The sequence below is a fragment of the Saccoglossus kowalevskii genome, chromosome 3 (assembly GCF_978046115.1).
Source record: "Saccoglossus kowalevskii chromosome 3, keSacKowa6.1, whole genome shotgun sequence".
NCBI classification, from domain to species: Eukaryota; Metazoa; Hemichordata; class Enteropneusta; family Harrimaniidae; genus Saccoglossus; species Saccoglossus kowalevskii.
Window position 1 is genome coordinate 47080422 of NC_140643.1, and position 71905 is coordinate 47152326.

General features: G+C 36.4%; 2 protein-coding genes across 2 annotated transcripts; both read left to right on the top strand.

Moving 5' to 3' along the window:
- The first annotated feature begins 21980 nt into the window (after positions 1-21980).
- LOC146748028 (uncharacterized) lies at positions 21981-23063 on the top strand. The gene has a single exon (XM_085497538.1). It carries the CDS (start codon positions 21981-21983, stop codon positions 23061-23063), a length of 1083 nt encoding a protein of 360 aa, XP_085353664.1.
- Positions 23064-27102: 4039 nt separating this feature from the next.
- On the top strand, positions 27103-59128 carry LOC100366478 (ATP synthase F(1) complex subunit gamma, mitochondrial-like). Its single transcript, XM_002739503.4, has 8 exons — positions 27103-27292; positions 35423-35457; positions 35571-35702; positions 44056-44257; positions 45949-46092; positions 46204-46268; positions 56497-56652; positions 58050-59128. The coding sequence occupies exons 1-8, from the start codon at positions 27249-27251 to the stop codon at positions 58148-58150; spliced, it is 879 nt and encodes a 292-aa protein (XP_002739549.1). The 5' UTR covers positions 27103-27248; the 3' UTR covers positions 58151-59128.
- The last annotated feature ends 12777 nt before the right edge of the window (positions 59129-71905 follow it).

Here is a 71905-nt window from a genome sequence, read left to right on the forward strand (position 1 = left end):
TTGATATATTTAGCCATTTATAACTACCAGCTAGACCTAACATCATTGATTGATATATTTAGCCATTTATAACTGTCAGCTAGATCTAACATAATTGATATATTTAGCCATTTATAACTGTCAGCTAGACCTAACATCATTGATATATTTAGCCATTTATAACTGTCAGCTAAATCTAACATCATTGATATATTTAGCCATTTATAACTATCAGCTCGATCTAACATCATTGATATATTTATAACTGTCAGCTAGATGCATCTGTTGTATGGCCATTTATAACTATCAGCTAGATCTAACATCATTGATATATTTAGCCATTTATAACTGTCAGCTAGATCTAACATCATTGATATATTAAGCCATTTATAACTGTCAGCTAGATCTAACATCATTGGTATATTTAGCCATTTATAACTGTCGGCTAGATCTAACATCATTGATATATTTAGCCATTTATAACTGTCGGCTAGATCTAACATCATTGATATATTTAGCCATTTATAACTGTCGGCTAGATCTAACATCATTGATATATTTAGCCATTTATAACTGTCAGCTAGATCTAACATCATTGATATATTTAGCCATTTATAACTGTCAGCTAGATCTAACATCATTGATATATTTAGCCATTTATAACTGTCAGCTAGATCTAACATCATTGATATATTTAGCCATTTATAACTGTCAGCTAGACCTAACATCATTGATATATTTAGCCATTTATAACTGTCAGCTAGACCTAACATCATTGATATATTTAGCCATTTATAACTACCAGCTAGACCTAACATCATTGATATATTTAGCCATTTATAACTGTCAGCTAGATCTAACATCATTGATATATTTAGCCATTTATAACTGTCAGCTAGATCTAACATCATTGATATATTTAGCCATTTATAACTGTCAGCTAGACCTAACATCATTGATATATTTAGCCATTTATAACTGTCAGCTAGATCTAACATCATTGATATATTTAGCCATTTATAACTGTCAGCTAGATCTAACATCATTGATATATTTAGCCATTTATAACTGTCATCTAGATCTAACATCATTGATATATTTAGCCATTTATAGCTGTCAGCTAGATCTAACATCATTGATATATTTAGCCATTTATAACTGTCAGCTAGATCTAACATCATTGATATATTTAGCCATTTATAACTGTCAGCTAGATCTAACATCATTGATATATTTAGCCATTTATAACTGTCAGCTAGACCTAACATCATTGATATATTTAGCCATTTATAACTGTCAGCTAGACCTAACATCATTGATATATTTAGCCATTTATAACTGTCAGCTGGATCTGACATCATTGATATATTTAGCTATTTATAACTGTCAGCTGGATCTAACATCATTGATATATTTAGCCATTTATAACTGTCAGCTAGATCTACCATCATTGATATATTTAGCCATTTATAACTGTCAGCTGGATCTAACATCATTGATATATTTAGCCATTTATAACTGTCAGCTGGATCTAACATCATTGATATATTTAGCCATTTATAACTGTCAGCTAGATCTAACATCATTGGTATATTTAGCCATTTATAACTGTCAGCTAGATCTAACATCATTGATATATTTAGCCATTTATAACTGTCAGCTAGATCTAACATCATTGCTATATTTAGCCATTTATAACTGTCAGCTAGATCTAACATCATTGATATATTTAGCCATTTATAACTGTCAGCTAGATCTAACATCATTGATATATTTAGCCATTTATAACTGTCAGCTAGACCTAACATCATTGATATATTTAGCCATTTATAACTACCAGCTAGACCTAACATCATTGATATATTTAGCCATTTACAACTGTCAGCTAGATCTAACATCATTGATATATTTAGCCATTTATAACTGTCAGCTAGATCTAACATCATTGATATATTTAGCCATTTATAACTGTCAGCTAGATCTAACATCATTGATATATTTAGCCATTTATAACTGTCAGCTAAACCTAACATCATTGATATATTTAGCCATTTATAACTGTCAGCTAGACCTAACATCATTGATATATTTAGCCATTTATAACTGTCAGCTGGATCTAACATCATTGATATATTTAGCCATTTATAACTGTCAGCTAGACCTAACATCATTGATATATTTAGCCATTTATAACTGTCAGCTGGATCTAACATCATTAATATATTTAGCCATTTATAACTGTCAGCTAGATCTAACATCATTGACATATTTAGCCATTTATAACTGTCAGCTAGATCTAACATCATTGATATATTTAGCCATTTATAACTGTCAGCTAGATCTAACATCATTGATATATTTAGCCATTTATAACTGTCAGCTAGACCTAACATCATTGATATATTTAGCCATTTATAAATGTCAGCTGGATGTAACATCATTGATATATTTAGCCATTTATAACTGTCAGGTAGATCTAACATCATTGATATATTTAGCCATTTATAACTGTCAGCTAGACCTAACATCATTGATATACCTAGCCATTTATAACTACCAGCTAGATCTAACATCATTGATATACCTAGCCATTTATAACTATCAGCTAGATCTAACATCATTGATATACCTAGCCATTTATAAGTGTCAGCTAGACCTAACATCATTGATATATTTAGCCATTTATAACTGTCAGCTAGATCTAACATCATTGATATATTTAGCCATTTATAACTGTCAGCTAGATCTAACATCATTGATATATTTAGCCATTTATAACTGTCAGCTAATTCTAACATCATTGATATATTTAGCCATTTATAACTGTCAGCTAGATATAACATCATTGATATATTTAGCCATTTATAACCCTCAGCTGGATCTAACATCATTGATATCCCTAGCCATTTATAACTGTCAGCTAGATCTAACATCATTGATATAATTAGCCATTTATAACTGTCAGCTAGACCTAACATCATTGATATCCCTAGCCATTTATAACTGTCAGCTAGACCTAAGATCATTGATATCCCTAGCCATTTATAACTGTCAGCTAGATCTAACATCATTGATATATTTAGCCATTTATAACTGTCAGCTAGATCTAACATCATTGATATATTTAGCCATTTATAACTGTCGGCTAGATCTAACATCATTGATATATTTAGCCATTTATAACTGTCAGCTAGATCTAACATCATTGATATATTTAGCCATTTATAACTGTCAGCTAGACCTAACATCATTGATATATTTAGCCATTTATAACTGTCAGCTAGATCTAACACCATTGGTATATTTAGCCATTTATAACTGTCAGCTAGATCTAACATCATTGATATATTTAGCCATTTATAACTGTCAGCTAGATCTAACATCATTGCTATATTTAGCCATTTATAACTGTCAGCTAGATCTAACATCATTGATATATTTAGCCATTTATAACTGTCAGCTAGATCTAACATCATTGATATATTTAGCCATTTATAACTGTCAGCTAGATCTAACATCATTGCTATATTTAGCCATTTATAACTGTCAGCTAGATCTAACATCATTGATATATTTAGCCATTTATAACTGTCAGCTAGATCTAACATCATTGATATATTTAGCCATTTATAACTCAGCTAGACCTAACATCATTGATATATTTAGCCATTTATAACTACCAGCTAGACCTAACATCATTGATTGATATATTTAGCCATTTATAACTGTCAGCTAGATCTAACATAATTGATATATTTAGCCATTTATAACTGTCAGCTAGACCTAACATCATTGATATATTTAGCCATTTATAACTATCAGCTCGATCTAACATCATTGATATATTTATAACTGTCAGCTAGATGCATCTGTTGTATGGCCATTTATAACTATCAGCTAGATCTAACATCATTGATATATTTAGCCATTTATAACTGTCAGCTAGATCTAACATCATTGATATATTTAGCCATTTATAACTGTCAGCTAGATCTAACATCATTGGTATATTTAGCCATTTATAACTGTCGGCTAGATCTAACATCATTGATATATTTAGCCATTTATAACTGTCGGCTAGATCTAACATCATTGATATATTTAGCCATTTATAACTGTCGGCTAGATCTAACATCATTGATATATTTAGCCATTTATAACTGTCGGCTAGATCTAACATCATTGATATATTTAGCCATTTATAACTGTCCGCTAGATCTAACATCATTGATATATTTAGCCATTTATAACTGTCAGCTAGATCTAACATCATTGATATATTTAGCCATTTATAACTGTCAGCTAGACCTAACATCATTGATATATTTAGCCATTTATAACTGTCAGCTGGATCTAACATCATTGATATATTTAGCCATTTATAACTGTCAGCTAGATCTAACATCATTGATATATTCAGCCATTTATAACTGTCAGCTGGATCTAACATCATTGATATATTTAGCCATTTATAACTGTCAGCTAGATCTAACATCATTGATATATTCAGCCATTTATAACTGTCAGCTAGATCTAACATCATTGATATTTTTAGCCATTTATAACTGTCAGCTAGACCTAACATCATTGATATACCTAGCCATTTATAACTACCAGCTAGATCTAACATCATTGATATACCTAGCCATTTATAACTATCAGCTAGATCTAACAGCATTGATATACCTAGCCATTTATAAGTGTCAGCTAGACCTAACATCATTGATATATTTAGCCATTTATAACTGTCGGCTAGATCTAACATCATTGATATATTTAGCCATTTATAACTGTCAGCTAGATCTAACATCATTGATATATTTAGCCATTTATAACTGTCAGCTAGATGCATCTGTTGTATAGCCATTTATAACTGTCAGCTAGATCTAACATCATTGATATATTTAGCCATTTTATAACTGTCAGCTAGATCTAACTTCATTGATATATTTAGCCATTTATAACCCTCAGCTTGATCTAACATCATTGATATCCCTAGCCATTTATAACTGTCAGCTAGATCTAACATCATTGATATATTTAGCCATTTATAACTGTCAGCTAGACCTAACATCATTGATATCCCTAGCCATTTATAACTGTCAGCTAGACCTAAGATCATTGATATATTTAGCCATTTATAACTGTCAGCTAGATCTAACATCATTGATATATTTAGCCATTTATAACTGTCAGCTAGATCTAACATCATTGATATATTTAGCCATTTATAACTGTCGGCTAGATCTAACATCATTGATATATTTAGCCATTTATAACTGTCAGCTAGATCTAACATCATTGATATATTTAGCCATTTATAACTGTCAGCTAGATGCATCTGTTGTATAGCCATTTATAACTGTCAGCTAGATCTAACATCATTGATATATTTAGCCATTTTATAACTGTCAGCTAGATCTAACATCATTGATATATTTAGCCATTTATAACTGTCAGCTAGACCTAACATCATTGATATATTTAGCCATTTATAACTGTCAGCTGGATCTAACATCATTGATATATTTAGCCATTTATAACTGTCAGCTAGATCTAACATCATTGATATATTTAGCCATTTATAACTGTCAGCTAGATCTAACTTCATTGATATATTTAGCCATTTATAACCCTCAGCTGGATCTAACATCATTGATATCCCTAGCCATTTATAACTGTCAGCTAGATCTAACATCATTGATATATTTAGCCATTTATAACTGTCAGCTAGACCTAACATCATTGATATCCCTAGCCATTTATAACTGTCAGCTAGACCTAAGATCATTGATATATTTAGCCATTTATAACTGTCAGCTAGATCTAACATCATTGATATATTTAGCCATGTATAACTGTCAGCTAGATCTAACATCATTGATATATTTAGCCATTTATAACTGTCGGCTAGATCTAACATCATTGATATATTTAGCCATTTATAACTGTCAGCTAGATCTAACATCATTGATATATTTAGCCATTTATAACTGTCAGCTAGACCTAACATCATTGATATATTTAGCCATTTATAACTCTCAGCTAGATCTAACATCATTGCTATATTTAGCCATTTATAACTGTCAGCTAGATTTAACATCATTGATATATTTAGCCATTTATAACTGTCAGCTAGATCTAACATCATTGATATATTTAGCCATTTATAACTGTCAGCTAGACCTAATATCATTGATATATTTAGCCATTTATAACTACCAGCTAGACCTAACATCATTGATTGATATATTTAGCCATTTATAACTGTCAGCTAGATCTAACATAATTGATATATTTAGCCATTTATAACTGTCAGCTAGACCTAACATCATTGATATATTTAACAATTTATAACTGTCAGCTAAATCTAACATCATTGATATATTTAGCCATTTATAACTATCAGCTCGATCTAACATCATTGATATATTTATAACTGTCAGCTAGATGCATCTGTTGTATGGCCATTTATAACTATCAGCTAGATCTAACATCATTGATATATTTAGCAATTTATAACTGTCAGCTAGGCGCATCTGTTGTATAGCCATTTATAACTGTCAGCTAGATCTACCATCATTGATATATTTAGCCATTTATAACTGTCAGCTGGATCTAACATCATTGATATATTTAGCCATTTATAACTGTCAGCTGGATCTAACATCATTGATATATTTAGCCATTTATAACTGTCAGCTAGATCTAACATCATTGGTATATTTAGCCATTTATAACTATCAGCTAGATCTAACATCATTGATATATTTAGCCATTTATAACTGTCAGCTGGATCTAACATCATTTGTATAGCCATTTATAACTGTCAGCTAGATCTAACATCATTGATATATTTAGCCATTTTATAACTGTCAGCTAGATCTAACATCATTGATATATTTAGCCATTTATAACCGTCAGCTAGACCTAACATCATTGATATATTTAGCCATTTATAACTGTCAGCTGGATCTAACATCATTGATATATTTAGCCTTTTATAACTGTCAGCTAGATCTAACATCATTGATATATTTAGCCATTTATAACTGTCAGCTAGATCTAACTTCATTGATATATTTAGCCATTTATAACCCTCAGCTTGATCTAACATCATTGATATCCCTAGCCATTTATAACTGTCAGCTAGATCTAACATCATTGATATATTTAGCCATTTATAACTGTCAGCTAGACCTAACATCATTGATATCCCTAGCCATTTATAACTGTCAGCTAGACCTAAGATCATTGATATATTTAGCCATTTATAACTGTCAGCTAGATCTAACATCATTGATATATTTAGCCATTTATAACTGTCAGCTAGACCTAACATCATTGATATATTTAGCCATTTATAACTACCAGCTAGACCTAACATCATTGATTGATATATTTAGCCATTTATAACTGTCAGCTAGATCTAACATAATTGATATATTTAGCCATTTATAACTGTCAGCTAGACCTAACATCATTGATATATTTAACAATTTATAACTGTCAGCTAAATCTAACATCATTGATATATTTAGCCATTTATAACTATCAGCTCGATCTAACATCATTGATATATTTATAACTGTCAGCTAGATGCATCTGTTGTATGGCCATTTATAACTATCAGCTAGATCTAACATCATTGATATATTTAGCAATTTATAACTGTCAGCTAGGCGCATCTGTTGTATAGCCATTTATAACTGTCAGCTAGATCTACCATCATTGATATATTTAGCCATTTATAACTGTCAGCTGGATCTAACATCATTGATATATTTAGCCATTTATAACTGTCAGCTGGATCTAACATCATTGATATATTTAGCCATTTATAACTGTCAGCTAGATCTAACATCATTGGTATATTTAGCCATTTATAACTATCAGCTAGATCTAACATCATTGATATATTTAGCCATTTATAACTGTCAGCTGGATCTAACATCATTTGTATAGCCATTTATAACTGTCAGCTAGATCTAACATCATTGATATATTTAGCCATTTTATAACTGTCAGCTAGATCTAACATCATTGATATATTTAGCCATTTATAACCGTCAGCTAGACCTAACATCATTGATATATTTAGCCATTTATAACTGTCAGCTGGATCTAACATCATTGATATATTTAGCCTTTTATAACTGTCAGCTAGATCTAACATCATTGATATATTTAGCCATTTATAACTGTCAGCTAGATCTAACTTCATTGATATATTTAGCCATTTATAACCCTCAGCTTGATCTAACATCATTGATATCCCTAGCCATTTATAACTGTCAGCTAGATCTAACATCATTGATATATTTAGCCATTTATAACTGTCAGCTAGACCTAACATCATTGATATCCCTAGCCATTTATAACTGTCAGCTAGACCTAAGATCATTGATATATTTAGCCATTTATAACTGTCAGCTAGATCTAACATCATTGATATATTTAGCCATTTATAACTGTCAGCTAGATCTAACATCATTGATATATTTAGCCATTTATAACTGTCGGCTAGATCTAACATCATTGATATATTTAGCCATTTATAACTGACAGCTAGATCTAACATCATTGATATATTTAGCCATTTATAACTGTCAGCTAGATGCATCTGTTGTATAGCCATTTATAACTGTCAGCTAGATCTAACATCATTGATATATTTAGCCATTTTATAACTGTCAGCTAGATCTAACATCATTGATATATTTAGCCATTTATAACTGTCAGCTAGACCTAACATCATTGATATATTTAGCCATTTATAACTGTCAGCTGGATCTAACATCATTGATATATTTAGCCATTTATAACTGTCAGCTAGATCTAACATCATTGATATATTTAGCCATTTATAACTGTCAGCTAGATCTAACTTCATTGATATATTTAGCCATTTATAACCCTCAGCTGGATCTAACATCATTGATATCCCTAGCCATTTATAACTGTCAGCTAGATCTAACATCATTGATAAATTTAGCCATTTATAACTGTCAGCTAGACCTAACATCATTGATATCCCTAGCCATTTATAACTGTCAGCTAGACCTAAGATCATTGATATATTTAGCCATTAATAACTGTCAGCTAGATCTAACATCATTGATATATTTAGCCATTTATAACTGTCAGCTAGATCTAACATCATTGATATATTTAGCCATTTATAACTGTCGGCTAGATCTAACATCATTGATATATTTAGCCATTTATAACTGTCAGCTAGATCTAACATCATTGATATATTTAGCCATTTATAACTGTCAGCTAGACCTAACATCATTGATATATTTAGCCATTTATAACTCTCAGCTAGATCTAACATCATTGCTATATTTAGCCATTTATAACTGTCAGCTAGATTTAACATTATTGATATATTTAGCCATTTATAACTGTCAGCTAGATCTAACATCATTGATATATTTAGCCATTTATAACTGTCAGCTAGACCTAACATCATTGATATATTTAGCCATTTATAACTACCAGCTAGACCTAACATCATTGATTGATATATTTAGCCATTTATAACTGTCAGCTAGATCTAACATAATTGATATATTTAGCCATTTATAACTGTCAGCTAGACCTAACATCATTGATATATTTAGCCATTTATAACTGTCAGCTAAATCTAACATCATTGATATATTTAGCCATTTATAACTATCAGCTCGATCTAACATCATTGATATATTTATAACTGTCAGCTAGATGCATCTGTTGTATGGCCATTTATAACTATCAGCTAGATCTAACATCATTGATATATTTAGCCATTTATAACTGTCAGCTAGATCTAACATCATTGATATATTAAGCCATTTATAACTGTCAGCTAGATCTAACATCATTGGTATATTTAGCCATTTATAACTGTCGGCTATATCTAACATCATTGATATATTTAGCCATTTATAACTGTCGGCTAGATCTAACATCATTGATATATTTAGCCATTTATAACTGTCGGCTAGATCTAACATCATTGATATATTTAGCCATTTATAACTGTCAGCTAGATCTAACATCATTGATATATTTAGCCATTTATAACTGTCAGCTAGATCTAACATCATTGATATATTTAGCCATTTATAACTGTCAGCTAGATCTAACATCATTGATATATTTAGCCATTTATAACTGTCAGCTAGACCTAACATCATTGATATATTTAGCCATTTATAACTGTCAGCTAAATCTAACATCATTGATATATTTAGCCATTTATAACTATCAGCTCGATCTAACATCATTGATATATTTATAACTGTCAGCTAGATGCATCTGTTGTATGGCCATTTATAACTATCAGCTAGATCTAACATCATTGATATATTTAGCAATTTATAACTGTCAGCTAGGCGCATCTGTTGTATAGCCATTTATAACTGTCAGCTAGATCTACCATCATTGATATATTTAGCCATTTATAACTGTCAGCTGGATCTAACATCATTGATATATTTAGCCATTTATAACTGTCAGCTGGATCTAACATCATTGATATATTTAGCCATTTATAACTGTCAGCTAGATCTAACATCATTGGTATATTTAGCCATTTATAACTATCAGCTAGATCTAACATCATTGATATATTTAGCCATTTATAACTGTCAGCTGGATCTAACATCATTTGTATAGCCATTTATAACTGTCAGCTAGATCTAACATCATTGATATATTTAGCCATTTTATAACTGTCAGCTAGATCTAACATCATTGATATATTTAGCCATTTATAACCGTCAGCTAGGCCTAACATCATTGATATATTTAGCCATTTATAACTGTCAGCTGGATCTAACATCATTGATATATTTAGCCTTTTATAACTGTCAGCTAGATCAAACATCATTGATATATTTAGCCATTTATAACTGTCAGCTAGATCTAACTTCATTGATATATTTAGCCATTTATAACCCTCAGCTTGATCTAACATCATTGATATCCCTAGCCATTTATAACTGTCAGCTAGATCTAACATCATTGATATATTTAGCCATTTATAACTGTCAGCTAGACCTAACATCATTGATATCCCTAGCCATTTATAACTGTCAGCTAGACCTAAGATCATTGATATATTTAGCCATTTATAACTGTCAGCTAGATCTAACATCATTGATATATTTAGCCATTTATAACTGTCAGCTAGATCTAACATCATTGATATATTTAGCCATTTATAACTGTCGGCTAGATCTAACATCATTGATATATTTAGCCATTTATAACTGACAGCTAGATCTAACATCATTGATATATTTAGCCATTTATAACTGTCAGCTAGATGCATCTGTTGTATAGCCATTTATAACTGTCAGCTAGATCTAACATCATTGATATATTTAGCCATTTTATAACTGTCAGCTAGATCTAACATCATTGATATATTTAGCCATTTATAACTGTCAGCTAGACCTAACATCATTGATATATTTAGCCATTTATAACTGTCAGCTGGATCTAACATCATTGATATATTTAGCCATTTATAACTGTCAGCTAGATCTAACATCATTGATATATTTAGCCATTTATAACTGTCAGCTAGATCTAACTTCATTGATATATTTAGCCATTTATAACCCTCAGCTGGATCTAACATCATTGATATCCCTAGCCATTTATAACTGTCAGCTAGATCTAACATCATTGATAAATTTAGCCATTTATAACTGTCAGCTAGACCTAACATCATTGATATCCCTAGCCATTTATAACTGTCAGCTAGACCTAAGATCATTGATATATTTAGCCATTAATAACTGTCAGCTAGATCTAACATCATTGATATATTTAGCCATTTATAACTGTCAGCTAGATCTAACATCATTGATATATTTAGCCATTTATAACTGTCGGCTAGATCTAACATCATTGATATATTTAGCCAGTTATAACTGTCAGCTAGATCTAACATCATTGATATATTTAGCCATTTATAACTGTCAGCTATACCTAACATCATTGATATATTTAGCCATTTATAACTCTCAGCTAGATCTAACATCATTGCTATATTTAGCCATTTATAACTGTCAGCTAGATTTAACATCATTGATATATTTAGCCATTTATAACTGTCAGCTAGATCTAACATCATTGATATATTTAGCCATTTATAACTGTCAGCTAGACCTAACATCATTGATATATTTAGCCATTTATAACTACCAGCTAGACCTAACATCATTGATTGATATATTTAGCCATTTATAACTGTCAGCTAGATCTAACATAATTGATATATTTAGCCATTTATAACTGTCAGCTAGACCTAACATCATTGATATATTTAGCCATTTATAACTGTCAGCTAAATCTAACATCATTGATATATTTAGCCATTTATAACTATCAGCTCGATCTAACATCATTGATATATTTATAACTGTCAGCTAGATGCATCTGTTGTATGGCCATTTATAACTATCAGCTAGATCTAACATCATTGATATATTTAGCCATTTATAACTGTCAGCTAGATCTAACATCATTGATATATTAAGCCATTTATAACTGTCAGCTAGATCTAACATCATTGGTATATTTAGCCATTTATAACTGTCGGCTAGATCTAACATCATTGATATATTTAGCCATTTATAACTGTCGGCTAGATCTAACATCATTGATATATTTAGCCATTTATAACTGTCGGCTAGATCTAACATCATTGATATATTTAGCCATTTATAACTGTCAGCTAGATCTAACATCATTGATATATTTAGCCATTTATAACTGTCAGCTAGATCTAACATCATTGATATATTTAGCCATTTATAACTGTCAGCTAGATCTAACATCATTGATATATTTAGCCATTTATAACTGTCAGCTAGACCTAACATCATTGATATATTTAGCCATTTATAACTGTCAGCTAGACCTAACATCATTGATATATTTAGCCATTTATAACTACCAGCTAGACCTAACATCATTGATATATTTAGCCATTTATAACTCTCAGCTAGATCTAACATCATTGATATATTTAGCCATTTATAACTGTCAGCTAGATCTAACATCATTGATATATTTAGCCATTTATAACTGTCAGCTAGACCTAACATCATTGATATATTTAGCCATTTATAACTGTCAGCTAGATCTAACATCATTGATATATTTAGCCATTTATAACTGTCAGCTAGATCTAACATCATTGATATATTTAGCCATTTATAACTGTCATCTAGATCTAACATCATTGATATATTTAGCCATTTATAGCTGTCAGCTAGATCTAACATCATTGATATATTTAGCCATTTATAACTGTCAGCTAGATCTAACATCATTGATATATTTAGCCATTTATAACTGTCAGCTAGATCTAACATCATTGATATATTTAGCCATTTATAACTGTCAGCTAGACCTAACATCATTGATATATTTAGCCATTTATAACTGTCAGCTAGACCTAACATCATTGATATATTTAGCCATTTATAACTGTCAGCTGGATCTGACATCATTGATATATTTAGCTATTTATAACTGTCAGCTGGATCTAACATCATTGATATATTTAGCCATTTATAACTGTCAGCTAGATCTACCATCATTGATATATTTAGCCATTTATAACTGTCAGCTGGATCTAACATCATTGATATATTTAGCCATTTATAACTGTCAGCTGGATCTAACATCATTGATATATTTAGCCATTTATAACTGTCAGCTAGATCTAACATCATTGGTATATTTAGCCATTTATAACTGTCAGCTAGATCTAACATCATTGATATATTTAGCCATTTATAACTGTCAGCTAGATCTAACATCATTGCTATATTTAGCCATTTATAACTGTCAGCTAGATCTAACATCATTGATATATTTAGCCATTTATAACTGTCAGCTAGATCTAACATCATTGATATATTTAGCCATTTATAACTGTCAGCTAGACCTAACATCATTGATATATTTAGCCATTTATAACTACCAGCTAGACCTAACATCATTGATATATTTAGCCATTTACAACTGTCAGCTAGATCTAACATCATTGATATATTTAGCCATTTATAACTGTCAGCTAGATCTAACATCATTGATATATTTAGCCATTTATAACTGTCAGCTAGATCTAACATCATTGATATATTTAGCCATTTATAACTGTCAGCTAGACCTAACATCATTGATATATTTAGCCATTTATAACTGTCAGCTAGACCTAACATCATTGATATATTTAGCCATTTATAACTGTCAGCTGGATCTAACATCATTGATATATTTAGCCATTTATAACTGTCAGCTAGACCTAACATCATTGATATATTTAGCCATTTATAACTGTCAGCTGGATCTAACATCATTAATATATTTAGCCATTTATAACTGTCAGCTAGATCTAACATCATTGATATATTTAGCCATTTATAACTGTCAGCTAGATCTAACATCATTGATATATTTAGCCATTTATAACTGTCAGCTAGATCTAACATCATTGATATATTTAGCCATTTATAACTGTCAGCTAGACCTAACATCATTGATATATTTAGCCATTTATAAATGTCAGCTGGATGTAACATCATTGATATATTTAGCCATTTATAACTGTCAGGTAGATCTAACATCATTGATATATTTAGCCATTTATAACTGTCAGCTAGACCTAACATCATTGATATACCTAGCCATTTATAACTACCAGCTAGATCTAACATCATTGATATACCTAGCCATTTATAACTATCAGCTAGATCTAACATCATTGATATACCTAGCCATTTATAAGTGTCAGCTAGACCTAACATCATTGATATATTTAGCCATTTATAACTGTCAGCTAGATCTAACATCATTGATATATTTAGCCATTTATAACTGTCAGCTAGATCTAACATCATTGATATATTTAGCCTTTTATAACTGTCAGCTAGACCTAACATCATTGATATATTTAGCCATTTATAACTGTCAGCTAGACCTAACATCATTGATATATTTAGCCATTTATAACTACCAGCTAGACCTAACATCATTGATATATTTAGCCATTTATAACTGTCAGCTAGATCTAACATCATTGATATATTTAGCCATTTATAACTGTCAGCTAGATCTAACATCATTGATATATTTAGCCATTTATAACTGTCAGCTAGACCTAACATCATTGATATATTTAGCCATTTATAACTGTCAGCTAGATCTAACATCATTGATATATTTAGCCATTTATAACTGTCAGCTAGATCTAACATCATTGATATATTTAGCCATTTATAACTGTCATCTAGATCTAACATCATTGATATATTTAGCCATTTATAGCTGTCAGCTAGATCTAACATCATTGATATATTTAGCCATTTATAACTGTCAGCTAGATCTAACATCATTGATATATTTAGCCATTTATAACTGTCAGCCAGATCTAACATCATTGATATATTTAGCCATTTATAACTGTCAGCTAGACCTAACATCATTGATATATTTAGCCATTTATAACTGTCAGCTAGACCTAACATCATTGATATATTTAGCCATTTATAACTGTCAGCTGGATCTGACATCATTGATATATTTAGCTATTTATAACTGTCAGCTGGATCTAACATCATTGATATATTTAGCCATTTATAACTGTCAGCTAGATCTACCATCATTGATATATTTAGCCATTTATAACTGTCAGCTGGATCTAACATCATTGATATATTTAGCCATTTATAACTGTCAGCTGGATCTAACATCATTGATATATTTAGCCATTTATAACTGTCAGCTAGATCTAACATCATTGGTATATTTAGCCATTTATAACTGTCAGCTAGATCTAACATCATTGATATATTTAGCCATTTATAACTGTCAGCTAGATCTAACATCATTGCTATATTTAGCCATTTATAACTGTCAGCTAGATCTAACATCATTGATATATTTAGCCATTTATAACTGTCAGCTGGATCTAACATCATTGATATATTTAGCCATTTATAACTGTCAGCTAGACCTAACATCATTGATATATTTAGCCATTTATAACTACCAGCTAGACCTAACATCATTGATATATTTAGCCATTTACAACTGTCAGCTAGATCTAACATCATTGATATATTTAGCCATTTATAACTGTCAGCTAGATCTAACATCATTGATATATTTAGCCATTTATAACTGTCAGCTAGATCTAACATCATTGATATATTTAGCCATTTATAACTGTCAGCTAGACCTAACATCATTGATATATTTAGCCATTTATAACTGTCAGCTAGACCTAACATCATTGATATATTTAGCCATTTATAACTGTCAGCTGGATCTAACATCATTGATATATTTAGCCATTTATAACTGTCAGCTAGACCTAACATCATTGATATATTTAGCCATTTATAACTGTCAGCTGGATCTAACATCATTAATATATTTAGCCATTTATAACTGTCAGCTAGATCTAACATCATTGATATATTTAGCCATTTATAACTGTCAGCTAGATCTAACATCATTGATATATTTAGCCATTTATAACTGTCAGCTAGATCTAACATCATTGATATATTTAGCCATTTATAACTGTCAGCTAGACCTAACATCATTGATACATTTAGCCATTTATAACTGTCAGCTGGATCTAACATCATTGATATATTTAGCCATTTATAACTGTCAGGTAGATCTAACATCATTGATATATTTAGCCATTTATAACTGTCAGCTAGACCTAACATCATTGATATACCTAGCCATTTATAACTACCAGCTAGATCTAACATCATTGATATACCTAGCCATTTATAACTATCAGCTAGATCTAACATCATTGATATACCTAGCCATTTATAAGTGTCAGCTAGACCTAACATCATTGATATATTTAGCCATTTATAACTGTCAGCTAGATCTAACATCATTGATATATTTAGCCATTTATAACTGTCAGCTAGATCTAACGTCATTGATATATTTAGCCATTTATAACTGTCAGCTAATTCTAACATCATTGATATATTTAGCCATTTATAACTGTCAGCTAGATATAACATCATTGATATATTTAGCCATTTATAACCCTCAGCTGGATCTAACATCATTGATATCCCTAGCCATTTATAACTGTCAGCTAGATCTAACATCATTGATATAATTAGCCATTTATAACTGTCAGCTAGACCTAACATCATTGATATCCCTAGCCATTTATAACTGTCAGCTAGACCTAAGATCATTGATATATTTAGCCATTTATAACTGTCAGCTAGATCTAACATCATTGATATATTTAGCCATTTATAACTGTCAGCTAGATCTAACATCATTGATATATTTAGCCATTTATAACTGTCGGCTAGATCTAACATCATTGATATATTTAGCCATTTATAACTGTCAGCTAGATCTAACATCATTGATATATTTAGCCATTTATAACTGTCAGCTAGACCTAACATCATTGATATATTTAGCCATTTATAACTGTCGGCTAGATCTAACATCATTGCTATATTTAGCCATTTATAACTGTCAGCTAGATCTAACATCATTGATATATATTTAGCCATTTATAACTGTCAGCTAGATCTAACATCATTGATATATTTAGCCATTTATAACTGTCAGCTAGACCTAACATCATTGATATATTTAGCCATTTATAACTGTCAGCTAGACCTAACATCATTGATATATTTAGCCATTTATAACTACCAGCTAGACCTAACATCATTGATATATTTAGCCATTTATAACTGTCAGCTAGATCTAACATCATTGATATATTTAGCCATTTATAACTGTCAGCTAGATCTAACATCATTGATATATTTAGCCATTTATAGCTGTCAGCTAGATCTAACATCATTGATATATTTAGCCATTTATAACTGTCAGCTAGATCTAACATCATTGATATATTTAGCCATTTATAACTGTCAGCTAGATCTAACATCATTGATATATTTAGCCATTTATAACTGTCAGCTAGACCTAACATCATTGATATATTTAGCCATTTATAACTGTCAGCTAGACCTAACATCATTGATATATTTAGCCATTTATAACTGTCAGCTAGATCTAACATCATTGATATATTTAGCCATTTATAACTGTCAGCTAGACCTAACATCATTGATATATTTAGCCATTTATAACTGTCAGCTGGATCTAACATCATTAATATATTTAGCCATTTATAACTGTCAGCTAGATCTAACATCATTGATATATTTAGCCATTTATAACTGTCAGCTAGATCTAACATCATTGATATATTTAGCCATTTATAACTGTCAGCTAGACCTAACATCATTGATATATTTAGCCATTTATAAATGTCAGCTGGATGTAACATCATTGATATATTTAGCCATTTATAACTGTCAGGTAGATCTAACATCATTGATATATTTAGCCATTTATAACTGTCAGCTAGACCTAACATCATTGATATACCTAGCCATTTATAACTACCAGCTAGATCTAACATCATTGATATACCTAGCCATTTATAACTATCAGCTAGATCTAACATCATTGATATACCTAGCCATTTATAAGTGTCAGCTAGACCTAACATCATTGATATATTTAGCCATTTATAACTGTCAGCTAGATCTAACATCATTGATATATTTAGCCATTTATAACTGTCAGCTAGATCTAACATCATTGATATATTTAGCCATTTATAACTGTCAGCTAATTCTAACATCATTGATATATTTAGCCATTTATAACTGTCAGCTAGATATAACATCATTGATATATTTAGCCATTTAGAACTGTCAGCTAAATGAATCTGTTGTATAGCCATTTATAACTATCAGCTCGATCTAACATCATTGATATATTTATAACTGTCAGCTAGATGCATCTGTTGTATGGCCATTTATAACTATCAGCTAGATCTAACATCATTGATATATTTAGCCATTTATAACTGTCAGCTAGATCTAACATCATTGATATATTTAGCCATTTATAACTGTCAGCTAGATCTAACATCATTGGTATATTTAGCCATTTATAACTGTCGGCTAGATCTAACATCATTGATATATTTAGCCATTTATAACTGTCAGCTAGATCTAACATCATTGATATATTTAGCCATTTATAACTGTCGGCTAGATCTAACATCATTGATATATTTAGCCATTTATAACTGTCAGCTAGATCTAACATCATTGATATACCTAGCCATTTATAACTGTCAGCTACACCTAACACCATTGATATATTTAGCCATTTATAACTGTCAGCTAGACCTAACATCATTGATATATTTAGCCATTTATAACTGTCAGCTAGATCTAACATCATTGATATACCTAGCCATTTATAACTGTCAGCTAGACCTAACATCATTGATATATTTAGCCATTTATAACTGTCAGCTAGACCTAACATCATTGATATATTTAGCCATTTATAACTGTCAGCTGGATCTAACATCATATAACTACCAGCTAGATCTAACATCATTGATATACCTAGCCATTTATAACTATCAGCTAGATCTAACAGCATTGATATACCTAGCCATTTATAAGTGTCAGCTAGACCTAACATCATTGATATATTTAGCCATTTATAACTGTCGGCTAGATCTAACATCATTGATATATTTAGCCATTTATAACTGTCAGCTAGACCTAACATCATTGATATATTTAGCCATTTATAACTGTCAGCTAGACCTAACATCATTGATACATTTAGCCATTTATAACTGTAGTACGAGGAGACAAACAAACGTGGGCAATCAAATATGTAAATATGCGCTCTCACATCTGGGCGTACACACTAATGCCTATTGACAAATACGCATACCAAATGAAAACTCGGTAACATTGAATGTTTAAAAACTATATTTAATAAAATAACAAACGATCAGTAATACATTGTTAATGTAATATCACGAATAACTCACTATTTCCTATAGATACACGTTCGCAACTAGTTTTTGTAAATAAAACGACTTTAGTTTACTGGTGTTCAGTGGATGGCACTGGTGGCAACTGGGGTGCAACATTGGGTGTAATTGGTTTGGTCACCGGCTGGGTTTCAGTTGCAAGTGGTGGTGGTGATGCGTGAGCAACATTGGGCACTGGTGACCCCATCGGGTATGATGTGCCAGGCAACAATGGAAACGGTACTTGTGGATAAGCGATTTGTGATGCGTCGAAAATATTTACGTATCCTGGTGAATATTGAAACTAGTCAGTGCCAGGTTGATAATAAGGAGCAGTGAGATAGCTGTATGGAAAGTTTATATGTGAAGGCGTGATGCCAGTCACACACGTGTTTAGGGAGTTACGGTTCCAAGATACCACAGGTATTGGTAATGTACTGCATTCACCGGTGGTCACTGTTGCAGTTGGGTGACGCGCAGCTGTTCTCGCTGGCGTCACATCAACATGTTCGAGTGGGCGAGCGTCTCGGCGTGCGGTTTCAGGAAATACCACATCACGTTGTTTTACCATCTCTCTGACTGGGTTGGGAACTTTTGTACCAGGACGGTATTTGTCAGCTCTGTTGTGTTTACGATTGAAATTGTCTATAATATTCACAAATGTCTTGCTCATGACACTGAGATTCTCTGTTATTTTACCGTTGTAGTATTTTTCCAAGATCGCTGCATCGGCTTTGATGACTGGCGTACGGGGTACAATACCTGAGGCAGTTCGTATTAAGTATTTACTCCGGTTTGCATTCACCAGTGCTGTGTATATCCGTGAGTAGAATGATGTACTAGTGGTTTCATAAGCAGTTTTTTTCACATCCAAACTGCTGTTCTTCTTTTTTATTTCAACAGTAAGTTTACCGACTAATTCACTAGCCGATTGAACTTCTTTTCGTTGCTCCGCATGTTCAGAAACTAGACCGCACTGTTCTGCCGTAACGCACGCTGGAAATGGACAGTTGCGCTTGTCATGACTTCCGTACGTGTGACATCGTGTGCATTTTTTCTCACCAACCTCTCTCCTAGGTTCGTTGCAATAACGCTCCAGGGGATCACCGTGCTTTTGTTTGGCAACAGTTAGTTCCTTCTCCAAAATTTCGATTTCGTTTTCTAAACCTTCAATCGATAATTCGAATGGCGACTGGAAATGATACTGACCCCATTCGACGTCGTCCTCATGCTCGCATGAATGGCCATCTGTTTCTAGTGCAGCATTTCTCGTGCATCTTTCGCCATGGTCACAAGGTGGTTGTTGGGAACGGAAAAGTCTTTTCGCGATGCTACCATTTCGTTGATTGATGGCACTATGATGACCATCACTGCCGGTTGGACTGTCATCAGAATCTAAGTTTTGCAGTCCAAGTTTTGACTGCGGTGTTTGTAATTTGGCGACTGCGTTGCTGCAGTTTATGCAGCTCTCTTGGTCGTGGTATACGTTGCGAGGCGACTGCGTTGATAACCATGCGTCTGTGCACTGAGCTTGCTCTGGTTTCAAATTTGTCGAAATCGCATGGTTTGAAGAATTGTAGTGACGTCTCTGATGGAAAATCAAGCCTTTCAAAGTCCGCATAATATTTCATGAGAGATGGATCTATCGATCTCAAAAAACATTCCAGCGACTTTCGTTGAGGTGTCCCACTAACGTCCATTTTGACTGAACTGGGAAACACGCGGGGAAACGCTGAGAGATCTGCAAACTTGTGCGTCACGGTGACGTCACGCGTTGGAGACCGATCTTATATGGGGTACACGTAGGTCCGAGCAGTCTTCAAAAGAAAAAAAATGGTTATAGTCTGCTGCAATGCATTATACTCGTTCTAAACAATGACATTTCTCGGAAAAGACTAAAACAAAAATGCACGAATGCGTTTCACATTCTAGGATTCATAGTTTTGAAATCAGCTGGGCATGGCGCTATATGTGCGAACGTAAGACAATATCGTAGTGGTAAATGCAAATGGAACAATGTTACAGCTTATATGACGGGAAGAACATTTGTATTTGCAGAATGGAAACTAATGCAAAAGGTCGTAGTTTCAGTCGAGGCAAGCCTTTGAGCAAAAATCTCCGTGGTTTAATTGTGACGGAAATGGTGTTTTCGGGAGGAGACGAGCATTCTGGAAATTACCCGGTAGGCATGGTGAAAAAAATATCTGACAAGCTCAGGGTTGACAAATCTACTGTTCGTCGAATCTGGAAAACACATTGCGAAACTGGAGACATTGAAACTATGCCGAAAGGTGGTGACCGAAGAGGGAAATTATCTGGCCAAGACGTAGATTTCATAGAGACACTGAAACGAGAACGTCCATCGATGACGTATCAAGAAATCAGAGATAGGTTATTACAGTATTCCCAGATAGATGACATTCACGTCAGTAGCATCGGACGTGCCGTTCGTGATAAACTTGGCAGAGGGCCGTGGACAAACAAAAAGATGACAATTCCTCATGCAGCAAGATTCAATGATGAAAATATGGAATACACGCAGGCGTTCTTAGATTATTTGCATACGAAAAATCCTGCTACATTGAAGTTTATGGATGAGTGTGGAGTGAAAATTAACACGGGACAGTCCGCTTATGGACATTCACAGAGAGGAGTCCGGTGCGTTGAAATCGGTCGTTATATTGCGGGACCGAATCACACTCTCAATTTTATAGTTGGTCTGAATGCCTCTATGTTTGCATCAGTAATTCCGGGTCCATCAAATGCAAACCAATTTGTTATTTTCTTCACTGAAGCAACGGAAGCGTTCACTGTTGACGGCGAACCAGTGTTAACACCAGGTGATACAGTTGTTGTGGACAATGCCCCGATTCATCTCCACGAGGCAGAAAGGTTGCTTTTTAATTTAATGGATGATTTTGGCATTGAATTAGTTTATCTTCTAACTTATTCTCCAGATTTCAATCCTGCTGAAAACTGCTTTAACAAATTGAAAATCACACTTAAACGTGACTACTACAGGGAATTATTGCACGAGAACTTACCTATTGCTGTATATGACGCACTTTCCGAAATAACACCACATGATACTTGGGAATTCTTTAATGCAACTGGCTACTTAAATATGAATCTCAATCTATAGATTTTCAAATAAATGCAGCTTGGCAACTCAAACTAAACAACCTTTTTCAGGTTTATTTAATCTCTTTTTTTTTATTAGAAGTCTGATAATTTGTATGTGTGTATGTGCGAGTTGATAAACTAAAGTCTATATGTATAATGTTTGAAATAATATTACCTTGCATTCGATACAAATTAAAACACGAGAGTGTAATACTTCCATGATTTAATATAAGCTATACATTTTTATGACCAACAAGGCTGTGGACAGCGTGTTCTCTATACATTATTTGCATCGACTTCGATGGCCACTAAGCTTCAATGTAACTAAATTAAGGTTGTTACAATTTAATAACGGAACGTCAAAACTACGTGGGTGAGGCAGCTTGATCGAATTCTGTTGTAGATGTCCCCACCACAGCCCTGCGTACCTCCAGAGACAAAGTCCGGGAGCGCACCGTAATTGGTGCGCAAGTTAAAAATAAGTAGTTTCCCAGCCGAAATCGGTTGAAATGACGATAGTTATCCGTAACAACCATTATAAAGTTATCTGAAACTGAAATGTCTTTAAAAAAACGACTAGTAAAGACGGACAAATTCTAAACGCATAGGTACCGGAGGAATTATCCACCAAACGCCGCCATTTTTAATTTCATTCACGCGAGAGAATGCGTTTGTTTTTAGGGCAAAGTAGCCGATTTCATCCACAGTTGGACTCCGAACTGGGAGTTCTGGATATATCTGGTAATCGATCATCATTTTTGGTACCTGGGCATATTATTTCATTAAAAAAGTTATATTTTTCAAAGTCCCGGACTTTGTCTATGGAAGTTCGCAGGGCTGTGGTGGGGACATCTATCAACCGAACGCGTCCCCGTACACACAACACTGTACGCAGGGCTACGCGTTGTGTCGTCACCGGAAGCGCTGTCCCAGCACAAACCTGTGTCATATGACGCCTTACTAGCCGATTTTGGCTAAAATTCCGCTCCGCCGCCTCTTTACAACAGTGTTTATACGCGGAACTTGATATTGCTTTTTACAATTTTGGTTGCTTTTGAATCACATATTTTAGTGAAATATTGTATATAGAGTGAAATAGTATTGTCTGTCATACATAATTTAATCTTTAAAACAACAGAAACTAACACATAATATCGATAATCAAATTTGTGTTTGAAGTTCGAAAGTAGTTGCGTTATTTCCGGTTTCAACTAGTTCGAAAATAGAACGTCCTTGAGCGCAATAAAATCACGCGTAGAACTCCGTCCGAACCAGACTCTAGCAGCGTAAACTTATTGCAATTTGCGCAATTTGGGCCCAGTTTGTTCTTACAAGTTTTCTAAGTTTCATTTATCATTATTTAGTAAACAGGTCTCTGGAACGATTAAATATATACGTAAAATACGTGCCAATCGACGATTGACTTCGAAACGTCGAAATTTCGAACAAACTCCCGGCACACCTTGCGCGATATGCGTCAGATCGGTGTAGAAGACGCCGAACTGCAGCGTCAATGGGTTAGAAGCATTCTCTACCATCGGCCCCACGGACCTCTGTAACCACAACTTGTGCGCACAGTCACTGCGCATCTTCCTCCGCGCACTGAACCCTGAACTACATTTACATAAACACAGAAATGCAAACAAGCGGAGGCACGATCGTCATTCACTGTTTTAGTTTTTCGACTGCTGGATTATCATTTTATATCAAGCTCGGAAGCCGTAAAGCTGAAGCTGATAATATAACGACCATCTTAGAATCGTATTTAGATAAGATTTCCTTATTTTGTTTTTAATAGTATTTTGTTATGCAATCGGTGGAGCAATATTAGGAAATGTTATATCTGAACTCATGATTGCGGATAATTTGTTGGTTTTCGTAAAAACCGTGAAACTTTTAATTTAATTAATAATTATTTTTGTTGCATTGTCAAACACTAAATTTCTTTGTTGTTCGTATTTTTACATGATTTGAGACAGAAGTATGGAGTGTGTAATATCAAGACGTTAATCCACCGGCTAGGCCCAAATAAAGTTACACAAGCCATAGGTCGTGAAACAGGGTCAGCAGATGCAGTATGTCGTTCTGTGTCAATTTTAATGAAGCACTCTTCATCCACTGTAAATCCAGTAGACACACGTATGTAGTTCCGGAAGAAGTTTTACTTCGAGGTACACAAGTACTACAAAAGTTAAGGATATTTATGAAAACCCTTGGACAATCATGTAATGGATTGAAAGGAATTAATTCATCGCCATTTCAGAAATTCAACAAATATGACCTACTAACTAGAGTGGCATTACTCGTGTCAAGATTGAAAACTGGACTCTCAAGTGATAGTGATTCTGATACAAGTACAATATTCATAACGATCAATATCTCGCGTTTTACCATTTTTTTTCAAACCATAGGTTGGTAATACTTGCAATGTCACTTTTATACAAATTATTTCTTTCTCTGCATGATAATGAAATTTAAAGCTAGGGTGCTAAATTGTTTTTTTAGAGATATGGTTACTGTACAAAGTCACCTGTGTAGCTTTATAATACTAATGCATGTCCAGTCAGTAAGCATTTATGGAAAACATCTATAACTAGAGGATGTCTGAAATCTTACTTTTTCAGTAATAAAGTTGTAAATATTTGGAGCACTTTACAACGAATAAGCTTTAAGTGGCCTCAAACATTGTATTATATTAGTATAAGTAAAAAACAAATCATAACACAATGAAAATTTTCACATAGGATTCCAATCTTTATTAATTACCATCATTATGATAAAAATACAGTTCAATTACAACTTGTAACCTTGGGATTATAAATAATTTTTTTGATATTTGGGGACTAATAAAGGTTACCAGGGGCCATGGATATACAGATCTCTTCCATGTTGAGAAAACATCTTTAAATTGACATGTGTACATGTACTTATTTATATATTTTCTGTATAGAAGAAATTGTTGTATTAATTGGAATACTAACATGTTCATAAGTTAATGCTAATCTGATTATAAAGTAAAGGCACATTGATTGATGCAAATGTGTGGTATTATTAATTTATTATTGAATGGATAATGGACGTATATATACATATTATATATGTATAGCAAACATTCTTGTGATATACATGTATACATATAATTTTATAATGGGATTCTATTACATGTATACACTATAAAAATAAAATTATGAAAGTCTAACAAACAAATGATTTGAAATACTACTGTTGTCCAAATGTAGGCACTTGTTCAAGGGTAAACCTTGACCCTCCCAACGCTCAAGGTAGAAGTCTACTCATATACGCAGAATTTATCTATTTTTTAATAAATTGTACTTCTAGGCAATATATTGACTTAAAAAAAGTTGGGGGTCACCAGGTTAATTTTCAAGAAAATCATGGTTGTATTTTAGTGGATAGTGGCTATTTTGGCAGTATTATAGTGCTTTTACCATAGATTCCTATGGCAGAGATATTATGCCATATGTCAAATTGTAGGCTGGTGACATAGGCTGAAAAAAATATATATTGTTAATGAGGGGTACTTTTTGTTTTCCTGAATTTTTTTAAAAACCTTGGTTTTAAAAATGTTGAAAAATGCAATTTTTGCTTAACATTGCGCTCTATGGAATTGTTCTAAAAATTGTTTATTCACCACAGAGACTATTCAGGGAACAAGCCGTAAATTGTGTGTGTTTATCCTTAGATAACTAATACATTTATTTGTTGTCTGAGGTTTATCATCGGTTGCTAGTGTAGTAAAATATTAATCGTCACCGTTGTTTTTCTGCTCACTGTTCTGTGGTTATGGAATGCCCACTTATATAATAAAAATTTTATACAAGGAAAACAAATTACTAGTGGTGGTCGGTGAATCACGGTTTTTAGTAACCGTGGGTGAATAAATAATAGCTTTACGGCTTCCGAGCTTGATATAAAATGATAATCCAGCAGTCGAAAAACTAAAACAGTGAATGACGATCGTGCCTCCGCTTGTTTGCATTTCTGTGTTTATGTAAATGTAGTTCAGGGTTCAGTGCGCGGAGGAAGATGCGCAGTGACTGTGCGCACAAGTTGTGGTTACAGAGGTCCGTGGGGCCGATGGTAGAGAATGAGAAGGTCTATGCTGCAGCTTACATTTTATGAAAGCGAGGCCAAGTGAGCTCACTGCGCATGCTCTGCCTTGTCCTATCTGTTCTCCGGCAAGATGGCTGCCTTAGTTATAAAGAGTGCTGTTTTTGTGCCGCAAGGGTAAGTTTATTACGTTAAAAATACCCACGAGTGTTATCGTTTACTTCTATAATTATGGTTCAATGTGAAATGAAAACTATACTTCACAATTTCTATAGTTTCGACATATTCCGATTAACTTCTCTCGACTAATTTCAAAATGGCGGACCACGGCTGTGAACGTGCACGTACAGTTTTGTCTTGTGGTCTGCTACAAGTAAAATTATTATATTTTTTGGGCTCGCATGAATCGACTGCACAACAAAAAATATTCGGGTGTTTATTGGTCTTAGGCGTATTCCCAGTGATCTATATATTCAGAGTTCTTCTGTGACACCGGCTTTAATAGTGACTGATGCCGGTCAGCATTTGTCAGTGGTTTAGTCAACTTGGCTAGAATGCTTGATGCTGTTAAGGTTGTGTTGATATGGCATATCTGTGGTCATTGTTTTCAAAAGAATTATATATATTATTCACAATAACTAAAGTCTGTGGGATTGTAGATTAAAATTTGGATGTGGGCACCCAAAGTGACACAAATTTCCTGAGAATGGACCCCCCAAGCTTCTTTGAACATTGCTACCCCAAGATTAGCCTCATATTTGCCCCACATGTACTGGTTTTCATCAACTTGTGCATATTGCAAGATTTAGTGGTTCTTTTGTGCACATAAATGTCCTAGAACACGGTATACTGTAGAATACTTTATTTTCGCTTGGAATTTATTTTCGCTGAAGGGATGATTCCGTGAAAATAAAATCCAGCGAATATACTTTTTTTCCCATATTTCACATTAAACTCATCAAAAATCAGTGAAAATAAGTTCCACACAAAACGCCCAAAAAGCTATTTCAGCGAAAATTAATTCCACCGAAAATAAAATATTCCACAGTAATTGGTGAAAAAATATGAACTCTGTTACATGTGCAGAAGCCTCATTTAAAAATACACACTAGGATCAGCTCAGTCACATTGACAAAGAATATTATATTTATGCATCTATTGTGATGGTGTAGATGGCACAGGATACATTAGTTGGAAGGACAGCAAATCAGTATGCATTGCAAATTAAATCCATAGTCTTTGTCACTCAACCTGAATAAGGAAATAACAGGAATGGGTTTTTGAAAATGAACTCAAATGCAATAAATTGTAACCAACGATACATGAAGTATGCAATATAAAATAGCTAAATCAAAGCAAAGACTTGTTAATTTACATGTACATTCAGGATCTTAAAAACTACACATTTACCTTTACCTGTATACAGTACAATGCACACTAGGTCCCAATTTCCCAAGGTCGAGCTCGGCATGATTAGTCACATACGGCGCACATTATTATACTCTGCGTGATCACGGGCGCGACCGATGTTTTTTTCACTACAACAGAAAACATAGTTTCAGTTCTCTTACATTGTTTATGAATGTAGATTAAATAATGGATAAATTGCATAATGTGTTGCAAATAGCGTGGCCAGTGGTAAATTAAACATTGAATGATTGAAATATTTGTATATTTGTTGATTTGTGAGTTGGAAACGGTTACTGTTACCCTGTCTTGTTCTACTTGTCTTGTCTTGTGTACAACTCAATCGCATCCCTATTTCCTAATATGTAATCGACGATATGCTAGTCTGAATTTGATGCGTGAACCGACCAATGTTCACCGTAAGATAACAAAGGTTACACCGAATCACCCTACCCCGATCTTGTAAAACTGGTCTCATTACACAAGATAATGATCGTCACAAACCTTTTTACTCGCCTAAATTCCAACTATAACTCACTATAATTATACTCAAGGCATTTGCGACGTTTAAAGAGGTAAAATGCCACGACAAAGTAAAATTGTTCATTTAAATTACGTGGTGGCATCACGTAGGCATGATGTACGTTTTCTTCACAGTTCAGTCAGAGATCAATGTAACCACATGGTCGGCACCTAATGTCACAGAAATTATGCAAGAAGTTTTCAAATTAAAAATCCCTGTCGAATTATTAAATGGTGTCTCGAAAAGGTATTTTTTATTTGACATCCGCTTAGCACTAATTGTAAGTTCTGCCTTGAACATCAGAAGGTCGCAATTGTTTATGTCGTTCGCACGGGAGATGGAAAATAATGGCATGTTTGTTGCTCTTGCATTTATATGGTAATATTACTACAATTGGCATACTTGTTTTCAGCTTTCAATCTAAATGGATACAGAAAGCCCCAGTAACAAACTAGTATATATATTTTAGAGTCGTCAAGGTTAGAGCTTGGCATGCTCACATATAAAATATTTATTTTTCTGAAAAAATAAATAAATTACACAATTATTACTGTGCTAACATGCTGTTTATTCACACACAGTAACTAAAAAAGATTTACGCTTCCTATTAGTTCAGTGGGATGCGTCTTGGCAGTTGTATCCATGCGCCGCGTTTTAAAAAGTAACGTACTGAATCCCAACTGAAGGTCACATGTTGGAAAATAATAATAATTTGCCTGAACCATGGAGGTATTTATGTTAGAGCTGTGGTTAGTCACAGTCCGTCAACAAGAGAGGGACTGTGGTTTAGCGTTAATCCGATGACACTAAACATACACTGTTTTTGTTAAAAGTCGCTAATAATTTGAAAAAAAATCATCACAGAAATAGTTTTTGGAGCCTGTTAATCGACGCCAGTGGGTAGCTTTCACACACAATTCTGTTGTAACAATGTAGGGTAATCAAAAAATAAGAAGAAATTGCAAACAAATTTTAAAATAGACGAGCTCTAGTTTAGTAAAATCGGCAGATGAAAACCCCAAAATGATCTGTTTCAAAAGTGATAGCGTGACCTCGCATCTGACATATTGATATGCAAACGACTAATTTGTGAAACAAACAGGAGCGGATAAGATAAACAAAAAAGACCAACGATTTCAAACAATGTATTGCATGTTACACCAATGGTTAGTAACTCTGCACACCGCATATGAAAACACGCAAATGGGTTTGAAAAGAATAAAAACAAGATGCGCGCTGACATACATTAAACATGTCCCTGTGTAATACACAACACTGATAACCAACATGCATGTACAAATGTATGTGCAAAAGTACATATTCAGTGGACATCAGAGTCACTAAGGTTCAAAATATGATGTGTAAATGTGAGATGCACCCTGGTGGGACACCGATAGACGCGCCCAGTAACATCATCAAGCCCATGTACGTAAAAAGTCATGACATTTTTATAACATTGACATACAACGTGCATAAAATTGTCTCACTTGTCAGTAGTTTGTTTCACTTACATCAGTGTATGAGATTGGCCATAAATTAATTACAAAATAAGATGCAGAACACATTGTTATTGTTAAATTAGACTACCGCTCATTTTATCGATGATTCCCGCCGTGAGAAAAAACCAATGACAGCTCGGCTTATTTTCTGATAGTCCTATCCTATACATCATCACCTTCCTTCCATTTTTAGCTACGCTGTCGACTTTGTCGAGCGGAGCTTATCATATGAGTGATTGTCCGTCGGCGTCGTCCGTCGTCGTCCGTGTCAATGTTTTACTTTTTCGACTTCTTCTTGAAAACTACAAGCCTGAATGCTTTGACACTTGGTGTATATGTACCTTGGGTAGACCTCTCCTAGGTTTGTTCATTTCATGTTGATATCTTCAATTCTCTAATTTTGGTGAATATTTTTGGTAAAAAGTGATATTTTCGACTTCTTGTTAAAAACCGCAAGTGCAATTGCTTTGATATTACATATATAGATACTACATGTAGACCTTTTTCAGATTTGTTCATTTTGTGATGATATCTTCAATTCTCTAATTTTGGTGAATATTTTTGTCATTTTTGGTAAAAAGTGATATTTTCGACTTCTTGTTAAAAACTGTAAGTCCGATTGCTTTGATACTATACATATTGTTCATTTTCTAATGTCTTCAGTTCTTTAAATGAAATGTGTATTGCTCACAGCGGAGCTATCTCAGCCGATAGGTTGCTTGTTGTCTTTGTTTTAATTTGCGGAGGCTTAATTCCATGAAGACGGTTGTCATCATACCAATTTTCCAGACACTCAAGTATACACACAAAATAGTCAGTTTTGTATTGATCGGCCATCACAAATGTGGAACAGCATTCAGTGTCACAGGATTTTGCGATACATATCAGGTACCGTCACCAATATCATTTATGTATACATTATATTGTGTCATTTAAAATTAGCCACTTCATAAAAATAGGCCAGGATACGATCAGAATAACTCGCGAACATTGCAGCGTTGAGATTTGTGGTTCTGTCCAAACATACTAAATAACACCTACATGACATAAAGAATGCAGTCCACATCAACGCAAATTAAAATACTATCACAATGTACACGTTTTACTTTTTAGTACATTTTGACTGAAGCAATGGAATTATATAAAATTTATATTACCGTAAATGGTAAGCAGTATATTAGGATACAATTAATGTAAAATGTATGCAATGTAGTATTATATGCGGTGCATTCTTGATTTCAGGTATCTTTCGTAAACATCTTTCCTATATTTTTGCTTGGCTTAATTATTATATGTACATGTATTCTTGGAAATTGTACTGGTCGTGGAGTGCAAATGTAGATAGAAAACTGGGACGATATGCACCTAGTCTGAACACTTAAGATGAAAACTTAGTAACCCAATATTGTTAGTCAATATTTGTACAAGTAGAAATTGAAGGCTTGCATGATGTTACGTAACTGTCGCTAGACTAGACTAAACAAGCCAATAATAATAACATAAAAAATCATGGGAAAACGTCTTGATCAGTCTCCAATAATAGTTACACGGCAAAATATCGGTGACCGGTCGGCATCACGATAATTAACAGGAATCGCATGAGTAAAATGCATCGCACTATGCAACAAAACAAATGTTTAGTACATGTACAAAGTAACAACAGAGTTACGTAAATCTCTTTACCTCCATGGTAAATCCATACATACTATTGGCTAGCGGTGCCCTCAAAAGTCGACGTCATGGCAACCAGCTAGACGCTTTTCATTTTTCTTTTGTTGCGTCTAGGTCTCGGCGACACTTACCGCATTGGCATTTTAAATAAAAAAAATCTTACCGATGTTCGCGTGAACACAGGACAGGGAGAACTTGACAGTTATGTTATGTCTTAGTTTAAAGCGGTTATTATATTATCTAATTCGAAAACATACTTGTATAATTTCTGTTGCTGACATTCTACTTAAAATTAGAGAAAGAGACAAACTTCGGAGGCGTGCACGTACTTTATGTGATGTTACTGTCCTAAACCAATATAGAGCCAAACGTAATCTGGTAGTTAATTTAATCAAGGCCGCTAAGAAAAACCATTATATTCAACTTATCAAAATCAATAGCTCCAACAGTGCCGCCTTGTGGAAAACCCTTAACGATTTGATCAATGGTGGTAAATCTAACTCTCTCAACGTTCATATTTCAGTTGGCAATAACTTCGAAAAAATTGTTAATAATTTCAATACACATTTTGCTTCTGTTGCCGACAAGTTACGACCCAATGTTTCAGTGGGTGATTCATATTTTACGAATTTACGGAAGTTTATTTATACTCGACAATTTGTTATTCTGCCGGTCACATGCCAGTTTGTGAAGAACCAACTGTTTTCACTATCTAGTTCTAAGTCAGCTGGCCTTGACAATACATCATCTAAACTTTTGCGTATTTCTGCTCCATTCATTTGTGAAAGTATTGTTTATTTATTCAACCTCAGCATTTCATCAGGTATTTTTCCAGACATGTTTAAGCATGCCAAAGTTATTCCAATACACAAGGGAGGGTCCCAGGACTTGTGTAATTTTCGTCCAATTTCGCTTCTCCCGATAATCTCAAAAATCTTTGAAAAACACGTGCATGATCACTTATACCATTATTTGAACAGTAATGATTTACTAGTAATTTCTAAATCGCAGTCAGGTTTTCGGAAATCACATTCTTGCCATACAGCTACAATGTATGATTAAGCTATGCGATGCATTACTTAGCAATATGGATGATGGCTTATTGTGTGGTTTGCTTTTCCTTGATTTAAGCAAGGCGTTTGATATGGTAGATAAACATGTATTATTAAGTAAGCTCTCAATTTATGGCATTTCTCCAATCTCCCTTGTTTGGTTTAATTCTTATTTAACTGACAGAAAGCAAGTTGTGTATTTGATGGGTAAACAGTCGGATGCTGTTAATATTCGACATGGCGTACCACAGGGTTCGATTTTAGGACCATTATTATTTCTTCTATTTATTAATGACCTACCATTATTCCTTGAAAACAGTTCCATTGATATGTATGCGAACGATCAAACTCTGTTATCATCTGGACCAAGTATCAATGTAGTCACAAAGTGCATTAATGATGATGTTTGGCCAATTTTGCGTTGGGTTAATTGCAATTACATGTCAATCAACACATCTAAATCAAAATCTATGCTTCTTGGATCCCGTCAAAGGCTAAATAATATTCGCGAAGATTTTCTGGTTAACTTCAATGGTGAAATAACAGTCAGTTTCGAAAAGTCGCTCGGGGTGGTTTTAGATAAAACTCTATCATGGGATCATCATGTTGATATGCTTTGTAAAAAGCATACCCAAAGAATTGGTGTTCTTATGAGAGTTCGCAGCTTCTTACCTATTTCCGTCAGAAGAACATTGTATTTTTCATTTATTCAGTCGTTATTGGACTATTGCTGTATAGTATGGGGAAATACAAGTCAATCAAATTGATGTCGGGTGTATAAGCTTCAGAAAAGGGCAGTTCGTGTGATTTCCTCTGACAACTTTAGCCAATCGTCGTTTGAACTGTTCAAAAACATAGTATCTTGCCTATCGATTACAGAATTTCATATTTTCTAGGTATCGTAATGTATATGGCAACCAATGGCTTGGCGCCTTTATATATAAGTGAAATGTTCAGTCCTATCTCCCAAACCCACAAGTATAGTACACGTTCCTCTCTTAAAAATAATTTACGCATTACTAAATGGAAAACATCCATGGGTCAGAGGACGATTCAGTATAGAGGGGTAACCCTATGGAATAACTTGCCATTCCATATCAGAAATTCAGCCTCTTTAGGCATTTTTAAGAAAACCTACAAAATTTATCTTAGTGAAAAATTTGTTCTAAATGGCTCAAGCCTATAATATGTATATTGTGTTTATTGTCCCTACAGAGGGCCCAATGAAAATTACTTTATTGTATATTGGCCTACCCTCTTTAAATAAAGTGTTAAATAAATAAATAAATTGTTTTAGCATGGAGGTTTCAGTTACGACATTGTCATTGACCTTGCGCAATTGCTCCACGTAAAACAATTTTACTTTGTCGTAGCATTTTACCTCTATGAACGTCGTGATGACGGTTTATACATTGGAATTTAAGTGAACACAGACAGTTTGTGACGATTATTTTGTCACAAAATGACTCGTTTTACAGATCGGTGCAGGGGTGAATCAAGACATCAGTAATATAATGGTGGACCAGGGACTGACTGATTTACATGCATGGCAAAATTACTCGTATATCATCAAAACAACATAACATATATTTGGAAATCGGGTTGTCACTGAAGTTTCGGCACAGAGCGTTTTTGTTTTGTTTTTACAACTACCAATGATATGAAATCGACAATCAGATACACATACACACACCCACGCAAATCTCACAAAACGATCGGTTCTGTAAAGATTAAGTTCCACTCGCGGATATAATTCAATCTGACAAATCTTAATGATGAAATCAACAAAACAAACATTTTTGAACTTTTCAAACAACACTTGTGTAACCACGCTGAAGTGATATTTTATGTTTTGGTGTTCCAAGAAATACCGGTCGCGCCTGTGATCGCGCCAAGTTAAATAAAGTGCGCCATATTTAACTGACTGCGCATAGCTCGACCTTGGGCTCGCTTTTTTGAGGGAGAGTCCTTTTAATAACCTCGCCACTGGCACGACATTGGCGAGACATGGCCTCACCATTGCTTCGCCAATGGCGAGAACACATGGGTCCTTGTGTGCACATTGTACTGTAGTTTCTTTACATTACTGGACCATGATGTCTTCTATATTGTATTTATATTATTATTAACAATTTATTTTGTACACAATTTTTAGCATCAGCACAAGAAATATGGCCACTCTGAAAGAAAGTAAGTAACCACAGGTTGGAATTGATGTGTTGATAGAATAATATTTTTTTTTGTTTACGTAAATACTACTGTTGAAGGAAAATGAGGTTTCAATATTCAGTATTGTTTTTCAGTTCGTCTTCGTCTCAGGTCAGTTAAAAATATTCAAAAGATCACCAAGTCAATGAAAATGGTGTCTGCATCCAAGTACAATCGTGCTGAAAGAGAACTGAAACCGGCTAAAGCGTATGGATTGGGTGCTTCAGGTATGTACTACTCATTAAAGGATGAAAAAAGATTTAAAAAAAATTGAGTTGTATTGAATATAAAATGTAACTATGGTCCATCTGAGTCAGTCAATTGTGTATTTGACCAGTTTGGAGTGTTTTTGTATTTTAGCTTCGCTGTCGACTTTGTCGAGCGGAGCTTATCATATGAGTGATTGTCCGGTGACAGTGTCAATGTTTTACTTTTTCGACTTCTTCTTGAAAACTACAAGCCTGAATGCTTTGATACTTGGTGTATATGTACCTTGGGTAGACCTCTCTTAGATTTGTTCATTTCATGATGATATCTTCAATTCCCCAATTTTGATGAATATTTTTGTCATTTTTGGTAAAAAGTGATATTTTGGACTTCTTGTTAAAAACCTGCAAGTCCGATTGCTTTGTTACTATACATATGTTCATTTTCAAATAATATCTTCTGTTCTTTAATTGCAATGTTCATTGCTAACAGCAGAGTTATCTCAGCCGACAGGCTGCTTGTTTAAAGGGGAACCGATACTATAAATAAGGGTCAATGTATGCTAATCCGAACCAAGCCGCTAACATCGTGGCTGGAGCTCGGGGGGAAAAGTGCCATTTACAATGTTTGGAGATCAAGCTGTGGTTCCAAATACATATCCACGGCGGCATGAATATGTACGCCAGCGATTACACTCGTCTGGTTGGACTTTTGATGTATAAATGTTATTTTCGGTCGAAACGTGCCGCGACCAGTGAAAATCACGAGTTTAAAATGGTGGCTGATGTATGCAAAATCCCTGTCAATCACAGTTTGAGTAAACGAAAATGTAAATCCCCTAGATGTTTATTCAATCTACAAAGCTTGTTGGTTTACAAACAGCATTATCGTTACGTAGTTTGTCTATGTCTAACCATCGGTAACACTGGGACATGATGATACAAGACAGTAAACAATGTCAATAACATTAGGTTGTGGGCTTTCGAATATCCATTGCAATAAATTAAATGAAGAAAAAGAAGAAATTCGCGAAAGCGCGAAAATAAAACAACGCAAAAATTTCCCGTTGGAATGTAAACACAATACCCAAGTCAAAACAACACTCACTCCTGACCCACAATCTTACGAATTTTACCGTGGTCATTGGCGCCTATTCAAGACTACTATGTTTATTGTGGTCAGCGTGAATGGGTAAAGCTTTGCTTCGACAATTAGCTGTTATCACCGTAAAAATGTTAAATTAGTCTTCAAATGGTCAGTTTATCATCAAAAACAACTAATATATTGATTTAAAAAAAACGTGCCGTCTTCCCATCAAAACAGAGGTAAAAGATCGTGCTGGAACATCGGCAAATCTCCTCCGTTATGGTAATTTGAACACGTTGGCATCACAGAGTATTTTGATTGGCTGATTAGCGATTTGACCTATAAGATGTCGAACATTTGCATGCGACCAGAATCATTTGTTTACGATGAAACTAAATTGAAATTTACTTGCATTTCAGAATAATTCAACGAGTTTACTTTTTGTACTTTATTAATAATCACTATCGAGTAATAATAATAATTTTGAAACGTAGCATGGTCGGATTGCGCTACCGTGATTATTTGCCACTAAGCAATGCAGTGTTCGTTTTTTAAAAACTTTTTTTTTGGAACGCCAGAACGATGTTGGTTACTACTATGTGGACTTTTTTCTTTTGATTGTACGGCAAAGACTTTTCTAAGGGACGAAACTTTTTGTATAACTTTCTAGACAGTCTGGAAAAAGGAAGGGGTACAGTGAATAAGTGTCAGACTGCAATGAGCTGCAAATGGTAGTTGTGTAATACTGGTAGGCATGGAGGAAATAACCGTTCTGTTAGAGGTTCCAAGTTTCGGATATCAACAAGACATTGGCCTGACTGCTTCGTATGATGTTACCCTTTGTTTTATATTTCGCAAAATACTTCGACAGCTCAAAACCACAGAATCAGATGTTTCCATAGCACACACCACACAGTACAAGAAGTAAATACACCATGCTTGAAAAGCATGAACAACCAGGTCTTATCATAAGAAAATAAATCAGTTTTTGTTTCTGTATTTGACTGTAGGACGAAACGGCACCCAGGCAACACGTCACAGGCAGTTCCAATTCATATATTTCACAATAGATCGTTTTCATTCATGCGTCGCATATATGTCCAGAAAATTCAATCAAGTGTATGTGTGTATTTATATTCTATTTTTGGATTCTTATTTATAATAAATACAATGCTTCAGAATGGTCGTTAAAATTGAGTCTACGGTAAAATTGTTTTGACAGAACGCTCTTCTCCCCATCACCGCTCATTTGATTTTGACTGTAAAGTCAACCCAAGGTTCACCCACCAGATCACAAGAACTCAACCACCCCTGTACATTTTGATTTTCCACACGAGTGTCGTAAACTGGTTACATGATAAGCCTGTGATGTCGCGGCGACTTTTCTTTACTAATGATTTTGATAACCTGTACTTATAGTATACAGTTTTCACACTTGTTATATTAGCAGTCTGGAGGAGTAGTATGTATACAGAATGTGCATAGGAAGTTTCGTTCTGAGGTTTACTGTATACAAGATCAGTACCGACAATAGACCCACGCAACGGAAACAGACAAATAAACTTGAGTCGGGGGATTTTCTTCGCGACCGTTTAGCAACAATCTGGTCGTGTGTATCCGGTGGACTGCTGACTTCTCTTGTTGGCCATCATCAACTTGAATTAGTTCCGCGTCGTATTTTTCCGACGATGTATATATTACCGAGCGCGCGATGTTTCAAATCATGGCACATGAAGACTGCTCTGTATTTGTTTGAAATTCAATTGCTATGTTATATTTAAACAAGCACATTGTAATCCGTTCTTAGGATGTTTATATCAGTTGTTTTGTGGGATTAGCGGTACAGGGGGAAATATAAGCATTCATTTACTCAGTGGACAGAGGCGGAGTTAATTACCCATGAGCACTTGGTGCAATCCAAGGGATTGAGCGGTTCCCCTTTAAGGCACACATCCTCGGTCACTGGCATTGTTGTAGTTGTAGAGGGACTTGTGTAAGTCTTTAATCAACAAAGATGCTACCATTATCTATTTGGGGGATTATAAACAATGATGATTGCGTAGTGCAAACAAGACGAGAATTTGAATAACTTTGAATTTGCTTTTACACAACAGCATTTCATTGGAGCCCTATGGCTCGAGCCAACAAAAATGGCAGTGTATAAGCATTTGGCTCAAACTGGCTCGAGCCAAGTTCGGTTTTAATAAACCCTCATAGTTGAGCTGTAATAAGATTGGGCCTGATATGGCCCACAGTCCTTCTATCACCGGTCTGGAAACGCTTAGTATTCTATTGTACTAACCCTTGTAACGGGCAAATAAATCGTTGACACCTTACGCCAAGTTATCCCGAAAATAAACTCCCATTGATGTAGTCGTGCATATCATTAACCCACTGAAAGTTACCATGATACTTAGCGATACCAGCACACGAATCACAACATTACCATGTGAAAGGCTTATGGCGATTTTGACGAATTCGACGATGACAACATTGATTGGGATTTTGTTTTAAAAGATGTCATTGAGGAAGAAATCCATGAAGTGCATAAAGATAAACCATGTAGTTCAACCAGTGCCGAAAACATACCGGAGAAACCTTTTACGAGGCATGATTGCCACGCCCACACGCCTGTCAAAACTCCATAACTGCTGTCTGAACGTAAACAAAATTTGTCTATGAAATTAAACTCTTTATTACATCCCAAACAGAATTAAACCACCCCATTAGTTTCAGAAGTAGTTTCTTTAATCACCAAATAAAAATGGAATTGGAGAATCACCCCATTCCCTTGTAATCGGAACGGAAACTAGCGTTACAATTATACGACTGAGAGAATGATGTGATCCAAAATGGCGCCGTCGTGAATACAATGATGTGCAAAACCAAGACCCAAAAATCATACATCTTGTGACATTAAACAGTATTTCAATTGATTGTGTTGCCGATGTACATAGTTGTTGCAATTAATATGCCTGAAAAACAAAATAAGCAGAAAAAAAAAGTAAAATGTGTACAACATCGTAACTGGGAGTGGCCATTTTGTTTTTAACGATGCCGTTTACCTCTTAAAAATAAGTGTCATTTTTTTAACGAACAATCATCAAAATCGTATATTCAACATTACCATTGTGCTAAACGTATTTCAAATCTACCAAAAACACAAATGTTGTCATGTTGTCAAAAATGTACCGTTAATGAGAGGAACAGAAAAAACGAGCCAGTTTACAAGTCACGGCACAGTCCCTCTATTACAAAAGGTGAAAAAGACATAATTTCACACAAGAAAACGTCGAGCATCAACATATTGTATACAACGAAACTTGCTCTCCTTAAAAACAAAAACGTTACGAATCAACTATGGTAAAAAATATTTGTATACGATATCGAATATGTTCTGGAAACGTTAAAAAATAGATCACAGCACTGAACGCGATGTATCTCAAAGCTATAAACAGTATAGTACCGTGCTTCGCGGAGAGCCGTTACAAGCGTTAGCCCACTAATCCCGCCGATTCACACGTAAAACAATAGGCGTTTCCAGACCGGTGATAGAGGGACTGTGCATGGCCCAACCGTTTAATGCATCTAGGGGCCAAACAAACGATGCCGAAATTGCATCCTATCTCGTCCCACCAATGACTACTATGCGTATGTTGCCACACTATGCAGAAAACTGTAGATGAACAAATGGTAGCACCCACGATTGCAAAAATAAGTCTTTTGTTCTGTTCTCAAAAAGAGTACCGTGAAAACTCAACCACACAACTCAGCCGCAATTCAACCACTCAAATAATTCAGCCACTATCCATTTAGTTGGTCTATCTCTACAAATTTTGTATTCAATTAGTGTTTATCCAGTAATGACACCGCCAGATTTTTTACATCACTCTCTCACCAAAGGTATTTTTCACACATCTATTACATAAATACAATGTACAAGCAAATAGAATATCCACCAGATGTGCAGTCATGGACTTGTTAACTGTGGCTGTAGAAAAGACATTCTGCTGTGTCATTACCATTTACTCAGTACATCAGGGGAAAAATATGATCACGTTGCAAAAATTATTGACAACGAACAAATACTTTACATCATTAATCAGTATTGCTAACAATCGCTAACAATATGACAAGTCTCATGGTTGCCGCAAACTTCTGAATTCAGGCAAACACACGGCATGCAAATTGAATTGTCTGTAGAATTTCCAACATGTTGATACAGAGTTGCCAATGTGTAATGAGAAAGTGACATTTTTGTTTTAACAGTTTTGTTTACATTGTCACACAGCATGTCTAAATTTCTTGGGGGGGGGGGGGGATTTGACCAAAATAAAATTATTTGCTGGTTGTTTCAGCACAGTCGTTTCAGTGGCGTTCAAAACCTAAACTTGCAACATTGTTTAAAAAGTCAAGCAAAAGACTGTAGTTTCAGTAACATGGAAGACGAGACGACGAGAGGTGTGAATCCTGGGACCAATCATTTTGTTATCATACGTCAGGCTGAGTACTGATTGATGTTATCTAAGGAATATCATAAAATCTCTAGATTAAGCGTAATTATTCAAACTTTTCAATTTTTTCTGATGCCTAGTCTAATTTAGGTTATTCATAGTCATTGACGCCTATTCAATAGTATGTTTATTGTGGCTAGCATGAATGGGTAAAGCTTAATTTTGACAATGAGCTGTTAATCATCATAAAAAGTGTTAAATTCTTCTTCAGTGCTCAGTTTATCTTTCGAAAACAATTAATTATGCCTTTTTCCTAACAAAATTGATGCCAAAAAATCATACTACAATTGGTAAATCTCTTCTGTGTTGTTCGCCATGAGGTGGCTGAATGGTCATTAACATATTCAAATAAGCTATGAGATATTACGTCTTTGAGGAAAAATAAAATTACGAAATTAGTTGCATCATCATTGACTTTTACAATGAAGAAAAGCACTTTCTGCCATGATGTATTTGCATGATTTGACCTGCAACAATGTCCTTTGACCTAATGGGTTAAGTCTGGTATTAACCAATCAGAATGCTGTGTTGTACTGACGCAATTCTTTGGAAATTGACTCAATGCGGAAGTGAGTTATCCATGTAGTATGATCTGTTGGAATTGATTTTGGCGAATAAACGACATGGTTTTTTCACTAGTAACGGAATATTGTTTGAAATATTTACCCAGTGTTCTCCACAATGGGTTTAAGAAGGACGCAGCCCCCTCTTTAATTTATTTGCGCCCCTCTTCAATTTGTAGCGCCCCTCTATTTATGTTCAGCGCCCTCCTTTGTTTTCGGTGAACAGCTGTTTCACGAGTCCCGGAAGATGTCCCAACGACGTTGTTGAGAGACCTCTTACTAATTGACAGGCCATAAAACAAAGAACTAAGACAATTAGTGGCATAGATGACAACTAGGACAATGGATTGGATGTCTGGGGAAAAACTGGCCGAATAAATAAACAAAAAACAATGGCTAGATGCTTGAAGTGATTTTCACAAGCATTGCGTTAATCACGCAATGGGAGAGTCAAAACAAGTTCCCTCATCATTCCTGATACTTGAGAACAAAGAACCAACAATTTATTGGTCCAATTGATTGTTACTTACGTTTTATTGGCGAAAAGTAAAAAGAATCACCAAAACAAAACACTGAAACAACATGGATGACACGGTATTTGATTTGACCTTTTTCCTCAGTACCCATAATGCAATCAACATTACGATTAATTTATTTACAGTCATCGAATTAAATGGTAATTTTATGTGAAAATATTTTTCTTATTACTCGGGTTTTTCAACTATTACAATATGTCAGTGCATTTATAAAACTAATGAAAATTAAAATACTTGAAAGAAATTTAAAAGAAATGAAAGGCTAGAATTTCACATTGTTCCATTACAGAGAATAAAATTGATATTCATCTGTCAAAGTTGATATTTTTTTTTACATCAAGTGGTTTAATTTATTCATCTAAATAATTCAAGAACATTAGTATAGTACTTGTACACAGTATTTGAGGTTAATGTAAATATAAAAGTGCTAAGAATTTTCTTTGAAATGTTTGATTGATATGCTAATTATATGCAAATTAGATATGCTAATTGTATGCAAATTAGCGTCCTCTTTAAATTTTATTTGTAGAGAAAACTGTTACCGCATTTTACTTTTATTAACAATACTTGTCAAAGCGTAGTTTACGCACAGTTATCATGGTCTATGCATTCACAACATTCACAGTGGTCGATATGTCCACGTGTATCATATAAAAACGATTTACCAGTATTCGTTAAACAATGATCAAGGACCAAGTTTTAAATTAGTGGCATTTTGAAGGGGGTGGGCTCTTTGCCGGATGTGACCCCATATAAATTGCACAAAAGTGGGGCATGGACGCTAACATGGTTTCTGCTCGAACTTTGGCTGAATTTTACACTCTCACTCTAGCTTGTGTACAGCGTATTTGATGGCATCCATGGCGATCAAATTGAAAACGTGACTGAATAAAGGCAAAGCTAAAAAAGGTGTACCCCCAAATGTACAACTGTGGACTATGTTTCGTTTCTATTTTGTTGTTGAAGGATTAAAGTCTTTTTTCAAGTGATCGGTAAATAGTGGGCAGAAACATGGTTACTATTCTCGTAACCATGGCAGAAACGGTCCAGCACATTGTCACTGTAAAATACTTTATTTTCACTTGGAATTAATTTTTGCTATTTTCACTGAAGGAAAGGTTCAGTGAAAATAAAATCCAGTGAATATACCCTTTTTCCCATATTTTACATTCAACTTGTCAGGTATCAGTGAAAATAAATTCCATACAAAACACCCAATAAGTCTTATCAGCGAAAATTTATTCCAGCTAAAATATTTGACAGTAACATGTCAACAAGAGGAACTTGTTATGAGTGGCTGCTATGTGATTGTTGTCATCAACAGCTTCTGCTAGCAAGAGGGTTTTAAACTGTTATCAACCATGAAGCTATAGCCTTGATGCCCTTTTAGCAAATTTAAGCTTCCATGGATATTTGACAGATTTTAAATTTGTAATAGAAACACATTTACTAATATGTATAAATATAAAACCCAGTGAATAATTAAACTTAACAGTCAAATATTTCCTTCAGTTTCCATAACATATTTTAAGATATATCTTAGAAGATTTGGAATGAAGTTTGTTGCCCTTAGAGTTCTGAACTGCAATACTTTGATACAAATACAGATTGTTTGTGGGTATCAATCTAAAATGCATAATACTAATATTAACATCACTGTTTTTATCCTTTCAGCTTTCTATAACAGAGCTGAAATAACACAAGATGAGACTAAACCCAACCATCTACTTGTTGCTATGTCCAGTGACCGTGGATTATGTGGTGGAATCCATTCAAGCATATGTAAAGCTATTAAAGCTGATGTAGCTGAAAAACCTGCAGATGTTGATGTCAAAATTGCCTGCATTGGTGACAAATCTAGACTGATTTTACAAAGGTTGGTCAATGAAAACTGAACAAAATCATAGTACCACTTTACTTTGGCATGTTCATGATAAAAAATGATCTAATCTTTATAATTACACACACAGATTGCAATCTAATACTGGCTTTTTGGTGAATTTAGCGGTAGTGTGTTACATGTGATATGTTAATTTCATGTTTTTTCTTAAAACCTAATGTAAGCCATCAGTTGTCATTTCCGTGTTTAATATAAAGAGACCCTGTTACCTGACGTTTTAGAAGATTGTCTTGAATACATTCACGGTGTCAATTTTTCTTTGTGTACCGTTAAAGTCCTAATGTAAACCGCATACATAATAGTAACTGCACCCCCAAAGCCGAAATTTGGTGTGCAGTGAAAACATGAAAAGTACCTTACCGGTATTACTAACCGCACCCCCAATTCAACAAGACCATGACCAACTTCATTGTTTCAACCAGCTGGTCCAAAATGGCATTGTTCCTAATCCTATTCATTTGTTTCGACCACGTGCCTAAAAAATATTCATACCTATTTATTGTTCAGCTATGAGATGTCAAACGCGCAGTGAAACTGTTTTTGTTCGAACAGCAACCTTTGTCAATACTCCTTATGAATACTTCAGTGTTTCGTAAGTTTCAAAAATAAATATGTGCGTCCGTCCGTCCATCCGGAGTCGTATTTTAGAATCATTTGGATCAATTCTGTTCATTCTTTACATGTGTCTAGTACTTTATGTGGGACATATGCACATCCAGTGGTTTAGCGATTCGATTCAAAATGGCCGACTGGCAGCCATCTTGTTTTTTGAAAATGTTGCATTTTACACATGCTTTGTCAATTTGCATTCAAGTTTGGTACATAGATTATACATGTTAGGATACATGTCCTCTGACCGTCTGTGCATGCATGCGTTCATCGGTTCGTCTGGCCATGCGCGTGTCCATCCAGAGTTGTATTTCAGAATCCTTTGGACTAATTTCGTTCATTCTTTGCATGTGCCTAGTACTTTATGTGGGACATATGCACATGCAGTGGTTTAGCGATTCTATTCAAAATGGCCGACTGGCAGCCATCTTGTTTTTTGAAAATGTTGTAGTTTGGTCATGCTTTGTCAGTTTTCATTCAAACTTAGTACATAGATTATACATGTTAGGATACATGTCCATGACAACTTTTTCGCAATTGAATCAAAGATGGCCGAATGTCGTGTCGCATCAAGCGTTTACATGTGACCAAAATCATTCTTACAGTTAATCTCAGTTGAATTTTACTAGCATTACATAACAATTCAACAAATTTATTTTTCGTGCATTATTATAATCACTACTGAGTAATAATCATTGACAACAATTTCAAACTTCGAAAACAAGTAAGTTATTTACTTGTGAACCGCAGCATGGCCGATTGCACTACTGTGATCATATATTACTCAGCAATGCATTCGTGTTGGTTTTTATTTGAAACTTCTGTTCTTCTTTCTGATGCCTGTTCAAGAGATTGTACGATGTATTGTTTGTTTTGTGCATGTATTGTGGGGGTAGGGAATGACCACGCCCATTTAGTGATTGCAATATGTACGTAATATAAACCATACCCCGAACTTGAGCTTTTGACCCCAATTTTTAAATTGATGCATTGTAATATAAACTATGGTTTATATTAGGTCTTTTACGGTGTATAAATTATTTTGTTCCTATCCACAGAGTCTTCAGTGACAAGATGTTATTTCATGTTTCCAATATTGGTAAGAAACCTTCAACATTTGGTGATGCTGCCAACATAGCTAATGCCATTGTAGAAAGTGGCTTTGAGTTTGATGTGGGAAAACTATATTATAACAGATTCAAGTAAGTATATTAAATATAACCAATCAGTGCCACAGTACTGTTAATTATGATGCAACTGTAAGCTTTAAACAAGCATTGTGTTTACTAATTCATCATTTGGATTTCTTACAGGTCTGTGGTGTCCTTTCAGACAACAACTGTACCTGTGTTCACTGTTGATGCCATTTCAAATTCAGGTTAGTGTGCAATCTCTTTCCATTATCTGGTATTAGTTTTTAAAGTTTTCACTTAGTCAACCTGAAATAAAAGTACCAATTGTGGTAATGTAAATTTGTATCTACATTTGTGAAACTAAAATTATATAAAAGAATTGTATTTTGTTAATCTCTTGCATTCCAGGTAGTGTGAAAAATAAGTTACATTTTTTGACTCTAAAACTTTAAGCCCCAATTAGGTTGAGCACACAACAACCAAAATATGAATAAAATTGCCGGCCCAGCCAAAATTGTCCATTGGGTGAACCCCAACAATAATGTAACCACACATGGTTGCCTTAAACACTATTATTTGTTGCCTTACACATACTTACACTGTCTACAATTGTTAATGCCCTTACAACACTGTATATTTACTTGTTAGAAACCTCAGTTCCAGTTCATACGTGCCCAACTGGCTTCAAAGCCTGTATTTAGAACATTATTACCATATTCCCAGTCACCATATGTGCTTCTTTCTTTTCCAATAGAAGCAAAAATGTCGTTCTTACATGTAGTTTTTATGTACATGCTGTGTTTACATCTCGCACATTCCTTGCCTTCCCCAAGAAACGACAGCACTAAAACTTACAGTTATTAGCACTCACATTACCTGCAGCTAACAGTATTTTATATTCAACTTCAGTGCAAACCAAAACCCAATCGTGGAAATGCATAATAAATCATAATTTATGGTCAACTGAACATAACAATGTACACTAGTTCAAAATCATAGTACAAAAGGCTTGCCCAATATGAAACATAATTTATATATACTCCCTTGGGCGCGTCACACACCCTTTGTAAGTTCCTACTGGTGACCCTCCTTGGGATCAGTAAAAACAAATGTGACAGAGTGATTATATTCCTAGAGGAGTAGCATAGCACCATCACTCACAAAGTTCAATTCACTATGTTCAATTACCCACCATAGACTCCGGTCAGTCAAAATGACTTTTGAACTGTAGGCATTAATCAGCAATTCTGCCAATGACGGAGAGATAGAATCTAGGTCAGCGGAAGCCCCATGAGCCCAAGATTCTCTTCTCTTGCGTCCCAAACCACGTGACAGAGGCCATATGGCAGCGCCATTAACGGCTGGACAATCACTCTGCTTCTTCTCCGCATCGAATGGAGATGAAATTTAGCGAGCTCTTCCTGAATCGCTTGCTTTTTTCTTGTCCGGCTTTCTGGCTTCGGTTGTTGCCACTGGGCGGCACGCAACATTGTAGCTGGTAGGATAAGTTTTTTCTTGTCATTTTTACTCTTGTCGTTTTCCCCTTTGTGTGTAGCATTTTTCACAACAAAGAAATAAAACCTGGACCTTGTAGCTTAATCACTTGTTGATTGTGTTACGTCACCTTTTACTACTGTAATTCGCTTCCCTCATGCATGTCGTCTTCATTTTATGCTTGATCTACGTATTTAGGAATGAATAGATGTAATGACAGCTCCATGACTCGCTGCCATTTTTTGGTCTCCTCGTTTTTGAGTAGACTGTGCAGTGGTTATATTCAGAATTGACCAGCATAGAACCTGTATCCGACATGCTTTTTCGCCGTGGCTGCATGCAAGGTTTGGGGTCTTTGCCTTGAAGGCAATTTGGGTGAGGCCGAGGCTCAGGCTAATTGCACTGGGCCTCCTCTGGAGCCTCGGGCACTGAATGCCAACGGGGTGCTGGCAGCCAAGCCTACGATCTTGAGGCAGGGCTTTCAGGGCGGGGAACACGTTGACTCCCCCCTACTTTCAGCCAGCCAGGGTTTGTCACGCTGTAATGGTACAACGGTAACGAATTTACCTTTGTGTCTGGCCTCGGTTGTGGGTTTTGACTCCCTTCTTACCGACCCATGGGCATCCCCAGAGGGAACCGACCCCGTCATGAGACGCACAGTCGAACACACTTTCTCTCACATATTTAAAGTGAAAAAGAGACACAGTTCGCTCGCGTCAGATACAACCGGTACCTCGGGCGGTCCCTCAGTCTTCCATCCATAACGACTCGTGATACAGAGTTTCATCGATCTTAGTTATACGATGTAAATACCCCACCCCTGGTCCTAAGGTGACCACTTTCAGTTGCTTTAACGCTTATGAGATCACGGGCATCGGAATCCAAGGCAACCCCGTCGGCACGTCTCTCCCTGTTCGTCCGATTGCGCAGTGGGACAAAGGGCGCACAAACTGTGTTGATGGGCGGACATTGGTCAACCGCGGAGGAGGTAACGCTTAAGGCCCTTGGGTGGGGTAAAATCTTATGCCACACTTTCCGCTGGACCAAACGCTACCCGGTCCATGTGGTTTTGGGATCAGTCCCAAAAGTGTGGGATGAGACCAAAATACCCTCAACCGGATCCCAAGGCTCTTTCCCCAGACCCCCGGTACCACGAATTTCCATTGGGCAGACCGGGTAAAGGGGGACAGCTCGTTCCATGGGCATTCTCGCCAGCTCAATCTGAGACTATCCATCACGCCCTGAGGGCAGAGTTGCTTGAGCACATTATTGTGCGTGCCTAGGACTCTGAGACCTCGAAGGCAGAACGCACCAGCCTCCTAGACATGCATGTTTTCGCCGGCAAGCTGAGTCAGGGGGTACGTCCCCACCCAGTGATGCAGACTGGACATCTTCCACCCTCTTTGTTCGGGGAATGGTGGGTACAGTCTTGGAGCTTTGGAGTGCAATGAACCAGAGGGTTCAGATCGAATCCGCTAGCCAGATGCCCCAGCTAAGGGTAAGCGGAGGACACCCCAAGCACAGAAAACACAATGCCCTAAGGCGTCGTCCGCTAGCCAGAGTCGGCCAAGAGGCAAGCACTCGTACCCTTCCACAGGAGGGAAGAGTAGTGGCACGCCCCAGGGAAAGAGCCAGGTGGTGGCTCCTTGCCCTTCTCCAGGTCACATAGTGACTACTTCAGGCCTTTGGGAACTCGTCTCATGAGAGAATAGAGCCCCCCCCCCTCCTCGCAACTGCCTAACCCATGGCCACATATTCTTGTACACAGATTGCGCTGATGTAGTCCGGTTTGGAGACAGCGGGTGACCGATCCCTGGACCTTTCCAGGTGGTGACATCCTGTTACGGGATACCGCTGAAATCTCCATCTCCCCCGTCAGTGTCTCCCTTATTGGGCACTGCCAGGAGACTCCCGCAAGGCGGAAGCAATCAGGCAGGAAGTAGAGGCTTCTACCCAAATGTGTTCGTAGTACCAAATCGACAAGTGGCGGGCGTCCAGTTCTGGACCAAGGCAGACTGAATCAGTATGTGCTCCTCGATCGGTTCCACATGGAGACGCCATTCAGGGTTCTTCTCTCCATCCACCGTTTCGATTGGCTAGCCCCACTAGTCTTAAAGTGAATTGGGACAAGTGACTACTGATAAATGATACAGGCGTAAAATGGGCACTGCAGATAACGTTATAAGGAGAAGGTCCATCCCAATATTTCCTAGTGTTCTTGACAACTTTGGTCCACTGATATCGTAAATTTGAATCCTTTCAACGCATAAAGACTTGCGCGATCGCCGTGTGTGTTGCTGCACCCGCCAACAACACGGCGTTTCGCCATGATAACGATCGTGGTAGCTCATTGTATATGCTGGTTTACTAAACGCGTGCGTATGGAAAATGGTAAACTATCCTGTCTGCTAGCTATCTCCTGCTGGCGCCATTTCGGCAACACTCGTAATGCCGGAAAAACTTGAAGGTGACAAGAGATGGGTGCGTGGCCCAATTTGGGAATATCATTGACAGTTTACCCAATTTATATACCCTTGTCACTTGATATTTTTTCATAATGTTGTTTATAAATAAATTTTGCACACAAAAAAAGTCAATTGGCCCAATTCAATTACACTTTAAGTGGGGCCTACCAGCACATACCGATGCACCCAGCGAGTTGCCATCTCTTTCGAATCGCCCAACGGGGCAGAATTTTGTTCAGGTTATGCACAGTGCCTTACGTGTTCACCAGAGTGATGAAACGGGTAGTGCTGCTGCTTCACCAAATGTCGGTACACCTCAATCCGTACCTAGACGACTGGTTACTACACAACCCGGACAAAGGGTTAATAGCCAAACTCGTCAGGCTAACACAGGATTTACTTCACCAGTTGGGCTTGTTAGTAAATCGACAAGTCCCATCTCAACCCAATGCGCAGTTGGTGTCCCTAGGCATGGAGTTCTGACACAGAGTTAAGTTTGGTATAGCTATTTCAAGCGTGTTGCTTAGCGCTAAGCAGCCTAGCAGAACGCCTAGTCAGCGTTCCCTCAGTGTCCCTCCCAGAACTAATGCGGATCATCAGAATGATGACCTTGGTTCGAAGGGACGTTCCAGAGGCCACACTATGCAGCTGCCTGGTATAACGCTTGTTATAATGCCGAGCTCTCCTATGGGAACTAGATAGGCAGGTTTCGATCTTTGACCAAGTGAAGGAAGCCTTGCCCTGGTGGTCGACCTCGGACAGGGGGCCCCCTTGGACCCACTCACCGCAGGTATGACTCTGGTAACAGATGCCTCCCCCCAGGGTTGGGGAGCGCATCTATTGGACGAACAAGCCCAAGGATATGGCCCCCGCATTAGTTTCAGGACCACCATATCAACAGACTCAAGAAGCCTGGGCCAGAGTCGCTTTGCTAACCCCATGGACCCACTTAGTTGTGTACGCCTTTCCTCCCTTCCCGCTAGTTCACCCGGCACCGGAGAAAACTTCGACAGGTGCACACCTGCATATTATCATTGGTCGCACCCGATTGACCAAGCAAGGCCTAGTTTCCACTTCTGTCAGAAATGCTAGTCGAAACACCAGTAGTGCTTCCGGACTTACCGGAGCTGCCATCCCAACCAGACGGCGCACTACCAACTAGCCCAGCGGGTATCACTTTCAGACATAGAGGCTCTCAGTTGACACGCACATACGAAAGCTTCATCTGAGCGGGCTGCCAACATCCTGGCGAACAGGGATTCCACGAACGCGGCCTACATTTCTAGGCTGCAAGCATACACTGATTGGTGTAGCGGAAGGGAGATTGATCCATACCATCCCTCTATTGGCCAGGTAGCAGGCTCTTTCGTCCACCTGTTTGACGAAGTGGGTTTGTCCTACGCAGCGATCGTTGGCTGCAGGTCGACCTTGTCCCCCACCATTGAGAACGTACGTGAACAAGACTAGCCGATTGTTCTATTAGGAGATTATTTACTGCTTTCCAGACGCCAAGACCCCATACAAGGGAACCGCCCAACTGGGACTTGTCGGCTGTGTTGTCTGCTCTAAGCAGACCGCCTTTTGAGCCTCTCCGATCAGCACCACTCAAATTTTTGACGTGGAAAATAGTCTTCCTACTGGCTCTCGCCTCAGGTAGGCGTCTGCCAGAGCTGGGGGCATTGTCGGGGGCATTCTCGGATGATGTACTGCCGTTATGGACAATCAAGTTGTGCTAAAGACACGAATCAGGTTTCTCGTCTAGAACCAAATCCCAGGGTCAGTCTTGGTTTGCTGACCCAGCCCGAACGACCACAAGGGTCCTTGCGCATCGGCAATAAGTCAGTCTCGGCATTTTTTACGGACAGATTTCTCTACCATCAGCACTCCCCGAAAGCTCCCAGGTCCCGCTTTGCGGCCTATGCCCTCATGCAGAACTGTTTCGGTCTTTACTTCGAAAGCTCACTACCCCCAGAATTGGGTTGGGGTCTAGCTTTCTCGGGCACACCGAACCCTGTCACCGTAGCAGCATTTTGGCTTCTTGCTCCGGGGACAGCACAGGCAAGGGAAGACACCACCCTTTTTGGGCCCTAACTAAGGTATTGAGTGATTACTGTAGAGTGTTTATCCCGGACTGAGAAAAGACTTTCATAATTTTCTGTTTGCTCAGAAAACCCGCCACCTATCGGCGTCAGACTGCCTACAGTTCAAAATAGTCATTTTGACTGACCGGAGTCTATGGTGGGTATTTGAACGTAGTGAATTTAGGCAGAGGGTTCTCCGAACCCGCCTATTCACATAGTTCATACCCACCATAGACTCTGGGTCCCCCCCAACCACTCCCCTTATTCCGTAGCGTTGGTCTAAGTCCTTGAGGCGGAAAGAAAGGAACCAGAGTGATTGTACAGCAGTTAATGGCGCTGCCATATGGCCTTGGCCACGTGGTTCGTGACGTAAGGGAAAGAGAATCTTGGGGTCATGGGGCTTCCCCTGACCTAGATTCTATCTCTCTGTCACCGGCAGAATTGCTGATTAATGCCCACAGTTCAAAATAGTCATTTTGACTGGCCGGAGTCTATGGTGGGTATGAACTATGTGAATAGGCGGGGAGAACCCTCTGCCTAATTCAAAATAAACTCTCTGCAACGTCTGGATCATGTTCACTCTGAAAAATCATGAAACTTCATGACTATGGTGGGGAGGGGGTAGTAGAAACAAGAGTGTATGCATGACCAAATTAAGGTTAAATTAAGGTCAATGTGTAAAATCGTACAGATTTTTTGAAACCAAAGCTGTAACTTTACACCAAACCTCTGATCGAACATGCCAAGCCCCCTTCCTGGCTTACGTATGGAGACAGTTTTCAAAATGAAATTCGAACATGATTGCACTATTGATTATCGTAGAAACAACCATAATATTAAACCAAAGCTGTAACTTTACACCAAACCTCTGATCGAACATGCCAAGCCCCCATCCTGGCTTACGTATGGAGACAGTTTTCAAAATGAAATTCGAACATTATTGCACTATTGATTATCGTAGAAACAACCATAATATTATTCTTTTACACTTGCTGTAACCTTCATTGGCGATTACACCAAGTAGTCATCTCACCTAGCTCAGATGTTAATGATAGTGGCTGTAACCACAGTCCACATGTCGACTTGTAAGCTGGTGATATCAGCTACCAGACAAATCAGTTGACTTTCCACCAATTGCGCTACTTGACAATGCAGAACACAGCATGCAATACATTCATGAAGATGCACAGACACCTTCCATGTTTACAAGTGGAATGACAGCATACAATTCAGATATGTGCTTGCTAGTGCCTCACACAGAGCAGTTCTCGGTTCGTAGTTTTTCAAACATCACTTCAGAAAAGTTATTAAGCAATTGCAGTTTACAGAGTTTTTAGCTGATATTTTGATGATATTTTTGGTGAAAAGTGATATTTTTGAATTCTTGTTGAAAACAGTAAGTCCTGTTGCTTTGATACTAGTACTATACATATTGTTCATTTTCTAATGAATATCTTCTGTTCTTTAATTGCAATATGCATTGCTAACAGCGGTGCTATCTCAGCCGACAGGCTGCTTGTTTCAACTAAGCATTAAAAAATGCTGCTCTTCATTCATGCACACAAATTTGTACATGTACTTTTGTTAGTGATGACATTTTTGACTCCCATGTGCGAAGCACAAAATGGGAGTCTTTGCAGTTAGTGTGTCTGTATGTATGTATGTGTGTGTGTGTGTGTGTGTGTGTGTGTATGTGTGTCCGACTGTTCCACTGCTATCTCAAGAACCATACCTCGGTTTTTGATGAAACTTGGTGCATAGATGCTCTGGGCTAATGCGCAGATTTTATTAGGTTTTGGTAAAAATCCATGCTCGTTAATTACCTAATTTGCATGATAATTAGCTATTTTTTAGGTGTTCTATGACTGTTCCACTGATATCTAAAGAACCACTCATTGGATTTTGATGACACTTGGTACATAGATGCTCTGAACATATGCGCAGATTTGATTAGTTTTTGGTAAAAATCCGTGCATATTAATTACCTAATTTGCATGATAATTAGCTATTTTTTAGTGGTTCCATGACTGTTCCACTGATATCTAAACAACCACTCATTGGATTTTGATGAAACTTGGTACATAGATTTTCTGAACTAATGCTAGGTTTTGATTAGTTTTTGGTAATAATCCGTGGATACTAATTACCTAATTTGCATAATGATTAGTCAATTTTCGGTTTTCCATTGTGAAATAGGGAAGGGGATAGGCAAACACACACACAACCAAAACAGACAAGTAATTATTAATGATGTATCATTGCAATTAATTTATTCTGTAAAAATACTGTTATGGGAATAACAAATGTCAAATAAATACGACGATTCGACGTTTCATCGACAATGTGTAGCAATGCCTGAAGTCACGTTTCGCTGACAATGCGTAGCGATGCCTGAAGTCGGATTTGGTAGCACTCTCAGTGTCTGACCCAACACTCGAATCACTTGTACAATTGTTTACCAAGTTTGGTACGGCAAACTTTTTTCTTGAAAACTGGGAATAACTTGCGTGGCTGTGGCTGGCGTGGTGGTTGATTTGGTGACAATATAAAATAGTTTCGGATAGAATTGATCTGACCAGCAGCGACAGGAGAGGACATACTTGTAAAGGAAGCATGGAACGAATGATAAAAATGATGCCCAATCACTTGTATTTATGGCAAAAACAATAAATAAAAACACGTTTTTCTATAGATTTGTACAGCTTGGGTACTTGGGCATTGTTTTAATTGCGCTAGACGTCTGACAGTACAGCTTTGGTTTATATTTCCTGTTTCATAATCAAGCCAGCTTATAATGATATTCACGTACTTCACAGTCCACGCAAACAGGGTCAAACTATAGCCCCACCCCTATATAACCAAATACGAAACGATACCGAGAAAGTAACAATTACATGTATTAAAAATAATTTCCTGTGACCAATCGGAGAGACGAAATCATTCACGAAAGCCCAGGCCTGTTACAAGGCATTTTCTGATTGGTACAAGTTCAGATTATTTTCAATTCTCACAAATAGCTAATTTAAATATTTGGGTCAGGCGGGTCACGTAGACTTCACTTTACTGTAAGACAAGTTGATCGCACAAGTTTGTGGAACTAATCCATTCGACTTCAATTTTGATTATTTTCGGCAAGAGAGTCCTCTCCAAACTAATGCCAGTTATTTTGTTACTTCCCTGAACATTTTGTCTCAAATCATCCAAAAACGAACGTCTCAAATAAAATGCAAAAAATAACCCAAAATCAAGATCAGCGAAAGTGGGCTGCGTAATCATTACATTCTCACAGTCGGAGCTACGTCACGATCCTTCAAACGTTGCCATGACCGGATTAACACCTCTGTTTTCCCCCACGCTAACCAAATTTCCCCCACGCTAAGGAAAAAATCTTTTGTTTTCTGCTGACTTCCTGTTCCGGTCCGTCTGTGAGAATGTATTTTCGATACCTCCGATTTTCCGATAAAGGCGTTCTAAAATCGTGACGTTCTTTACTTGGTTATAAAGACAACATTGACAATGAATATCTCAACGTGTCCTTCGGTGTTTCGGCAAAAAACATACTAGTAGTTGCTATGAATAGTTTGTGAATTAGTCGATTGTGTGTCAGAAATATAAAATGGACAAGTTGACAGTCACATTCACGCTCTCAGTGCATTTCTTTCGTCTATCATTCTTCCGTTCTCAATTACACAGGACATCAGGCAAGTTATGGGGATAATCTTTATTTGTCTCGCTCCTTCTATGGGGGAATAAACAATGCAGGTGGAAGTGAGGCACGATAAGCTCGGTGTCTGCCTGATTGTAAACAACCGGGTGGCTGGCACTTATTTCTGGGTTCTTGTTGACAAAACCACTCAACTCTTGGTGGCTCTTAATGGAGGGTCAAATGTAACAAATTTTCACTGAGTGGCTCTTAATTGAGGGTGGCGCTTATTTGCGGGTTTTTACGGTAATCATCACATATCAATGAATGTTTATACATGGATGCTGTAGGACAATAGACAGACCTGGATAATTGTGGGTTAAAATCTGTACATATTAATTACCCAATTTGCATAATTAACCAATTTTAAGCTTTCACACTGATATCTAAAGTACTAATTTCCATTTTAATGAAACTTAGTACAAAGATGCTCTAGGACAATGTACAAACCTAATTAGTTTGGGGTCAAACTCTGTTCATATTATTTCCCCAATTAGCATAATAATTCATAATTTTTTGGTTCTAATCACATTTCAATTAAACTTGGTACATAGAGTTTTTGTTACATTGCGCAGACCTCATTAGTTTTACAATCAAATCTGCTCATGTTAATTTTCTGATTTGCATAATTAGTTTTCAGCTAAGTAATTTCAAATTATATTTAATGTGTCTCCAATACTCTCAGCACATGGGAGTTCTTTCTAAGCTTTCTTTGATTTTCTGTGTATAGATAAGATCAGCATATATGATGATGTAGATTCAGAGGTCCTGCAGAACTACTGTGAGTTTTCCCTTGTCAATCTAGTATACTTTACACTGAAGGAAGGTGCTTGCAGTGAACTCAGTGCTAGAATGACAGCTATGGAAGCCGCTTCAAAGAATGCTGGTAATTATTTTATAATTCTTGGATGTTTCAGGGCATTTAAAACTATGAATTGTGTATTAAACAAGTCTAATATGTTGAGCTTTATTGCTGGATATATAACAATGAATGGAAAATCGTTTGCATTTCATTCTAGGCAAAAGGTTCTTGTATTGGTGTCATTTGTTCTATTTTATTCATATTTGCCCAATTTTCTGAATTTTAGTTAAATTTTCTGAGCAATGGATAATTTTAGTAGTAGTTTTTATGTGTAAATTGTGTAAATTAAGGCAGCACAAGTTTTATCTCTGCTGTTGACAAAGTCAACACAGCGGAGCTGTTCATATTACTGATTGTCAGTCTCAGTCGTCAGCGTCAACTTTACAATTTCAACTTCTGCTTCAAAAACCGCAAGTCAGAATGTTTTTAGTCCCCGTCACATCATTTATTTTTCAGATCGAATTCAAAATGGCTGTCTGGCGGCCATTTTGTTTTAATGATTGGGCTTCTAGAGCCATATCTCTTACATGCTTTGACTGATTATATTCAAATTTTATATATTCGTTATACATCATGTTATATATATACATGTATTCAAAATGGCTGATTTTGAATGCTGTTCCAAAGCAATATCTCTCAATATGGACAAGTACATTTTTGACGATCAGATACAATTGTCAATTATTTTAATGTTAAAAAATCATATTCCTGACATGGTTATATTCCAGCTATATTACTACAAACAAAACTATATATCTTAAACTTGATAACTAACGGGGACTGTGCCATGCATGGCTTGTCAAGTTTGATATGCAAGTGCCTTAAATGGTTCTCTCTCAGATTTGTCTCAAATTTTTTGCTGAATATTTTTGTGATTTTTGGTCAAAATTGATATACTTTTTCTTTGAAAAAGTAATTCTGAATGCTTTCTAATTTGGTATATAGGCACCTTGGGTGGATCTCTCACAGATTTGTTCACTTCGTGGTATCTTCAATTATCTAATTTTAATGAATTTATTTTTGGTAAAAAGTGATATTTTCGACTTCTTATTGAAAACCGCAAGTTCAATTGCTTTAATATTACATATATAGGTACTACATGTGGAACTCTCTCAGATTTGTTCATTTCATGATGATATCTTCAATTCTGGTGAATATTTTTGTAATTTTTTGTGAAAAGTGATACCGGTATTTTCGAATTTTTGTTGAAATCAGAGAGTCTGATTGCTTTATTGTTTATTTTCTAATGATATCTTCAGTTCTTTAATTGAAATGTGCATTGCTAACAGCGGAGCTATCTCAGCCGACAGGTTGCTCGTTGTATTTTAACAGTTGTAAAATGGACGAGTAGAAAACTTTTATTTAAAAAAAAAAATTATTATTTTTAGTAGGCTAATAATATATACTTTATTTTGTTACAGGTGAAATGATTGACAAATTAACACTAAAATACAACCGAACACGTCAAGCTGTCATTACCAGAGAGTTGATTGAAATTATCTCCGGTGCTGCTGCTTTGTAATGGTTTTTGGATTGTTTTGTGTGTTTTGAATTTCCTTCATTGTGGGTACAGCAATGTTCCTGTTGTGTGACCAGTTAAAACCACAGTGCATGTGTGCTTACTATTACATGGTATGGAATGTAAGGAATCTTACAAAGTATTCTGATGTTATGTAATAATAAGTTGTATTATTTCAGAAAATAAAATCACTGGACCATTGATCCAACTGATGATCATTGTATTGAGTTTTTGGTTGTATGGGAAAACATTACCAGTTCAATGCACAGGATATACAAAGTAACACTGTACACCCAGGATCTTCTCATTTCATCATTGTATGCCTAATATTATGCTCTCTTGTAGTGCTGACGTGTTAAAGACATATTGTAAAAATGTTAATTTTTTTTTTGGGGGGGGGGGGGTGTTATTTACTGAACTTTAATTTCACTTCAGTGAACCATTAATTTTTGCATTATTAATAGGAGAAGAGGGTCCAGTTGAAAAAAATTGCATTTCTTGAACTTCTGCAACAAAGAATTCACATTATCTTCACAATAATTAGTCTGATTTAAAATGCAATAGATATTTTCAAATTCATCAGTCGAAAAAAAAAATAGGTGATACGTTTCTTTTTAGGTGGCATGGTACTTCAGCTAATTCACTAATTTAAGATGTCTCTCATTTAAGTATATTCTTCACAATGAGATTGTTGACACTTTAGCTAAACCAAGATTCTGATAATTCATTCCTAAAATGGCATGTAGCTATTTCAATGTGCTTTACTGTATATGAGCAAAAGTTTTTTATAATACTGCAACAAGAGGGCATAGTTTCAAATGATAATTGTAAAACAAGAATCTTGCTTTGTCAAGTATGAGATGCACCTTTTAACCACACTTGTAGCCACTAAATGACATTTAAGACGCAACTGTTCAACAATGTTATTCTTCTGATTCTTGAAATTTGTCTGAATACCAAATAAAAACAAATTACCCTGAACACTTTTTATCCAATTCTGTGCTAGCTGCTTTTGTTTAAAACAATAAAAGCGTGGTAGTTGTCGCGTCGCGTCGCGTCGCGTCACGCATGTGCAAGATGTATGGGTCTCGTATAAACAAAAATTGCGACTTCGGCTGTAGCACAGATCAACAAGTACAAACAGACGTTACCAAATGTCACGCAAGATGTATGGGTCTCGTATAAACAAAGATGATTTTGGCTGTTGGCAAACAGACGTTACCATACGTTAAGTAGGAATTTTTTAGGTGATTGGAAGGTATCGAAAATTCACCGGCGGTATTCAGTGCAAGTCGCGCCCATACTTATGATTTTCATTAAAAGAATTTCATTCGAAGAGTGCATTGGATTGTGGAAAAATCAATGTTTATCAACAGAAATGTCACACGTGTTTATTACAAAGATTGGGATAAGATTTTGGTGGTCTTTGTTTTGATATTGGGTACTCTGATGCTTGCATACCGTTACTCTTTTAATAAAAAAATAAAAGCAGATTCCATTCTGAGGAGTAAACTAAGTGATGCTATTTGAAATTGTCAGAACAATCAGGGTAGTTGTGTAAACAAAGATATTTACATAATCTTCAATGTGGCAATATTACCATATACTATATTTAAACACTTTATCAAATTTATTTCTTCTATGTCTAGTCAAAAGATATGTAACATCTCTCATTTCTTGTGTAAATGACATTTCAAAAATGTTTGATACACTAAAAATAGTGAGTTCAATGGTGTACAGCCTAATTTTGTTCAAAGGTGGATTTTAGTCGATGCTTAAAAAATTTTACAACCGATGCCACTCGAATGTTGATTACCGAACTAATACGTTGTACACGCTGAGCAATAAACCAACCAGTCCGTCCGTTGTACGTCGATCGTCAACTTTTTTCAACTTCTTCTCCACAATCTTCAGCTGGATTGTCTTGCTATTCTTACCACACCTACCTTGGATGGTACTCTGTCAGATTTGTTCATTTCATGACATTGCATGTTGACATATTTTTGTCATTTATGGTTAAAAATGATTTTTTCCACAACCTCTTGTCAGATTGCTTTGAAATTTGGCATGAATGTTGTTGACATGGACTACACTCAGACTTGTTATTTTCATAGCACCATGTCTATTTTGCTCATTTTCGACTTCTCCGAAACCACCAGCCACATTGCTTTGAAATTCAGAATATGCCAGCATAGTCACAAAGAGGTTATCAGTGAATCGTGCATGTCCAATGGGCACTGGCAATATGTCAATGCACCAGTAGGGAGTGTAATCTAAAGTTAGCTACTGCTGGCCAAAGCTAGTCTGGTGTACGAACATGATAGGGGTTCTAATTGGAACTTTGATATGGAGTATAATCAGGTGGTAATAATGAAAGATCACAAGTAAATAGGTGTGCTGAGTAGGACTTTTACAATTTCTGACCGGGCCTCAAGTCGATAATTATGAATCTGGCGAGCAGTATGGTAACGGTGAGGATTTTCAAGATGAGAGGTCATAATGTAGGATGTAGAAATTAGAAGACTTGAATGAGAACTGGGTCTCGCTGTTGTAACAGTTACAGCTCAATGCTGAGGTGGCAATAAATAGGGAAGTTATTGATTGCAGCATCAAGGAGATGCATTTAGGGGCTGACCATTTGATATCCTGGAGGGGCCAAGACGATTTTGTGAAAAAAAAACCCAATTCTATGACAATACTTGAAAAAAAATCCTACACTATATGCATGTAAAAAAGAATCTGAAACTTTCAGACCCCCTGGAAAAAAATGATTTTTATTGATCCTTTCCCTCAACAATTTCATCATCTATGTTGTTTAACAGTTCTTTCACAGTGACTTTCTGCTGTATTTCTGTACAAACTGTCTCTAACAATGCATTTATTATCGATGGGGGTGGTGGATTGACAAGCATCTCGCAGACTGAGGGCAGTATTGCATTAGTTAACTAAATACATAACACGCGTGTTATTCAGTGTTAAAATATTTCAGGTGTGATCCCGATAGACGGAAACAATATTAGAATACGAAACTGAATACGAAGAAAGCCTGTGTCTATACAGCACTCAAATTTATCCGTAATTGTATTATTAGTCCCCGTTCGGACGAAGTCCGAAAACGGGGACTTATAATTTGGTCTCTGTCCGTCCGGAGTCGTATCTCAGAATCCCTTGGACCGATTCCGTTCATTCTTTGCATGTGCCTAGTACTTTATGTGGGACATATGCACATGCAGTGGTTTAGCGATTCGATTCAAAATGGCCGACCGGCAGCCATCTTGTTTTTTGAAAATGTTGTATTTTGGACATGCTTTGTCAGTTTTCATTCAAACTTGGTACATAGATCATACATGTTAGGATACATGTCCCCGACCGTCTGTGAGTTTCTGAATCTGTCCGTTCGACCGTCCGTCTGTCCGTGCGTCAGTCTATCCAACGTCATATTTCAGAATCCTGTGGACCGATTCTGTTCATTCTTTGCATGTGCCGAGTACCTTATGTGGAACATATGCACATGCAGTGGTTTAGCGATTCGATTCAAAATGGCCGACTGGCAGCCATCTTGTTTTTTGAAAATGTGGTATTTTGGACATGCTTTGTCAGTTGTCATTCAAACTTGGTACATAAATTATACATGTTAGAATACATGTCCATGACGATTTATTTTGCAATTGGATCAAAGATGGTCGACTGGCAGGCATCTTGTTTTTTTATGCGGTATCTTGGACGTGCTCTGTCAGTTTTCATTCAAATTTGGCACATACATGTACTTTATACATGTTAGGATGCATGTCCATGACAATTTGTTTCAAAATCTGGCTGATTGACAGCCATCTGACTTTTTGGCCTATATTTCCACAATTTATGTACCATTTTCATTCGTATTTGGCACATACATCATACATATCAGTGTGTTTCATAATCAGATCAAAGATGGCTGAATAACGGCTGTTTTTTGGCCATATTACTATGACACGAAACACTTGTTTAGATGTAAATAAACAATCTGTTGTATACGCAACTTGTTCACTGGTGTGATGGTGCTGTTTCGGGTTCTTTGTTGAACTCCTTCATCAGTCGGAACAGTACTTGACCGAATCGTTAGATTTATTTAGCTTTCAGAATGTTCGACGTTATTACCAAACGCTTCAGCGTGGTATTAAGAATTTGTTTTCAGGGGTGGGTGATACCAAGGTGGGAAATGGATGCACATATGGGGTTAATTCCTTGAATTGCAATATAGAGGGTTCAGGCTGAAATACAATATATAGTGTTTTCATGTTTCGTCTGATATTTCTGTGGTATTCTGCTGCTGTAAGTAATGCACGATTTGTTCCGAAATTCAGTATATTGTGTGTATTCCAGGGTTATTAGTTTTTTGCTGAAAACACCCCTATTTTTTTAGTCGAATAGTCTCACTCCCACTGGGAAATCTGCATTGTTGCTTGAATATGAGTTAATTAAACACATTTTCCAGACCGGCGAAAGAGTATGCAACAGCCAATTTTAACAGCCTGTCACATGATTTTACTCTGAATGTCAACATGAAAAGAGGCTAGTCCATTTTACGCAGGAGTAATTGGGAGTAGAATATGTGAGGGATAGTATCAACAGAGATGTGTATAGTGAAAAGTAATATCTATCCTTCATTTGCATCTCTGAGCATTTCTGTTTTAGTATATTGGTTTGAAAATGTTGAACTTGCATGATTTGCAATGTTTTTTTTTACTTCGACTCCCCTATTGATCGAATCCCGGGTTTGAACGAGAACGGCACACCACGTGATTCGTTTGAATACAATGCTGATGGCAAACATGTCGTGTTATTGCGGTACTCCACTGACGGGATGACTTACTAGTACTGCATGCTACATCTTCGCTTGTGATGTTGCTTGTTAGCCATGGATTACATGAATCTTGATTACCAGTCAAATGTTGCTCATTTGACGTTGGTAATCTTTATTTGGAACTGAGTAACTTCCTGGTACTTCGTACTATGATAAAAATCAGTCAACATACATCAAGTTCTCTCAATCGTAGTATTCCATGTGATGTACACCTAATATGCCAAAAATGTTGCTGAACGATTTGAACTGAATAAAAATAGCAGACGAAAATTTGTTTACAAAATAAAAATACTTCGGTTGCCAATGAAAACTGGTAAAAAACAAGCAATATGTTTTCGGCTGTTATCATGGAAGGGATGTGAACGTGAAGCTAACGTCTGTTTATAACTAAAACCTTATATGAGGTTCGCAAAATAACATGGCAGTCATTAGAAGTCACTTTATTTTATTGTTAGGCCACACCGACTTAATTGTATGGATGACATCCACGTGCGCATTAGTTTTCGCCTTTTCTCAAAAAAAAAAAAAAAAAAATCTCCAACGACGAGTCTCTACAGATCAGTTTTCTGTCCGGAACTTGCCGACTCATATTGTCGCAAAGCGCCGGCTTGTCGTAAAACTCTTTTTGGACTATCTAAAAACGTGCCAATTTTTTCGTAAATGATCTTCTGCACATGCGTATTGCGTTGCCAGGAATACGTGAGCAAAACAGTTCAGAGGAAAAACTGAGGGATTGTTGTAGACTGGTACGCAATTGACGTCGGCCAGGGAGATATGACGTTTACACAGCTATACGAGAGATTGGTTAAAGCTAACCCCTACTGTGTAGAGAGGAGCAAGCAAGGACATTTCTGTATCATTGCAATGTTTTGTTAGTTATTGTCATAAAGTAGTGATATGTACATTCCGCCTTGACTTGTACTGAAAATGATGTCCATGTTGTACCTTGCATGCAGTGTTTTTGACTGAAGGTACAATAGAACGTCGATTATCCGAACTGTTAGGGGGACATGCTTTTTGTTCGGTTATGCAAACAGTTCGGATATGCGATCTTGTGTGGGCGTGCTCAAGTTTACAGGCTCACTACACACAAATTCTAACGCACATGACTGTAATGAAATCAAACAATAATACATGTAGAGTACGTCATTAAAAACATTTTTATTTAATCAGTAATATATTGTAATAAAAATGTTGCATGCTGGAATGTTAAAAAGTGTTTCAAAATGTCCGTAAAATGTAGCGATAATAAAGTTCTTGGGAAAACCAAGTCCCGGAACCAAGTGAAGACGGATTTCTCTGAATGATCGTCATAGGCTGTTTTCGTTATCTTTCGTTTCAGTCCTGCACTTGAATCCATTTTACTGAAAAAATCCAGCAGCTTTTGTTTTGCCTTGATATCGGATATCATCGATTTACCAACACCATACTCGGTAGATAGATTGCTTGCGGTTTCGCCACGTTCTAGTCAATTTATAATTGACAACTTTGCGTCCAAATCAAGCACACAGCGTTTGCATTTCACTGTGGGTAGCCACGCCAACGCTAGATAAAAGACGCTGATAAAGTAAACAGGTGAAAGGTCGCTTCGTATTCGCTGTGTATAGATCGGCTAGCGGCTCGATGTTACCAGATTGCTCTGGGATTTTTGAATGGTAAACTGCTACAAGATGTCCCGATTTTATTGGATTCAGCAAAGACATAATAAATTGTTGTAAAAATCCAGGTTGGCTACTGTGATCATCGGACGTAAACACTTCGACGCTGTGAACCATCAAACAGCCTGCCGACTGTGGTCATTGGTTGCCGTTGTCTGCTGATAAACCATCAAAGAGGCACACCAAAGGGTTGTCGTTTCGCCTCTCTTTTTCACTGCACTATTAAACTGGCGTCGCTTCTGTGGCAAGACATCCCAGAAGTTATTTTCTTTCTTTTTTTATTCCGAAGAGGATGTGACTTCTCATACTGGACATTAAAATTAAAAAATCGGAAAAAACATGGGATCGGCTCATGGCCGCGTTTCTTTGACGGCAGTATATGGGGTAGAGGATAATGGCTTATCTTTTAAAATGACAGTTGTCAGGTGTGGGATGTCACTACCCCATGCAAATTTATGAACTGCTTGCAGTTGGCGATATTGCCGATCATAAAGAAGAATGGATCCCCAACTGTAACGATTTGCCAACTGTGAAATTTTATCCGTGTATGACAAATAATTTAACACGGCATTGCCCTGCAGAGACCCCCCTTGAATCAGTTCGTACATAATGCGTGCGTTGGCACCAAACCACTGAGTAGGAGTGACTGATTCAAGGCGGGGTTTCTTAATTTCGGATTCCAGAATTAAATTAACGCCATTGTCCTCTGTACGAAGAACTTGCTGTTCTTTTACACTATCAGTAATGGATAAAAAATCTACGATATCAAGGCACTTCTCACCTTTCCGGGTCTGAATATAAACCAAAGGGTCTAAATCTGCCCGTAAATTAATACCACATTGAGAATTGTTCAAAGTGTTCGCTTCTAAAGTGTTCTTGTTGTCATACAGCAACGCAGACTGTAGTAACTGTTGCAGTGGTGTGATCGGTTGGTTCGGGATGGCAGGATCGGCGAGTGGTTGCTGTATATTCTGCATGGGGGCCGCCATGTTGGTGTGTTGTTGTTGTTGTATTAGCAGCTGTGGGTCACCGTTGGTGGCGCTCAGGTCTTGCATCCGTGTTCCGATAACGTGTTGGTTTTCCGGATTAACTTGACTGCTGTTTCGTTTTGTTCTGATTGCGTCGATCGCGACAATTAGTTGACGGAATTGTGCCAATGGCTCAATCTGCATTTTGATAATATCTTCTTTTTCAATCAGTCGAATGGATGACATTGAGTTGAACTCCGATTCGGCTAACTTAGCTAGCGTATGTGAGCTTATTTCGTTGTCAATCGCCCATTGTTGAATGTCAATTGTTGGGTCATCGGTAGCCATTGTTCTCTGGGCTGTAGGTGTGAAAGCTAGTTTGCTTGAAAAGGCACCTGGAAACGTGCTTGGATCAGAGTTCATTGTCTCGGTGCAATAAGGATTGTTACCTGTAAACTGGTATACTTTAGTGTGTCCTTTTTCTCAGTATCTTGTTTGGCCGATCTATCAGGATCTTGGTGTAACAGGCGAAGAACACTTTCAGTTGTCGCAGCTTGCAGAAAAATCCAACAGCCTAGCCAGGCGTGGATGTGTTTCAGTCAAAATCGAGCGTACGGACGTAGCTGTGCACTATAGAATGTAAGTGGTAGGTATACCAAAAACAAAACGTACGGTTGTTCAACAGGATCGGATGATAAGGACATCAGGATGACAAAGATGTGGTGTTCCTGGCAGCAAATTGTAGCAAAAAAAAAAAACCGGCAGCAGCAGCAGGTGAGGTAAATTGGCAGCAAAGGCAGGCAATGCAGGAACACTGAATTAAGAGTGTTAAAACCCATGCTTAAATAACGGCGCGAAGCGCCACCTCCGTTAATCCATAGGCAGTCGCCGAATGATTGGTCACCCCCCCCCCCTCAAATATGCAAAAGTGACCTTTAAGTTAACTAGCTCTATACATGGTAGTTTATAAAAAAAAAGGCAAATGAGACCTAAGTAAGAAACAGGTAAATATAAATATGCAAATGAGACCTTTGGGTTGAGGAGTCACCCTCAAGCTTCCCCTCTGATTTAAAACCAGTTAACAATTAACTTTGCCGTAAACAGTGGAGAAGACATTTGATGAAGTTTGTGTTTTTAGGACATTTTTTATTTACAGTGGAACACTGGTGTGGCGTAATAGGCTTGTCTGAATTTAGGAAATTATTGGATACTGTAATTCGTTTCATTGTTTGCGCAGACACTGTAAACAATGAACGTACACGTGAAAGACGTCGGATTACATGTTGATAACAGCTTTATTGAAAGTGTTGCACCAGGAAATCACACAAGGCGACTGTAGTATTTATTGTTCACAGTTGACTTTTGTATTACTATACGGAACACAGCCAGACCTGTATACAAACTTTGGGGGACACACAGTAGGTTCGGATAACCGAACATTTCGGATATAAATCGACGTTCGGATAATCGACGTTCTACTGTACTTCATCATGACTACATGTACTAGAGCTTGTCTGAAATGGTTATACCTGTGACAGTAATACAGTACGAGATGTGTATATCAACATGCGCCTCCTACAAATAAAGACTTCTTGTTGTTCTTTGATACATTGTGTTCTGTGGTCCAATTCGTAATAGCAGCTCCGTAGTCCTGTGCTTTTAGCAGGATTTTTTTTTTTTGGCAGGTTTTTTTTTTTCGCCCTCTCGCATTAGTTTTGGGGTCTCCAGAGGATGTCATCCATAAAATTAAATCAGTGTGGCCTTAGGACGTATTCAGCCGTTAAATGTATTATTTCCAACCGTTTTGCGATAGTATTTTCTAGATTGGAGGCAGCATTTACATTTTATTCAAAGTTCAAAGCTGCGTTGGGATTACGTTGACAGCGGTAACAATGTCGGCGCCGGTCATCTCTTACCAGTGCGCAACGTAGCCAAAATAAAAGGCATGATCATTTGGGCATTGCTATTACAAGACTTTGGCTGTTGCCATGGTAGCGGTGGGCCAGGATTGTTTTTCCAATTAGTGATGGTACGACCTGCCTGTCAAGTATGAACAAAATCAGCCAAGCCAAAACAAAATCACAGAAGAGTTAAAAAGCCATTCCTGCTGAACAGTTACTCTAACTTCGGGGTCAACTTTCTCATTAATGAAAAAAGATATCAAAAATTCAAATACTAGTAGTAACTTTTTGCCCACACCCAAGCCGAGTACAATGAGCTATGTCTGAGGTGTTGTATCACAGGGAGTTGGACAAACTTATGTATTTTAATAAATTATTTAATAATAAAATGTTATATAACTTTTCTTTTATCCCCCCCCCCCCCTTCCTGGTATCTAATTCAAGTATTTTTGTCAGGTTCAAATCGTTCACCAGCATTTTTGGCATGTTAGATGTACATCACATAGAATACTAGGATTGGGAGAACTTAATGTTTGTTGACCACCTGGAAACTGAGTTTTATAAATCTTGAAGGGCTCTCGGAAGATCCACCCGCTGCCTGGACCCGCAGTAAAATCTTCGATTAATATGGAGCCGCAACCATCAACATCGATATACCATGAGGTTTCTGCTGGCGACGTTGCGGCGTTGGTCAGTTCCAAATAAAGATTACCAACGCCAAATTAGCAAAATTTAACCGGTAACCAAGACTCAGTCTATCCACGACCAGCAAGCAACATCACAAATGAGGTTGTAGTGTGCAGCTCACGAGTCAGCGACGACCGATTTCAACGAAAGTCATTCCGTCAGTGGAGTACCGCAGTGCACGGCATGTTTGCCAATGCACAGATCTAGATCTGTGGAGGAACTTTTAACTTCAACATCAACCGTGTATCGTAGTCGCCCAGTTTAAGTTCTGGTTCTGTCGTGGTCCCAACTAAAGGGCGACAGTCGTCGTGTCGCGTCCTGTTCGATATGGGACTCATAGCGACGTATACAACGCGTGTAAAATACATTGTTTATTTACATGAAATTCGAACACGCGCTGCGCTACGACCACCGCGCTTAAACATCCACGAGTTATTTATTCGGACAATGACTTAAATTAGACGTCTGATTATTTTATTTTCACACGTACAGCGACACGCGTTCTACACTGACAAGCGTTGCTAGGTCGCGGAGCATATTAATGGGCAATTGGGTTCCCCGATCTAAATTTCTATCCCGGTTTGTTGCACGTTCTTTCTTTAATATGAAATAATCAAATATGGGACATATGTATAATAACAGAACCCCACACCCTCCCCGTGGCTTCGCTCGTGAAAGTACGGCAGCAGGATACACCGCATCACTCGTGAAAATAACTTCCATACGCAATGAAAGCCACGGGGAAGGTATCTGTCATAATACTTCATTATCAATGAAAACATTTTTCTCCTGAAATAAATTCCAGTGAATATGCCATTTCCCTCATACTCTATTGAGACACAGTGCAGTGAAAATTGGATTCACATGTAATGCCTGAAAACATGTCAGCAAAAATAAATTAAGTGAAATTCTACGTGACTTCATAATAGTTGGAAATGAACACATTACACCCGACCCTACCACCATATACAATGTAAACTGCACCCCAAAACATCCTTTCACCCACAGTTACTACCGTGTTTCACCAGTGTATTCTATTTGACGTCAGGAGAAATTGAAATAAACAAATTAATTATAATTTCAGCCTCTAGTTGACCACTGATTAAATAAACTACCTCGTCTTTATGTCAACTTGCAGTTATTCGTTGGCTACATCAGTGACTTCAAAATATGTTTCAATCCCAGGAATTTCACTCGCTGTTAATTGCATGGGAGTGCCAGTCTTTAATGAATTTCTATTGTCATGTCAATTTCTTGCGATTACTCGGAACATTAAGCTGTAACCACATACCGCCTAGGTGCTGTAATTAAATCCTGGTGTAAGCACCATATGAACTATGAACAATGCATGTGAAGCCAGCTGTGGGGTATATTCAATCCTATAGATTTCTCATTGTTTGGTAACTATTTGCTGCAAATGCAACAAAAATCAATATAAAAAATATTACCCACACAGTATTCTACAGGTTACTTGTTACTCTCATTACACACTTTAGTTAAAATGGAAATTAATTCTTCGTCGTTTGGTGTGTCGGTTTTCACGAGTTTGTCAGTACGTAGAGTAGAACTTGTAAGTTTATCTTTCAAGTTAGCATTTCTACGAAACGCAATAAGGGGAGGATTTGGAAAAATGTTACCGAGTAACTGATCTTTTAATATGGCTCTTTTAAGCTTAGACCCTTGTATATAAGGGTTGAATGTAGTTGTGAATATGTTTTGCCTTCATTATTAGGGATTGATTCACGTAAATGTGAGATACGATTGTCATGTTCATTAATTGAAGAGTATCTTTTCGATATCATTATGACGCAATTTTTCAATTAATAGATTAGGTTTATGTAAGAAATCGTTTAGATTATTACATGTTCGAGCATACCGAATGGTTTTGCCTTTGAATACTGATATAGGGTGACAAGAATTACGTTTCAAATATTGAAACGTTTCCGTTGTCTTGGTGTGCGTTTTCACTTTTAATATATTCAGATCATGGTAGCGTTGTCCTTTATATAGGTCAAGGTCAAGACTTGTGTCTTGGAGTATTCAAATGTGAGCCAGTATTTGTTATGAAGCATATTAGCTTCCTGGACAAATTTGTGTAATTCAGGTACGGTATCTTTGAATACCATGAAAGTGTCATCTCGAAAATGATACCAAGTTTTAATACATCGAGCACCAAGTAGTAAAATTCGATTTTCCAGTAGGTGGAATGTAATGTCGGCAATCTCAGGTGAAGACTGTGATCCCATGCTAACTCCACATGTTTGGGTATCATATTCATTATTAAACTCGAATGTGTTTCTTTTCAGAATGATTTCAAGGAGTTTAATTATATATTCCAAAGGTAGTGGTTTCAATTGACTATCATTGTGATTGTAATTCGATTGCATTGCATTAGCGGTTGCTCGGATCGCTTCTTTGTGAACAGTATTAGTATACATGTACATTGATACGACATCCATGGTTACTAGGATGTTATTTTCAGATACTTGTATCTTTTCGATTTTGTTAATAAAATCAGTAGTATCTTTGATGCATGTTGCCTTTTAACGATTGGAATTAAAAAGTGGTCAATCAATTCTGATATTTTCTCTGTCGGAACAGAGCAACCACCGACTGATTATTGGTCTACCGATGAATATACTGCCCTCTGGTGGTGGTTTGTGTACTTTAGTCAGTAAATACCACCGGGGCGTTCTAACTTTGTGTATATGTATACGTGTCGTAATCGATTAAATCCAGATTGTACATTTCTGTAACGAGCTCATCGACCAAATTAGTTGTAACTGTGGTATCGTTACCACTAATTTTAGTATAGTATTGCTCGTTGTTTAGTTGACGAAGGCTTTCATATATAATAGTCAGTTGTATTCATGATTGCAATGCCACGACCTTTGTCGAATGATTTTATTACAATTGTGTTATCATGATTTAATCTATTTATTGCTGCTCTTTCGGCAGAATTCATGTTTTGTTTTGGTTTATTGGTAGTAATTTTGGATATCTCCACTTTGGTTGCCTCAATGTAATTTTCGAGGATACTCAGGCTGTTATGTGAGTCTGGTGGATTCCATGTTGATATGAAATGATGTTGTTGAGATTGTTTATTGCGCATTAAATATTTGATACGCATTCTCCTAGATAGCATAGACATGTCATTGAGCAGAGTGTGATAGGTTGGCTCAGGTAGGGTTGGTATAAATTTGAGTCCGTTGCCAAGGGCAATGACCTCTGTCGGGGTTAGAATTTTACTCGAAAAATTCCAAATAGAATTTGAGACCAACTGAGCTTGATCAGCCAACCGTTTAATTTTAGCCAGTTTTGCATTGTATTTCTTTATTCGTTTGCATCTTGCAATATGTTTCTTACGTGAGAAGTGTCTATTGCGTTTTGTGTTATTGATTGTATGGACACAGTAATAACCGGGGGGGGGGGCAGGTAGATACATAGTTGGGTAGGGAGGTGCCCCTGAGTGCTCAAAAGTGTGACCATTTTTATACCTGGATAGCGGCAAAATCGATACCCATATTTATACCAAAGTACCATTTCTGTCATCACTGTTTATTCAAAATAAAACAGTTACCGTATTTGCTCTATTAGAAGAGCATCTCCAATAGAAGCAACAGTTGCATTGTATATTGATTTATTGAAATATGTATTTTGACCATTGAAACACCTCTGTCACTTACATAAGAGCATATTAT

Bases quoted from the DNA above. Each gene is read 5' to 3' on its own strand.
- LOC146748028 (XM_085497538.1), top strand. From the start codon at position 21,981: ATGGAAACTAATGCAAAAGGTCGTAGTTTCAGTCGAGGCAAGCCTTTG.
- LOC100366478 (XM_002739503.4), top strand. From the start codon at position 27,249: ATGGCTGCCTTAGTTATAAAGAGTGCTGTTTTTGTGCCGCAAGG. The intron at 35,703-44,055 runs GTATGTACTACT...TTATCCTTTCAG, and splicing joins GTATGGATTGGGTGCTTCAG to CTTTCTATAACAGAGCTGAA. The intron at 44,258-45,948 runs GTTGGTCAATGA...TCCTATCCACAG, and splicing joins TCTAGACTGATTTTACAAAG to AGTCTTCAGTGACAAGATGT.